This window comes from Tetrao urogallus (genome assembly GCF_951394365.1).
Source record: "Tetrao urogallus genome assembly, chromosome: 12".
Taxonomy (NCBI): domain Eukaryota; kingdom Metazoa; phylum Chordata; class Aves; order Galliformes; family Phasianidae; genus Tetrao; species Tetrao urogallus.
The window spans coordinates 9,788,497-9,849,444 of NC_136825.1; the positions used below are offsets into that span (position 1 = coordinate 9,788,497).

At 43.8% G+C, this 60,948-nt stretch overlaps 1 protein-coding gene across 1 annotated transcript; it reads left to right on the top strand.

Moving 5' to 3' along the window:
- Positions 1-26,880: 26,880 nt before the first annotated feature.
- Positions 26,881-59,498, top strand: SLC7A10 (solute carrier family 7 member 10; the record flags this gene model as incomplete). The annotated part of the gene is made up of 11 exons (XM_079541611.1): positions 26,881-27,004; positions 45,574-45,778; positions 50,178-50,329; positions 50,966-51,091; positions 52,279-52,432; positions 53,819-53,942; positions 54,038-54,141; positions 55,220-55,316; positions 57,750-57,899; positions 58,238-58,415; positions 59,380-59,498. The coding sequence occupies exons 1-11, from the start codon at positions 26,908-26,910 to the stop codon at positions 59,496-59,498; spliced, it is 1,506 nt and encodes a 501-aa protein (XP_079397737.1). The 5' UTR covers positions 26,881-26,907.
- Between the last annotated feature and the right edge of the window lie 1,450 nt (positions 59,499-60,948).

A 60,948-nucleotide genomic window follows, 5' to 3' on the forward strand; every position in this document is an offset into this window, starting at 1 on the left:
GCCTGCTTTCCCTGTCATACTTGCTCTTCATCTGTGGCAGGTTACCAACCAGAAAGCCTCTAACTTGAACACAAGGGCAATGGGAGAGACACACAATCTCTGTTTGATTGCTCAGGAACAAGACACTCATGGCTGACCCCTATCCTATTGATACATTCCTGTCTGGGATTTGGAGAGCACATCACAGAACTCATAGCATTTGAAATGTATTTTGCAGCTTACCTTAAGGTAACTGGAGCATAAAAGATTTTAAAGCTAAACTGAAACTAAACAACAAAAATATATACACTTCCAAATGAATAGCACATATTAGCAAGGATAGCTCCGATTCGGTGAGGAAAAAAAAAGCAAAAAACCTACATATCATTGTGGTTAAATAAACAGAAGATGAGCTTACTAAAACGTATCTTCGTTTACACACACACGTATATAAGAGCTGGAACCCTTTCCTAGCAGAACCATGGCAGTTGTCCATTAAAAGTGCTGCTGGAACACAACAATATAGCAGACTGGCTTGGAACTCATCCTCTGGCACAATGACTATTACACACAGATTTTGCTTCTACTACAAGATGAAATTCTCTGAAAAGCACCTTTTTAACTAGCTGCCGAGCCATTACACCTTCCTTTATATCCCTTCAGCAAAAAAAAAGAGGCAACTTGGGATAAATACATAAATGCTAGTTGTACAATCATATTGTTCATTACTTTTAATAATGCTACCTCCACCTAATTGCAATAATGTTTTCGTTTGTTGCTGCTGTCTGACAACCCCTGGCAAATTTCAAAATTAGGTCCTCTTTTCTACAGTGATTGAGGAACTAAAATACTACTAGCATTGTAATATTGTTACAGCTTCATGGCACCTGAACTCTTACTACTCGTTCCCAAATAATTTCTCCTGAGCACAGAAGATATTTTGATGGACTTTCTGAGCTTATATCTGAAATGAGATGATACCACAATGTAAGATTTGCTTAGCATAGACACAGACATTTTCACCCAGTAACCTAAAATACTCCAAACCAGAGGCAAATTGTTTAGTTTTAGCAGAAGGTTACACAGCAAACATACACAGGATCTGCAGAAGACTTGGTGCTGGAACCCAGGTCTCCGCACGTTTCCTGTTCCATGACTTATTCACTGGGACTACATTCCTCCCATTCTCTGGGCATCTTTCCACCTTTTTAATTAACCTCCAGTAGCAACCATTAACTTGCCTGGAATTACTAAAGAAAGGGGAACTGAAGGTCATCTGTGTTTGAGGAGATGGGATGGAAGCCCACCAGCAATCTACTATCAGGCTCACTCCTGGCAGGGAATATTGCCGCGTGGTTCTTTCAAACCTTCTCTGGCAGCAGAAAAACACTGCAATGTAAAATACAGCCAGGAGTCATGAAGTCTAATGAAGAGCCAGAATGAATTCCTAGACGTTTTCCACCTCAGTCCCATTGATACAATGAAGTGATTCCCAACAAATACCACAGTCGTTCTGAGTGCCAGGGCATGAATCAGCACATTGGTCCTCTCTGACCAAAGATCCTCCAGTGGTTATCACACAGTTCTGCAAGGCCTTTGCTCTACTCAGATCTCCGGTTGCCAGCAAAATGAAACCTTCGTGTTTTATTTGTGTGATCTGTCATAGCACCTCATTCAGGGTAAAGCGATCTCATACTAACTTATTCTGCCCATTTCAGTTCTATGGAGGCTCAAATTAGTTCAGACACTACAAAAAAGATGTGTTACAATTTATCCTTAAGCACCAGTGGAACAACATTTACATGCTGTCCAGTACAGCAATTGAACGTCTGCTTCCTTCAGGCTTGTGACAGCCATAGTTCAGTGACTGTGCTGTCATCGTCTCTCATTTTTCACACATTTTATTTTGACGTGAGACAACCCTACCAATATTCTGCTACTCAAGGTTTAGCAATAAGTCTTTTAAAAGTATAAGATATTTTATGTCTTAAGCATGTTTTAAGGCAATTGAACTAAATCAAAGCAATAGATACAAGCATTCTGAATAACAGGCCTGTTTTAATTACAAAAATGCATAGGCATCCAAGGATTAGGATGAAAGATGCAGGCATTTTAAAATATAATTTAGGAAGAAGGTAGGTGTATTAGTACAAAACTGACAAAAAAGTACAAAATTAGTACAAAAGCCTGACAATCCAGATATGCCTTAACTTTGGAGGAATTCTCATGTTTTACTACATATTCTTGCTCCCTGAGCTCTGCTCAGCACCCATGCTAGCCTGGATCAGGGTGCAGAAATTCAGTGCTTGTCCACCAAAACCTCTTGACTTTCCAGATGGTCCTGGCTGTGCCTGACAGCAAGCAGAAATAAGGCCTCACTCTTTCAAAACACAGAGAGCAACGCACACTCTGTTGAAGCGTGCTCAAGTATAGAAAGTAATTCGGAGCTCATTAGACCAGAAGACGAAAAGGAGAAACCAAAATGAACCTCTCCCCCTAGCCAGGTGCCCTGAGAGTTTGCGTGGGAACTGTTTGTAATTGGGACCCTGATTCCTGGTGAATTCCTCTGTCACTAGCTGACAGATTCAATCTCTCTCTTGCACTCATCCGCTCTCACAGTTTCATATTCCTTCTTACAGGCAGCAGTTCCCACAAGCAGGGAAAAAGGAAGCTCTCCTGGGAGGAAAAAAATGCAAGCTGGACGTCCTCCTGTCTGAGGAAGCTCTGAACATTGTCTTCCTAATAAAACTGGTGGGCAATTATACACAAAAGTGGGTAGAGTTGCTTTTTCAAAAAGGTTGATATCTAGTTGATTCTTTCAAAGAAAAGAAGCCGCTGCCCATCCACAGGAAAGTGGTTTGAGCTATGTATGAGTCCACAGCTCCTGATCACAGAGCCACCTGCCTGGTTACACATTCCCACTGAAGACCAACTGCCCTGCACAAGGAGCTAATGCAGGCTCAGCTCTCTCCAGAGGCCAAGTGCTGGAAGACTGCCCTGTAAGACATGGTGTGAAGACACTTGAAGAGACTGGAAAGAACCAGAGACTATATGAACAAGTTATCTTCATGCTCTGCCTAGCCTAGGCTGGTTTACCGCTGTCACAGGAATGGTAGGCTGGCCCATAGGAACAAGGCACTAACCCAATGACACTGTTTCCCATATTCACACTAGACTGTTTGGCAGTCACATAGATATCACTGTGCAGTCTTCCCACTGCTCCACGAGGGTGTTAAAGCCAGCTCTGCCTAAGAACTAAGTTCCTATCTGAATCTATACTCCAAGTCTGAAAGATCTGGACAAAGTAAGCATCAACATCTCATCAAGCAGCCACACAAACAGTCTTGTATTCTGCCCCCCGGATTAAGCTAGATCTGTTCCCTTGCAAGTTGATTGATTTCTGATCTTGTTCAACATGTTGAAAAAGATAGCACAGGAAAAGATCCAATCATAGGATGAGAACAGAGGAGGTAAGGGGGAGAGCCCAAGCCTGCAATAAGAGAGCATCTACACAGAGCATATCAAGAGCTGCCTGAGTAGAGATGGAGACAAACTGGTCAATATTATTAAAAACAGCTATGTCACCTATCAGTATAAGTAGGGAACTTCATTACTCATTGAGACTAGCAGCTCAAAAGCTTGCAAAAGGAAGCTGAGCCTTCCATGGATGCAATATTAACTCAGATAAAGCGAAAAACAAAGAAACCTTCTCTGCGTAGGTAGCGTCAGAGTGAGCCACTAGGAAACCAGTGTCCTTGTGCAATCACTAATGTCTCAACTTTGTACTAAACTGTGTAAAACTATGTGAATCAAATTGTGACTTACCAGTATGAAAACCCTGAAAGAGCTAAGCTTTCTAGTCTTTCACATCATGCTTCTGTAATGAAAGGATTAATTGTATCTTCTAAAATACTTACAGAAATGACATCAATATTGTATGAATTGAGACAATAAACTTTGACAGATAAAAACAGAATTCTGCGAGAATGTCTGATAGACGTTTTATTGCTTTGCAGTGGTTCAAGCCAGCACTTCTGCAACAGAGGGGAGTTTCAATTACTCTGGGGCACCAGGCACAGATTGAAACTCATATTTCCTTATCTATTTAAAGTTACTCAAATAAGCATAAAGTAATGGTGTAATCAGAGAAGCTATTTCCATTAATCTTTATTTAGATTTTTTTTTTCCTTCTTTTGGAAAATCAGGCTGTAAAAGTTATTTTATAATGACAAACTTTGTTTGCATGCAATCTCCTAATGCACAGAATACCTGTGGGTTTACCCAGGCAGAATTCCCATTGAATCCACGGGGAATTTTTTCCTGATTATTGAGTACAGAATCATTTCCAGTATTTTACATTAGTTATCTCTGAGATGAGCATTGCCAGTACTGAAACAACTTTGAGAGAAGTTATAGAGAAGTAGGATTAACTCTGTTGTATCTTTTGCCTGAATTCTGCTAGCTGTGACGTTTTGTAAGTCCAGGACCAGCTGTGATTGAGGTCCCTGGGTGTATGCTAGGGCAGCCCAACATGTGACATTCTGCATTTAATTAGAACTTGAACTGAAATATATTGAAACAAAAGTCAGGATAAAAGGTGCCCCTCCCATTCATTCAAAGAAATAATACTCTCCAACACACACGTGAGAAAATTATACTGTTTCAAACCCTAATTAGGAAAAAAAAATAGAAAAACAATCCAGTTACATCACATATTCCTGTAAGTTATTCGTACAGAGCATGTTAATGTCATATCTTCATTACAAATAATAAAGGTGTGCATTTATACCTAGTATGCTCACAATTGCAGTAGATTATATAAAGCAAATAAAGTAGAATGCTAAATAGGTTGGTCTTATTTGGTAGATTCACCTGAAATAGAAATAGAATGCACAAAACCAAAATGCTCCCATTAACTTCTGCAGTCTTTGGATGAGGCTCTACTTGCCTGCCTAATTAGGGCTCCTCGAGCTTCCTGGCAGGGAATGCTGAAGAGGCCACTTTGCCAGGACCTCTCCTACTTGCTGCTGACTCTACTACTCCCCCTCCCCAAGGAGGTGGGGGGTTCTACAGCACAGAAACCAAATACATCCTTTCCAAAACTGCCAAGACATGTACGAATCCAAATGTGCAATCCAAACTTTGGTTCAGCTTTAACAATATTTCCTTTGTCATATGGAAATTATTGCATGCTCTACTCCAAGGAAAATACAGATATCCCAAAGTCTTACTCAAAAGCCCAGCTTTTAACGCTTTGAAGTAGACTACATGAGTTTGAAAGCTTTTGGCTAGCTTTACCAGTCAGCTTCATCTGGTGGGTCTTAATTGCCATCTAGTGGTTTTAATACGTAACTCCTCCTCTTGACGTTTCTCACATTACAGCCCTTGAAAGCTAAACAGTGTTCACTTCATCATAAACTGACTTGTAAATTTTGCTGAATTGTCTAAATTTGCAGAACTGTCCAGGTGTTTGTTTTGGCTGAGCTCAGCTGAACACAGTGGCCCGTTCTATCTGGGCCATGGAATGTCTGTAAAAAACAAACAGTGGTGATTCCTTCTCATCCTCAGAAACAAAGCTATACCTAACTGGAATAACACCAAACCAAACACCAAAAGTAGAGAAAAATCTGAGAAACAAATTATTTCTCTATGCTGTTCCCAGCGTGAGGTTTTTGGAACTCTGGAAAGACTTGGACTAAAATGACAAAAGCCTAGACTGCACTGACAGCAACTCTTAGGTGTTGGTAATGAGAAAACACTGTAATCATAATTAAAATCCCAAACATTTAAAGGGAAAGAAAAAAAATAAGGGTAGTTTTAGTTTACAAATAAATAACAAAAAATCTTTTGTTTCCAAATGTAGACCACTGAGCCTACCAGCAAGCTCACTAAGCAAAAACAACGTCCATTTATAAGAGTGTAGATTCAGATTTCCAAATACCTCATTCCTATCCCTCCAATTAGCATGCCACATATGGAAGATATACCAGATAGCCTTCACCTTTTGTCCTCAAAGCTATGAGAGAAACCAAGTGTTCCTTATTTCCTGATGAATCCTTAATTACCTGCAATGTGACATATTCCTCCTTCTTTCTTTTTGATCCCAAAATCTGAAAGGCAAAGCCAGCAAAGCACACTGTCTTTCCCTGACCCTTTCATTCTATATATTTCCCCAGTCACAGACTTTAAATAATAAACACTTGCAAATGCGTAGCATCCATCTGCATTCCCTTACTGTCTTCAGTCTCTTCATAGACCTGGTACTCATTTTGTCATTGGCTCAGCTGGATTCATATCCGTGATAGCTATTTCTCAAAGGGCAATGGAGATGTGCCGGACAGCAAACTGCTGCCTGCCCAGTACGGTGCCAGAACCATCAGCACTCGAGTGGTCGTCAGACACTACAGCAAAATCCCTATTCAATTTGTGACATCACTTCAGATCTCACATCTGTCTGCTAACATAGGCATCATTAGCTGACACGGAGAGCAAGGGAGAAACAGACGTGGTCATCAAAGGTATCTGTGCCTATCCCTGCTCTGAGAGCATTCCTCATAGGTTTTTTTGTTGTTGTTATTTTATCTACTTTGCTGTTATCATTTTCAAGCTAATTAGCCTCAAAAATTTACATATGTTTGTTTGGGAGCTTTATCCTACAAGTTGCCAGGTAGGTTGAAGACCCCTATTTGCAAAAAAAGGACTGTCAGCCTGGAGTTTACCTACCAAGGAACATGCCACGTCAGAGCCGGGTTAACATCCAAAGAAGCCTTTTCTGAAAGTCTGGAATCCAGAAGTTGATATCTGGGCTGTGTTAGCAAAGAAGTCTATTGCATCGAGTTGACAAAGCTTACACTGACCAGACATATACTTACAGTTTCTGGCCAGAATTATCTTTGTCTGCCTGGATCATTAAATGATACTCAGGATGAAGACAGTGAACAGGCACAACTAGACTGGTAAGACTGTCACTGATAAGGACAGTTTAAAAGTGAACTTACTAGAGCAAGACAAAAGTGCAGCTTCAGTGGATCCAGCGTTTTACTTGGTAGCATCTTGGTACACTCAAGCTCATCTGCATGCTGTGAGAACGGTATAAATCTATTCACCTCCTTTCCATTTTCATGCTACTTTGGAATGGAAGGGCACCAAAACAACCTCAAGCAGTTTCTAGGCAGTATGTCTAACAGTTAGAGAAATCTGCTCTGTCATATCTGGGCCATGACGGAAGACTGTCTCACTGGAATGGCCATATCATTGCAACCAACACAGGAGTCCTGCATGTTAGAATAACTTTATAGTACGTGGCAAGTAAGGACAAAATCAGTGTGACCTGCCTATAAAACAATAACCTTATTGAAAGAAGTTCATTATCCCAAAATGATCTGAACTTATTTCTTAATACGGCCTTTCTATTTAAGACTCACAAATACTTAGCTACAAGAAAAGCCCAATCACATGCTCAAATCCATGTTAAAGTACAAGCACAGTTTATAACTCAGCACTCTCTGAAATATTATGTCCTTGGGACAGGCAGTTTCTGCTACAATCAGTTATTTTTATTTCTCATGTAGCAGAGATTCCATCTGGAAAGAACACAGTTACCTCCTGTCCAACAAGACAGCATGCTTCCATGTGCTACGTGTCATCCCCTGGTATCTCAGCTTTCCTCAGACTGCAGTGTTTCAGTTGGGAGAGAAAAAAAAAGAAAAAAAAAAAAACAAGGAAGAAGCAGGCAGTGGCCTGTTGCATAAGGTATGCTCAGCTCCTGACAGGACGGGCAAATGGTTAAGGAGGCACCAGGCACTCACTCAAGGACAGTTCTCTGGATGATCACACTGTAATGTCACCTGGGTCAAGTCCCACCAGCTGCAAGGAAACTATCAGCAAAGACTCCACAGGCTTTTCTTGCTAGGTTAATTCACTACATTTAAAAGCAGTACGACCCACTGTACAATTAAGTGCATGATTAAGGGTGCTTAAAGTATCAAAACAGACAGACATTTTGTGACAATCTCCCAATATCCATTAGTATTCTCCAGTGAAAAAAACCCCACATCCCAATGCCAATATTAGTTTAATTACTTACTGTGCTCATAGGGACTAACTTTAAACCATCCAAACAAAACTGAAAGCCAGTAAGTACCATGGGTTTTGGTGTTCTTTTGTTTTGTTTTAACATGGTTAATAAAAGAATTGTAATAATGTATCAGAAAAATACAGACGCAACCTAATAATTATCCTTCACACTTGCACAGCACGTTTCAGCTGAGAAACACACCGTACTTGAAAGACTGAAATTAATTCTAATTAAACCTCTCAGCATCCTCTACTGCTATATGACATTTACAGAGTGCTAAGTGAGACTCAGGGCTCAAGTAAGTTGCCCAGGATGATACAGCTGTGATACAGCATGGCACTGGTGGGGTCGGGCCAGAAATCTAGATCCCAGTTTCTGGTTCTGCTTCCATTGCTCAGCTACCCCACCTATTAGCTCAGCACTGGGTTTTCTGCTATAATAGAACAACAGATGAGACAAAGGGAAAAGAAACCTCTTTATATTCAAAAATTGTGAGATTTAATGGCAAGCTAAATTGTTTTAATAGCTGACTATTTTCTTCAGGCTCTGTATATGCTTCTCCATTCCCCGCTTTTTCATCTCACGCGCAGTCTAAGCATGTTGAATCAAGCACCGTCAGGACAGAAATTACCTCTGGAAGGGAAAGATTCTCTGCCCACACAAGATGCATTTTCCAAATCTAGAAAGATTTCAAAATGTATATAATAGCAGCAACCATCAACCAGTGGAGCTTTCCATTAAAAATAATTGCTAAAACATTTAACTAACTGTATTTTAATGAGACTTTATAAATAGATACGTTACTCTCAAGAAAGAAGGGGGGAAATTAGAGAAACCAAACAAGCAAAAAGATAGTGCAGGATGAGAAGGAAAGAAGGTGCCCATCAGATAATTGCTCAGACCAAAGATAAACACTTTTTAAAGCATTAGAATAACATTTCACATGACAAGAGATGTAACATCTGCACAAAAGCAACCTTTTTTTCCTGTCTTTTTCTTAGCTTATTTAATAATTATAGCATAGGATAAAGCCTTTTCCAATAAGTGCCTCCGATTTATTGTTTGAAAATTATTAGCAAACATAATAATCCCAGCAACTGTTTGGCCTGTGACCACTGAGCTCGTTCTTTTGTTGCACACCTCTGAGAGGAAAGAATGGAAACACAAAATAATTTCTTGCTGAACCTCCTCCTCTACAGAGAATTCTTCTTTTTCCTCTCTCAAACATTCACTATCTGAATTCCTGGATCTAATCCATATAATCTACATTCATAAAGATGCTTGTTTTTCTTTTCTGCCTAATATTTCTGGGAGGTTGGTGACCAGCTATTTCATGTGGGTTTTGAATAATCTGTTAATTAATTAAATTGGGTAACTAGAAGAATCAACAGAAAAACCTTAGCATACATACAGGAATGAACAAGTAAACTAATGCACATGCACACAGTAACAAATAAATAAACTACTGCAATCATAAGCTTTTAAGCTTCCTGATAAATGCGAAAGCCTTGATTTGGGGAAATACGCTTCAATTACTTGAAATCACACTGAAAAATGGTAAAGAATCAGAATGGGAAATCATACTTTTTTTTAATGCTACAGCTGTTTTCTCCCTAAGGCATTTCAGAAAAAAAAAATTAAATGAACATTAATATACTGGTAATTAATTATTATCTGCATCTAACACCAAATGTGATAGAGATGCCTGTCTATTGCTCCTGGTCCACACTGGCAGCTGTGTTTGACATCCAAAAACAAAAACATGGTAAAAGATTAAAAAAGAGCTCATGATCATCGGCAATCACTAATGCCAAACACACTGCTATTGCAGAACCCTTATTTACTACCTATCAGGTAGAACTTCATTCTGTGCTATTATTCTTTGAGTAGATGATGTACTCAGACAAAACGTGATACTGGAAGAACTGAGAGAGACACACTGAGAAAGAGCTGAGAGCTGCTATACTGCAATAGCATCACCTTGCTCCACACTTACCAATCTTTTCCTGAGGAAAACGTCTTTCACACGAACTTTTATTTCCTAATTTAGCAATAGCACCTTCCTCTTTTTTTTTCTGTGTGTGTGTGTACTCTAGCAGCAGCTTTTCCTGTTTAAAACATTTTGCAATTCTGTTCAGTCTCTCCACTGAAAGGGGAAGGGTTGTGGTTTTTTATTTGTTCTTAAGTGCAGATCTCTTAACTGAAACCATAGTGTTATGTTGGTGCAGGACACTCAGGAAAAAGACAGGATACCATTCTTTGGAGGTGAGAAGACCCCTTGTTTCCTGCTTGCTAAAACTGAACACATGTATGACAGACAATCCCACTTGATAAGCAGACATTCATTTTATGCTTTCACAGTCCTAATCTTCTCAGAGTCTGAAATGCAGTTTTTATTTACTTCCAGCTACAAAATAAATCAGATTTTCACAAACTGATACTCTTGAAAGAACAGAAAGATCACTTGATTCACTCTTCTTCTACTGCTGCTCTGCAAAAGGGGGAAAAACAGAAAGAGAATAAGACGACGGGATTAACCCTGGTGAGAAAATCCTGTGTTCACTGATTAATGTCTCTGAGAGAAATCAGGGTACAAAAAGCCTTTTTCTGCCCCCCATGACAGTTGCCACAATGAAGAGGATCAGAAAGAAAATAGTATCACAGGGTGTCTGTTTTGCCACAGTGCCAGCAGTATTACTGTCCACCTTTCCTTAAAGGCGAAATCATTTCAGCAGAGCAACACAAGAATAGCTGTGTGGTTAATGCAGAGTAGGGAAAGGCAACAAGACATGGTTCTGTTCCTGCCTGATACATCAACAATCAACAGGAATCAGGGTTGGATTTGATCAACGCAAGATGAGGCTAAAATTCACAGAAGAGTTAGTCCACGGAATCCTGCCTGAGCTACCTGACCTCCTCACTCAGCCTTTTAGTGGTGCCGAGCTCCAATATTTCCTTGAAGATGACTTCATTTGAGTGATGTCCAGCATGGCCAAGCCACCAGCTTGGGCCAAAGCTGGGCATCTGAGTCTTGAAGACTTACTTCTCAAATATGAAGACCTCGCTGATAGAATTTAAATGTGTTTGTTAACTGAATTATTTACACAGGTATAAAAATGGCTTAGTGTTTCTGTAATGAGAGAATCTAAATCCAGAAGCACTGGCTAAATAATCAATCCATACAGGTAAACATGCTTCTTTTAGAGAGCTGCTCAGCTTTCAGGTGTTCTTAGATGAATACTACTGAAAAACGTGTTGGTATTGTGAAATAAAAATAACCAAAGGCCCAAAAGAAATTACAGATTCTATTTATGAAATGATACAGCTGTGAGGTTCAAGGAATACACATAAGTGAACAATGTATATACTTTATATGTATGCCACGTATGCATGCAGCTGACAGTATTTTGCAACTTCCACACAAGATCCTAAGTGCTTGCCTAACACATGGCATGACTGTCCCCTGATGTAGTAGCACCTCGTAGTTATTAGCACTTTGCTCATCTCTGCTGCTACCGAACTGTGAATAAACATCTCATTTGCATTAGTCTTGGTCTCACTTCTAAGGTCTACCTGGGATAACAAAGTGGGCATCCTCACACTGATCTCACTTGGAAAGCTCTCTTGATCCTTGAGCACATCTACAAGACCAGACCTTGAAGAAGGCACATCTAAAGACATGCAAGCATGGTACCATCAGTGACCCTTCGACCCTAACAGCACAGAGTTTTTTTTATATTTGGGATGGAAGGAATCTGCCATGTGGACCGCCTCCTATGGGAGGGCCTGAACTCCCACATACAACCTTTCCAGCTTTGAACTCCATTACGTTCCACTTAACCAGGGGCTGTAGCACTCAGGTGGGTGAAAGACAGCAAGGATATCACTTCCAATGAACGCAAGCGGCTCCATGCAAAAAAAAGCAAACAACTCCAGTTAAAGAAATTGTCTATAAAAGAAACAGTCATTGACAAGCTATCTGGGAAAGCACAGCTGAGCACATTCCTTTGCTAAACACTCCACACGACTCACTAGGCAGCTGTGCAGTCTAATATTGGATTATGGATTTTGCAGCAGAGGAAGGAGTGCAGAACCTGGCTGATTCTCCGGTTATGCACAGGACATCAGGGATGCAGAGGACTTTCTACCTGCTGTGCACATAGGTCACAGTGCTCCACAGCACACACAGCATACATGGCTCCTGGCACCCTTCATATTTGCAGTAAATCAGAGCAGCTAACAAAACACGTGGAGCATAACCACACTGCACCACATGCAGCTATCCTCAATTTCAGGTAAAAAGACATGTTGCTAAGTTTCACTCCAAGATTTTCAATATAGTAAATAAGATTCAATCTACCCAAGATAAACTGATTCCAAGATGTGAATTTTTATCCAGAGCCATTCAAACTCTGCTGATTCCTCCTAACACAAAATCAACGCTCACACTAATGCAGACAGCAGCACCTGATGACCTAAGTATCCCAAATATAAACCACAGGCCAGGCTTCCATTCTCACAAAATATCATCTTTTCCCTTCTGCTCTGCTAGCTGTCTTTTTGTGCCAGAGGAAAAATAAGTTGAAAAAGCAGAACTCAATCTTGAGAGAGAAACCAATCCTACATACAGCATATATGCCACTCTAGTGCCCATAAATACTTTCATTATCCTTGGAGGCATAGGAGAAACTGAAGTTGATTCTCTCCAAGTGCCCGCCTCCCTGATTCACGTTACCTTTTCACCCCAGTTCCCATTGTTGCAAAGAGCACGCAAAAAGGCAAAGAAACAACCCCGCACAACCAGGGGCAGTGCCCTGTTTTACAACACAAAGCAGAAGGCTGTAGGCATTCTTCAGAAATTGAAAAGCCAGCAAAAAAAGGGTGTGTCGGGGTACGTGAATTTTACCTTCATAATTACCCTGTTATTTAAAGCTAATGAATAATTACTACAGCAACCTTGCTGCCATACAAGGTACACCTACTCACTCCTAGCTGGAGACGAAACCAAAGAGTTGCATTTCAGCCCCAGTCCTCCAAAGATATCTTACTGAGCATAATACTCAGTTTGCCAGCACCCAATGACATTCGCTTCTGTTCATCCAGTAAGGTCCTCCACTGGCACTTACTGGTGTCAAAACAATTGTAAGTTAATCAATCCAGTTTCGTCTTGATTTGTGGCTTTAAAAAAAAAAAAAATACTTCAAAATTTTGTGCTTACCGTTCCTTTCAAGTTTACATTCACCTACTGTTTTTTTGTTGGAATAGCTTCTATCATTTAAAACATTTTTACGTGCTGAACTTTCCTTCCTCATTACTAACAAACAAATAGAATAAAAAATTCCACTACGTATTGTTGCTGTGTGACAGATGGCAACGGGGGGGGAGTTGGGCAAAAGGGTGCCTGACACGGAAGTGTGTAAGAAGCAGAGGTGTTTCCATGTGGAAAAAATAGAATCCACAGACATTCATCAATACTTGCTGAGCATTGATAGAGCCCAAACAGAGGGTGCTAGCACACTGAGGTGGTGGGTGGTGTTTCAGCAGTGGTGGCAGTGACATGAAGGACAAGCTATGTTCCAGACAGCCATGCACAGCTCTCACACCATGAAATGAAGAGCATCTTGATCAGCTCACCCATGCAAATTGGCTGGTGGTGGTGACTACACTGAAAAAGGAGCATTTTGTAGATGCGAATTTGCTCTACCAAAAAGCATTACTGTGCTCTTTGCAACTGCTGTAGTTTCCATGGAAAGAAATAGGAGGCATTATTTTCAGAGTGACCTACATAATAAGGACAGCCTAGACACAAAAAAAGTGAAGACTAATTTCTAATGCCCACCACTTAAAAATCTTCAGAACTCATCCCAGCTCCCCATATCAACACAGGTTTTAACTCTCATCCAGAGTTACAGTCCGCTGGGACAGTGTAAAAGCAAAATTATCATCTATACGTTATATAATATATACCACCCCAGCATAAACCAGAGATGGTCAAAGAAGGTCAGGATGCTTTCTCAGGGAAACACCATGGATGGAAGTTCATCACTAAAAGGCATTCCACCTTTCAGACAGCAAACACAGCCAAGTAAGTCAGTACTAAACTCATGAGCTGTTCTTCTCATGAGCCCCCTGCAGATTGCTTTTCCATCTAGTTTAGGTATCGTGCAGATCAGCAGCTGATCTGTGTAAGAGCTTGTCACATCACAGGATTTCTGCTCTGGCATCTGAGCTACCTCTTCCCTGGAAACTGCTGCAAAGGAATGCTTGTGGCTGTACAAGAGAAGAGGAAAGTAACACAAGAGAGATCCCATAAGATGTCCTACTATGGCCATCAGCAGGGGAAAAGCCACAAGCCTTGGACCTGGACCTGAGTTTATTACGTCTTTAATCTCCTAAAGGTTTTTCCTCTTCCCCTAAAAAGGCTGCTGAAGATAGGATAGGAAGCATAAGGAAGAGAATCATGAATACATATCACAAAGTCAATAAATGAGTCCCTTTTCATCGAAAGGGATGCAAAAGAAAGGTGTGAAAGTTTGGGGATATAAGGAGCTGTTTGTAATTTTTATTTTATGATTTTGTTCTCCTGAGTTTGGAAGGGAACAAAGGCAAACTATACGGGGAATCAGTGTACACAGTACTGACTGTAAGAACATACAATCTTGGGGCATTGTCAGTAAAGCAGCATTGGTGCTTGTCACCTTACTATACACACCAGGCCACTTCACTTAGCTTCCATTTACTCAGGGACTGACACACTTAGTCGCTGGCTTGTGCTAATCTTCCTGAGTGACCCCACGGAGACATGGTGAAAGAGAGGCAAGGAAAGGCCATGCAACTAATGCTACAGGCCTTGCACCTCCAGCTCTTGCTCTCAACTCACCTACAAGGAAAAAAAATCAGACAGTTGGGTAGGACAAACATTGCTGAATCTTTGCTATTAAACGAAACCAACTCCCATTATTTCTGCACCTGCCTTGTAATTGTGACAAGTAGGGAAAATGCAAATGAACTGTGATTAATTTTAGTTTTCTGAAACCACATCAAAATGAAGTAAAATTTGGATTTGGAATATTACCCGTGTTGAAACAAAGCTTTATAACACCTTCTGAGACAGCCATAAAACCGTTGCTGCATATCAAAATACTGAAAAGACAGCCCTGTGCATGTTAACATGATAGCTTTGCAGTACATTACACCTCTTGGTAATTTTCATAAGTCTACAAGAACTAAATTTCCCTATCATTCTACATACCCCAGGCACCACCCTCATAGATGCAAACCAATACTGTGGATGCAAGTCATTCACCCACTCTGCATGCAAAACATTAGATACTGAGCGCCCAAGACCCAGACTCATTACTTACAAAACCAAGAGGACCATGAACAGCCACTCTGTGGGGCAACACCCAGGTTCAAAAGCTGTCATATTCCTTCCTTTAAAAAAATACACTTCTTTTCAGAAATGCAGAAGCTCTGAAAACCACAGAAGCAGAAAGAGCACAGCAGCCAGTATTTCAGTTTGATAATATGTCCTACTACGATAGCACAGAACCAAAAAAGGTGGACATTAGAGCCTGGATAAATGCTTTCAGAATACCACAGTTAGAGATATGTGCCCATAACAAGCTTTGTTTGCACTATGCGCATATCCATTATTCAATATCCTCAACAATATACGTTAGATCTCATGGATTAAGAGCTTTTGTGAAGCCCTTGTAACATGTTTCTCCCCATCTGTATTTGTACTTATCATTAGCTTTTCTTTCCATGGGAGCTCTCTAGGCATTAGCCTTGTGAAAGTCACCTGAATTACTGAAAATGGGGATTAAATACCTGAAGAAATTTCACAGCTGTGTCCAGACATTTCAACCATTGAATACGTTATTTTCAGATGATGCCAAATCTCCAGGTATTAGGTTCACACAGGGCTATTCTTTTGATCTATTGTGTCTTTCAAGAGACAGTTTCTTGGTCTACTGGGTTTTTGATTACCTGACAGAACTTCTATTTATTTCCTATCACTGAAACAGAAAACGTCTGATGATTTAATGAGTCTACAGGTTAAAATCAATTCAAAATGTGCTATCCTAAGAGATCAAGTGGACTTGCCACACCTTTAGATCCCGTGCAGTTTATTAAGCAGAGAATAATAAATGTCACAAAAGACATTCAATAAACAAAAAGCACAATATTTAAATGATTTGTGGATGGTCAGACAGGGAACATTTAATGCATTTCTTATGCTGGAGGATTATTTAATGTGTGCCCAGAAACACACAGGAGAAGATATATAAAACACTACTGGGAAGTCATTCATCACTGCAGCTTCTCAACACCAGACATTTCTTGGGTGCCCTGTGAACTGCAAATTTGGTGGCAGTGTTATTTTAGATGACCAGAATCCCATATCACAAAACTCATCTTTTTGACCAGTGCCTCTATGAGAAGTTTTAGAAGAAAATTACAGCACATCTGTAACAAAGACTTCAATACCATAACCCCACAGAGTCACCCAGAAGCCAACTTCTGACTTCACTTGATCCATCAGAGCCCCAAGCTGCAGTCTCATTAGCACCCACTCTTCTAAAAGCCAAAGACATTCAGATGATCCTGTAGGAGTACGTGACAAGGATGGGGAAAAGTAGCTTGCCCAGCAATAGAAGAAAGTCTAGAATATCCAAGTACTCCTAGAGTTCAGGCTATGGTCTGTGCCAGTATCTGAGAAAGACTCAAAATTAAAAAAAAAAAAAGGTTTTGGAAGCTATAGCCAGAGATGCACAGAGGAATTACTTCATTCTGTTATGAAGCCAGACTGCAGTGGAGCACTGGTCAAGAACTCAGTGTGCGTACATTCAGCTGCTTCCTAAGGTGAGAGAAAGCAGCACAGATCATGCATTATCCTGTAAGCAAGGAGTCCTGGTACTGGTGTGCTCAAGAAACATGCCTTAAAAGTGAAGATGAGATTTCCCAAGCCCAAGTAAAGATACATACTCTTCACTTTACAAAGCCTAAATATGTAGCAAAAACACTGCAGATTATTTCTTTGTCAATAGGAACCATTTACTTTTCTAATTAGCAACTGTGAACAAGGCTTTCCCTTCCTACTTTCTTTTGTTGTGTGCTTGTGTTTTTTCTCCTCCAATCTCACCTTCCACCTTTTTGTGACTGAGAAAGATCTCTCACTCTTTTCTGGCAACAGAGCAGGCAAGACAAATGAAAAACTGAAAACTGTTTCATACTTGCTAGATAAAGGACTGTAGCTCACTTAGGAGTACTTGAAACAACAGAGGCCATGGGCAAGAGCATTAAGTCTGAGACTGAAGAGAACTACATCTGACCCCCTTTCTGTGAGTAGTCTTCTGCAAACTTGCCTGGTCAACCTCCTCTGTAACACCACCTACCCCAGAGGGTTCCTGTAGGGTAGCTGTGGTAAAGACAGAGGCACGCTGAGGACACAGGAATGGATGCCAGCAAGGAACTGCTCTTCTCCCCAAGCACTGCTCTCCTTTCCCTTTGAGTTAACAGGGATTGGAGCAGAGCCTTTTATAATGAACATAACAAAAGACGATGAGTTGGCCTCAAAGCAGTAATAAAAAAAAAATTTAAGAACTCGTATAATAAAAAACACATTCATATAACTGGGTTTTATTATTTCCCACAGTTTTATTTTAATATATGACTCAGAATATAGAGACAAAGGTATGATTCAGAGCAATAATGGAACTTTAAAAATTCATGCCACCAGCATGGACCAGACCCTCTGGTTGCCACTTACAGGAAACCCCTGCTCAAATAAAACCACTGCCCAAGTCTGTGTATGCTTTACCCTCACAAGGTGAAATGGACACTAGGCATGGTGGTACACCGGGAGGAACAGGCAGGAGAAACTCATGCTATGATAGAAAATACCACACCTAGAGATGAGCAGAAGCGAACAAGTGAACACTTAAATATTCTTAGTCCTTGCAGAGTATTTAACCATGCTTCTTAGACTTTAGGAGATTGAGCATCCTGAAATCCATTCACCAAATGGCACCACCAGTGATCAGTGCCAGGCGAGAACAGAAATAGCTGAAGCAGGCATGTTTAGCCATGACTACATAGGAGAGTTCATCCAGCACACTTGGCTCTGGCCTCCTGCACACACACCTGCAATTGCTCTCCTGAGAACTACCAGTATTCCAATTATCCCTGCTCACTTTCCTTCAAGATCTCATCTTAGGAATTGTCAGGGAAGAGAAACAGATGTTTGTGAATCAGAGGAGTACATCACGCCTCACAAGGAAGTATAATACTCTGCCATAGCCAAGTTAAACAGGGTTCTTTGATTTGTCACTGGCTTACTCAAAGCCCCAAAGATCTGCTTTGAGCTCAGCTTGAATGGCCAACAACTCAGGTAGAAAAACACCAATTTGTCTGAGCTGTCAGCAGCTCCCTGAGCTATTCCTGAAACTACAGGACTTGACTCAACAACTTGAGACTTTCCAGATGAAAATATTCCATGTGCCACAGGCTGGCTGTGGTTCCAGTCCACTTAAGCACATGCCTCATTAAGAGCACTTGCACAACCACCTGTTCCCCTATAGTTCACATGTGATACAAGGTCTAGATTATCACTATTTTCAATAGTGCAGTTCATACAGACTTCTGTACCTCATTGCTTTAGAGCTGAGTACACTTGAAAATGTTCTTTTCAGTAATATTTGCCAAAAAAAAAAAAGAAGTGAATTTCTACAGTCATCCTGTATGTGTCTGTCTATATCTTCCAAATTTGAAAGGATGAAAATATTCATTAAATACATTAAATAACCATGCACATATATAAGTGGACAAGAACAGACATTGAACAGATCTCTGAATGGAGGCAGAACGAAACTACCAAAGGTAGGCTGGGCTACACGACACGAAGTATCCTATAGCAATGGTTGGACTGGACAATCTTAGAGGTCTTTTCCTCTTAATGATTCTATGATGTTCAATGGGCGAACAGCCAGAATATCACTAGAAGGGAGGTCAGTGAGATTACAAGCACAGAGTGAGATCTAAATGCTGGTCCTGTTAGACACACAACTTTTCACTGGCTTACAAATTCCCTTTGCATTTCCTTAATTCTGGTGTGCAGACAGCAAGTGAATACCAACACCTGGATTAAGCTGCATCTTTCCAAGAAGTTGATGTGTACACATGAAGGATGGCTGGCCACATGCACACACAGAGAGGGGAGTCCAGCTGCTTTCCAACACAACCTCCCTCTCTATTGGCAAGGTGCTCCAAAAAGAAGAAACATGCTTGGAGAATCTTCTGTTCCTTGTTGCATTCATGCAGGCTGCTCCCTGTCTGCATTGAGGGTCCTCTGCACTCTCAGTAACCCTAGTAAGATGTGCAGCCAGAAAATCTCACAGCACCCATCCTCCTCCTGAGTTTTGTCAGGCAACACCCAAGGAGTCTAACCCCTTTCTAGGGAAAAGGGCAAATAGGAAAAAATCTGATGCTATCATCAAGAAAGTTTGGGATGACGCACTGTGCAGCAAATCTGCTTACCCTGTGATGATGATATAAAAGCCTGACAAAGAAAAGGCCTATCCCTCCTCCACTTCAAAAAGTTCACCAGTGATAATACCAAAATATAATACAACACATAAGACTAAGCCTTCAGTCTGCCTGCAATGGGAAGAAAACATCTATTCTAGAGATAGGCAAACAAGGTTAGAGATGCAAGGTTGTCCAAGATCAAATCAGCAGCTGGAGTTTGAGAATCACTCATCAATTCCCAGACTGGGGCATACAGCAGATGTAAGTAATGCCCTAACAATCCTGCCTTCCTGTAATGTCTCTGGTCCCATGAAGCTGTTCTCTAAGTACAAGTTGTTTCTACTGAGAACCACCCAGGGCTGGCAGGTTGTAACTGATGACCAAGTACTGAAATAAAAGCACCAAAAGTGGTGCAGTCTTCATACAGTCCGCACACTTCAAGCAGTGAAAGAAAGGTTTGGTGGAGTTGCTCTAGTGCATGAATTGGGCAGGTGGGTAGCATTATCCATAACTCCCTCTTGCTCTGTCTGGTGTGCGAGCAAAGTTCAAACTAACCCGGTCATCTCTGTCTGAGTGCACCTGTACCCTGCAGCAACCAGAAAGGATGGATGACCTGATGTACTTGCAAGAGCCTGTCATCTCTGTCTCAGCAAATTTTGGGGCCAGAGTTTGTCATTAGCGGGGAAGCCAAGCCCAGATTTTAACCTCCTTGCAGCTCTGTTTTCCCTGTTTACCAAAGAATATCATTTAATAAAAATTCATCCGGCAGGTTTACGGAGTAGTTTATGAACTCTTGTAATAGCTACATACTGGAGGGGATATGTATGAACTCTAACTACTTAAACCAAATATACATTTCTGTCTTCAAGACAGCTCTACATCTTGCACATAGATGAGCTCCTGGATAGTAGGATAACCCGCTTTATTTGTAGCACAGAATTTCACCATTGTGTTAACTCAAGATGATGTGTTCCAGCTCATTACTCTCCTCGTAATCCATAATACTGTACAGATAAGATATTTCATGATACAATGCCAGCTTACTAATAAGGGTTAAAAGGGGTTTTGTTTTGTTTACTATGGCTTTTTTTTTTTTTTTTTTAATGTTTTTTGTTTTTAAGATCTCAAAGGCTGATAGATAACCTGCCAAACTGGCTTCCCCATTCTCTGAAGTCCAAAACAAGGTTCTACAATTGATTCTCTATCTTGATCTGCTTGCAGTTGGTGAATACACTCAGTTACATCAATCCCATGCGGGAAATACACCTTTATAAAGGGATAAACTAGTGAGGATCTGTGACTGAACAGCTTCTTAAATCACCTCTCTGCTGGCATGGGCCATAGGAGCATACCTTATCTCTTTCAGAGAAAGTCAACAGGCCCACACAAAGCCTCTCACCCAGAGCATACAGTTCACAGCCTATTTTGAAGGCTTTTCCTTTTTGTTTCCCAGTTAGTTAACACCTTCCAGCAGAGACCCAGTAACTGGCTGTGTAAGCACTTCTAGTCAGTTCTAGGGCAAAGTCAAACAAGTTGGTTCAAACCACTGCCAGATGGCTCAGCTAACTTGTTTGATTTTGTCCTGGAAAAGTCAAAAGTGCTCACAGGTCAGGAAGAGTTGAGAGGGAGCTCCAAACACCTGGAGTAATGGCCCTGACAACCTGAACGTGAGCCCCATTCAAGGCAAAACTAAGGTAGGTTAGTTGATCACTGACTTTGTCTTCACAAAATCAATGACCAGGGAGACCGCCAAAAAGAGAGGAGCCCTATAGGAGCCTGCTCTATCACATCTCCGTGGTAAGCAAGCCTTTGGACAAGCAGCCTTGGGATTTCCCTGGCAGTTGACGTACCTCCTGGAAGGACATCAGCCCGCTGTGCAAGACCACCACCCTGGCACACCTCCTCAATGACATTCTATGTCAAGTGGTGCTTTGTAGATACACGCAGAAAGATTCTCCTTTTCTTAAAGACTCAAACCCATTTCAGCAAGACTTATTACTACTGAAATGTTTACACTTTTTACAGTATATATACAGTAATTTTAAATTTTGAGCTTAGAAGCCCAATTTTGAGAAACAAGCACTTCAGGCCATCAGCACAGTGGGCAAAGTGACAATTTTGGCTTTAAAATACCGAGTTACAGGACCAGAGTGCCATCTACCGGGCTTCTCCGAGGATAACAGGCGTTCACAGAAATTCGGGTCACGATTAATGCGTCTGATCGGGAGCTGTTTCACTGAGCAAAGGGGAAGCGGTGGATGTGAACGAATTTCCTTTAGAAACTCAGAGCCTTCGGTTCTGCCCAAAGTGTCATGCTCATAACTAAGATAATAAGAGCCAAATGATAATTGTCATAATTTACACGTGTAAATTTTTGAGGGGAAAACAACATCCAACACCACCTCTAAAGGGTGGTTAACCACAACGTTCCTATGAACTAGAAAGAAATTTCAAGGTGGGCCTTAGAATCTATCAGGGACAAACATTCATCTTGAGTGCACCAGAAAAGAGTGAGCAATGGCATTTAGAGAAACAGCGTGGAATAAAATTCAGGATAGTTTCAATTGATACGGGAATATCACAGGAAAATGATATTCAACTGAAAGACCAACCTCAAAAGAAAGATGAAGAACAGGGAGGGACAGCATAGGCTGCAGTATAGAGGGAAAAGGATCTGGTAAGGCTATTCCTTCTGAAAAGGAAGTGAAACGCATCACGGTTAACCTCAAACCAAAAACCCAAGTCAACAGCACAATACTTTAAGTGTTACTTGTGAGAAATTGAGGGGATTATTCCAATCCAGTTAGAAGTTGCAATGCGTTAAGCTTCAATACTATGTCCATCTTAAGCAGTAAGAATAAGGTTTAAAAAAACATGTTCTTTGAAGGGGGGGAAAAAAAAAATAGGGTTTTCATAATCCATAAGAAAATAAGACTAAAAATATTCTAATCTGGTAAACTAAAGTATGTTATACTGAAAATGAGACAAAAAAGCAGCATAAGTGTTTGTTCCAAAACTGATCATTGTTTCAATTCCCTTTCATCACTTCATTTCCAACTCCACTAAACCAACAGTACAAGTGCTCAACAGGAAGTATGTTCTTCAAGCAACTCTGGCTATACAAACCTAATTATTCAACAACCTACAAATAACTTCACAAGTAGATTTACTTACACTCATCTGCTTATCAGCCACCATGAAATATCTTTGAAGGAGTATCTTTGAAGGAATGATGTAATTTGAACATAAAACAGCCCATTTTATACAGCTGGAAATTTAGAAATACAGAATTCTGACACAGATAGCTAAGTGTCCAGCAGCTCATGCTTGGTAAATAATTCACATTAGAGACAACAAACATTCTGGTTACCAGAACCTAAGGATGAAAGCCTGCTGCCTTAAGTGAGTGGATTTTTTTATATATTGCCAAATTACTTTTCTTAGTAGGGTCTGTGGAGAGTTATTAACGCAAGGTGAACCTCTACTGCGTACACAGCTACATCCTTTTTAGAGGAGGGCAGAACAGTTACATAGCCTGAATGATCTCCTCAGGTTTCTAAATTACTGGATTCAAGCTCACAGATCTTGCAGAGGACAATGGAAGAGTGGAACCAGTAAGCTTAACTTACTTAGAAGCCATGGTTGTAAGCCTGAAGACCACTTATCTGCTAACTCCAGCTTTTGATCACAAACCTGCCCCCTCTTTAAAGAGGCAAGAAGTCTTCCCAAAGACTTCAGAAAACAGCAAGAGACAATCAAATGCTCTGTGACAACCCAGACTCCCCACTGCCTGCACACCACAAGATGTTTTTGGTTAGAGGTGGTCGCTGGATTCCAGCTCACAGCACTGTGCTCCCAGTACCCACACCAACCATCACAGGGCAGTGAGGGAGAACTGCAGAGTGTTTGAGTTGTCCTGGAGATCAGTGCTCCACGAGGGCAGAGCAAAGTTCTGAGAGGGTAGTGCAAAGGTCAGTAGCAAACACTCCCCACAGTCTGGTTGCTCAGTCCTCACTTTGTCCTTTAACAAGAAACAAAGGTAAAATTAATTATTATTTTTTATTTATAAAGTTTGCAATGATACAGAATAGGTGACAATCAAGAGGAACGTGGCAAACTTTCCTCTGAAGTTGATTAGCAGTTAACATTCACTTTACAATCCCATTACTCCCCTAATTGCCTTTTGCTAAACCAATGGTCTGCTCTTTAAAGATACACTACAACCTGCTTTATCCTTTCAGCTCTTTCCCACTTATTGTTTAGGGTGACCCCATTAAACTGGAAGTTGAACTACACTTTTAACAATTGTTTTCAGCAGCAGGCATGGAACATTTCATTTTTTGGATTTTTTTTTAATAGAATTTTTTTTAGATGAGTACAAAAACAAAGAGTGGGCAGGGTGTTACTGTCACAATCCCTGCAATTCTTTCACCTCACATACATTAAAGACTACGTTCATTTGAAGATTCCATCACAACACCCCTCCTTAACTAACACGTTGAACTCCCTTATTATTTCTTCCCATATATATAAGCAAATGGTCACTGTCTGCCCCCCCCCCCCCTCCATTTTTAAAGGCATAAGGAACAAATGAATTGGTCCCAACAACTTCAATAATTTCTGTACCTTTCAGGACATTGAGAAAAGGAGGACAAAAATAGCAACAAAAGAACACATGCAAGCTTCATTGTATCCTCTCTGTGCAGTTGCTACGCAGCAATTGCCCTCCTACAAAGAACTTTGGCTTTTTTGCTTACTAACATTTCATCATTCAATTAGATACTGCATGTCCAGATCCAAAACAATTTGAAAGAAGGCTTTGCTCTGAAAGTTCTCTCAGATAGCTACCAATTTGAACGTACATGCCTTCTGACTTGCTTCTTCTGGAACAATATTAACCATAGGGCAGAACACCCAAACCCAATAAGCAGCCGATACTCCCACAAGCAGTGTTGAGAAGAATCCCCTCCTCGTGCAGAGAATGCAGTGAAGCCTGCAGGCACCCAGCCTAACTAAATAAATAAGCAGCTTCTGGCAGCTAGTGAGGGCAACCTTTGTCATACTGCCTTTTCCAAAAGGGCTCTGGCCCAGTGCTGCTCTACACCCTTGTGATTTGCTATGGATATAGAAATATCTAAAGCTCACATTGTGAACTGCCCCCTGCTTACTTCATCAACAAATCAAAACACTTTAAAAAAAAAAGAAGAAAAAGATATTTAATCTTATATTTCTTATGCACACATGGGGGGGAACACAATAGTAAACCAATATTCATTGAATGAAGAACTATACAAGGACCCCAGTTGAAGTTACCCACACACCACACACTCAGCCTCAGTTTCCAGGGAGAGGCAGCACAGCAGCCACCCCCAGCCCCCCCCACCAACACAGCTGCATCCAACCCTGCTCGTCACCCACACCTGAATCAAATCACAAATATACGCCTCATGCTTTTCATCAAGGAGGAACATTTATAGAACAAGATGTACAGTGCACACCTGCATGCTGATATAAATGAATATTTAATAGTTCAACTAGCAGAAACCCATGTACTGAACAGAAAACTTAAAGGAGAAAAGAGAAAAAGACACCTCCGACTACTGCACAGTAGAGCTAGAAAAGATAGAGTTAATTGAATCCTATTATTTATTGCCTTCAGCCCACAGCCAGAGTGCAGCTTCCCATTAGCTTAAGAGCACTGCCTGAGACTTCCATCCTCTGCACAGCAACACAAAGACTGTACACACAGTTCAGAGCAAACCAACGTTTCCACCACAGCAAAAGAACCCGAGTACAACATTATCCTTTTAAGTGTCACTCGTTAAACATATCTTGTGGTTGATCTGTAAGAGTTCAGTGATTTGAAACTTCATAGAACTCAGTAACGCCATTAGTAATGCAGTTGATAACGTAATTCATTCCTGTTTTTCTTGGATTTTGTACTTCAACAAAATTCAATCTTATTTTTACCTCGAACAAAACAACGGACCATCCCAGGTGTGTTTGCACCGAGTTAATCGTAATGTCTGGGTGAGCCCGTCAGAGGTGCTACGAATTACTTCAGCTGCCACCAATGGAAAGCAGGGCTCAGCAACAACTTAAACCACGTAGGAGAAACAGCTAAGACATCAGAGAGCATCTAAACTTTTGTTTGCGGTTTGCACGTTTTCCTGCCTTTAAAATGACAACAGCAGCAGCTCGCACACAGTTCAGGAAGCAAATCCTCCTATAAAGTGCTTCCGTACCAACGGTGTGAAGTCATTCAATAGAAACACCTGTTAGGAGTAGTTAGCCAGGCCGTTCGCCTACAAACAACAATTCTATGGAGCAATACATCAATTTCGGAAACGCATCTCAACCCCCGAAAATCAGCGGGTCTTCTTAAACAGCAGGAGCTTGAGCAGCTTTATAAAGTAAAATCACTTACGGTTCTCCACTCCATAAAGACAGCCTTCGGGTTTCCGCAAGGCGGCCGCCAGTTTTTCAGCCATTCCATGCGTTCTAAAGCCAAACAAAATCAGAGAGATGTCGCCACAGAAACTCCCACCTCCTTCATCCCCTCACCGCAGCCGCGCACCTTCCGACAACGCGCCGCGCGCCCCAACGCAGCTCCGGGCCTCGCCGCGCGCTTCTCACCTGCGCGCCTCCCGAACGCGTCCCCAGGCGGGGATTTCCCTCGATTTCCCTCCCCGCCGAGCTGGGCTTTCCACATCGCTGCGGAGCTGCACGCGGAACGCCCGTTCTGACCCGGCACCGGGGACCCCCGGGCAAACCGTTGTGAGCGGAGGAGCCCGGGCTGCCAAGCTTGGATTTCACTTTCTGATTTCACCTGAGAGCGCAGGGAACCTCCCCAGCTAGCGCTCTGCGAAAGCGGCTCGTTCACCGAGCCAAGGACGTGTAAATTCCCGTACGGCGCCGTTTCCCCGACACTCTCCACAGTTCCCACGTTCCTGGGAACGAAGCGTCCCAGTGATTACCTGCGCGCCCCGCGCGTGGAAAACAAACTCTGTTTGCTCGCGCTTGCTTTGCGGCGGCCGGCGCGCGCTGCGTGGGATCACAGGTGGAGACATCCGCTGCGTTCCGCGCCGCTAACGCGGTGCTACCACGCGGCGCTCGCCCGCACGTAAGCGGGAGAGCAGTCGCCCGCTCCTCGCAGCAGGTGCGCACGTCCGCCGCGCGGCCCCGAGAGGCGCCCGGCGCAGCCTCATCCTCATCCCGGCGCGCTCCCGCCGCCCCCTCGAACCCCGCTCGCGGACCCCCCCGGAGCCCCGCTGGGGGCGGCGCATGCGCGCGGCGCGGGGCAGAGCGGCGCGGGCACGATGGCCGGCGGGGAGCAGCGCGGCGCGCCCGGCGGCCCCGAGCGGGTGGCGCTGAAGAAGGAGATCGGGCTGCTCAGCGCCTGTGCCATCATCATCGGTAAGGGTCGCCGCGGGCGGCGGGGCCGATCCGCGCCCTCCCGACGGAGCCGCCGGTTCCGTGCCGGGTCGCAGCGGGCGGGCGGCGGCCGGGCGGGCTGCGAGCAGACGGGAGCCGGTTCCCGTCCGCGGCGAAGCCGTCGGAACGCCTTTCCGTCCCACCGAAGGCGTCGGATCGCGGTAAAGTATTGGCGTATTGGCGTTGTCGGTAAAGCCTAGCGGTGTCAAGCGCCTGAAGCGTTCTAGCCAAAAACTTTCGCTAAAGGAAGCTCGGCCGCCCCGGGAGCGGGATTGGCTGCGTGTAGGTGCGAAGTGACACCGCGTGTCAGCGGCCCGTCCGTAACAGCGAAGCACGGCGCCGGCGGACGGCGCGGCTCTGCGGGCGGCACTCAGCGGAACGCGGCCGGAGGGCGCTGCGCCTCGCACCGGCACGGCCCGCAGCCTGCGCACGGCGGGACAAGAGGAGCCCGGCCGAAGGCTTTCAGCGCAAGACCGAAGCACCCGTTGCCCTGTGCTGGCGTTAGGCGGCTCTCTGCCCGGTACAGGGTAACGTGGGGGGAAGACTTACTTCCAAATGATGGAAGGCGTGCGGGCGGTGTCACGGCTCTGACCCGATGGCAGTGTGGGGTGTCGTGTCAGCCTTCTGGGGCAGAGAGCCTTCTTCCCTCCAGGGTTTCAGCATAAAACTCAAAGGTGTCCTGTGGCAAAGTCACTATTATGTGCTATCCGTGTATGAAAGTGCTGCAGATACCCAAAAACACGAGAGGGTATCTTTGTGTTATGAAATGAAATTGTCCGATGCTGGGATTTGTAAACTTTTTTTGTTACATTTTTGCTGGCTGTTCTGCAATTCCAGTCACTGCAGGGTGGGCAGAAAGCACGGTAATCTTGGCAATTAGTAGCCAACAGAGGAAACATGAGGGAGTATTTGGAAAAGACTGTGAAGATGAGACTATAAATCAATGAGCTCACGATTGCCTTCCATGCACTATCTCTGCTAGTTCAAAATAAAACATTTTACGATCGGCATTTGGAGGAAATGATCAGATTGTTTTCTGAGTCCCCCCTGGCATAACGTAAGGAGGCAAAAGAGAAGGCTTTGAGGTGTGAATGCCATTATCCACTGTATTTGAGAGTGTTCCAATGACAATGGGGTCTCCCTGTGTGTCACAGCCCATTATGACCCCATGAAATCTCATGGTTGCACCCAGGGAAATAAAAGCTGCCTTCAGGTACAAGCACATCCCTTCATCCAGCACAACCGCTCCAGGATCATTGCTGTTAGAGCTCAGTCTGCCCCGTCCCAAACTGCTTTGTCTTAGAAACGGTTACATGCCATGAAAACAAATCTCTCCTGCTATTAATAACCTGCTAATGTACTCGGTTACACTGTGCATTAAAGCTTACCAATGCTCAGATGAAGTGGTACAGCTTAAAAGGAAGTAACGCACTCTTTATTGGCTACTAAGTAGTAACTGACAGATACTATCTAACTGCTTGAAAATACCATTACCTTTTGTTTAGGAGATGAGCTACACAGAGAAATTCTTATCCAGGGCTTCAACATCAGTTTTGCCAATGCAGACGAAAAACTGGGTAAGGAGCTCCATGAGTTGGCTCTGTGTAGTTCCTGCCACATTCCTCTGTTCTTTAGAAAAGTACAAGAATTAGAAACAGCAGCCTGATTAATGTCTGATACCAGCCTGCTGCTTTTGGTCCGAATAACAAAATTACCATTCTTACATTAGAAATGTACATGCAAACGTAGGTACAAATTGCAGCCATTTATATATATGTATGAACCTCTCTTAAAGCATTTGTTTATCAAGCTTGTAAAGCTGCATGCAAGTAGCTACAGGGTAGCACTCGGATTTTGGTAAAGTCCATTGTATGGATGTGAATGTATACAGCAGGCTGCATAAGAGCCGTTAAAAGACCTGCAGATTAAGCTACAATGAAATATGTCAGCTAAAACTAAATATGCCATAGGCAGAAATTATGTGCATCAGCTGACTAGGTTTCTAAAAATGTTTCTAGCACTCATTCTGCTCACACATAAGCTGAGTGTAAAAACCCCTTATAAACAGGTTCCCAATTTGAGTACACCCCATATTATTAATACCAAAACTGTGATCAGATGGCCTGTGAGCACTGTGTTCAATTATTACTACTTTTGGAAATTGCCTCCTGGAATTTGTCTTCCAACATCACCCCAAAAATGGGATTTGCCTTGTTCCATAGGTGCTGTTAGTCTGCCACCTCATCGATGGTGTCAGCAGAATGTCCATGAGCTGGAAGCCCTCTTATATGGGAGATGCTTCCTTCTGTCAGGATTGTCATAAGGTGTATGCAGAAATATTGTTCATGTGATGAAACTGCAGCAAGGAAACAAGCAAAAACACTTCCCTGGCTGCCACAATGCATGCCTGACACTGTACTTGCTTACTAACAACCGTGTATGCATCTGCAGGAAGTTTCCACTTGCTTAAATACCTCTTCCATGGAGATGGCACCAAGTTCAGAGGTGTAATTGCAGAGGATAGGATTTTTCCTCCTTGCCCTTCACAGGAAACTACTTACCAGCCCTCCTGCGTGCACTTCCTTGCGCTGTTCTTGCTGATATGTCTGCTGTTGTTTTAACATGCCCTAAGGTCCCACAGCTAGGCCTTACAGACAGACATCACCAGGACTGGCAAGCTGCTAGCTTAACACCAGGGAAAGAAAATGCACAGAACTGAGAGAGGTCTTTATGCTCAATTTTTCATAAAATGTGAGAACTCAAAAAGCAATAAATAGGTAGTAATGCCTATGTGGTCATGTTTCATGTGCCACTGGTGCTAAAGGAGACTGGCTGCTAGTCACTGAGCCAACCAGCACCTGGTCAGATCCAAATCCTTGTCAAGTAGCGTATGGAACGACCAGGAGATCCTCCCAAAAGGGCTTTACTGGAACAGTACCCCAGTTCCAGGGCTGCAGCAGAAAGAAAGGTGTATGAAGGAAAGACTGTCGCCCACATCGTGGTGTGATTTCTTCCTGCTTCTGCAATCCTACCTGGGATCACAGAAAACAGCAATGCTGCAGCACTGCTCTCTGAGTCTCTGTGCAAGTATTGCACTTTTGGAGCTAGTTGAAGTTTCAGGACACGCTTCTTGCCCGCTTGTGAGAGCAATGCAGATTACCTCAGTGGTTCTTACTCGCGAACAAAAAATTGTTTCTGAAAAGAAAGAGTCTTCCTTATCTCTGTTAGACATGTTGCTAACTAATATTTTAGCATTCAGTTCCACATGGCGCTTGCTGGCAGAGTGCACAGGGTTTAAACCTACATGACTAATACTTTTTCAGGACAATAGGACAGACCCAAACTGTAGAGAAACGTAATTCAACATCTTGTCCTCTTATTAATGCAAATTGTGGTTAAATAAAGGTGGGAGTCGTGTCTTCCTTAAAAGCAAGAAACTACAGAGGTACTTTTGAGGCACTAGGAAACATTTTTTACCATGCAGCCTTGAGTCTGAGGCTCAGATTCATAACTAATGAAAATTAAACGTCCAGGAACTATGTGTGAAGAACAGCTGATAGGTGTCCACATTTTGGTATGATGCTCAGCACGAAGAAAGGTGCATAATTTTGAAAGATCAAATACTACATTTTTGAAGAGAAATTTAGAAATGTTCATCCAAAATGCACTGTGCAAGTTACACTTACAGAACAATATACTTTAGGGATATTAGTGCGCGCTCACATTTTCACAGTCTGTGCAAACATACAGTTGTCCATCAGAATCCTTTGGAGTAGGCATTCACCTAGTTTGGGGAGCTGAAAACATGCCACAGTTTTACTTGCAAGAAAAGCCATGGCAAGGTTCAAACAGCTTGGTAAAATTCCAGGGAGATCCTGCAGCTTTTCAAGGTTAGCGGCTTAGGCTTACCTCTGAGAGCGATTTTACCAGGGAGGGTAAAAAGGAGCTGCAACTAGAGATTCCTGGCAGCATAAAATGAAAATAAAAACAAATTTATATTCTTCTTAATTGGCTCATGCCAGAAATAGGCAGTGGGTCTATTTGTCCACAGATGTGCCTTTCTGCTGCAGTCTGTGCGCATCCAGAAGTCAGCGTGCAGAGCGAACATGAACAACACGAAGTGCAAAAGCTGCAATAAAGCAAAGTAAAAAATGTCAACATGAACAAATCCTTCCACATGGTGTTCAGAAGCAGTAGCAGGACACAGTGACTTAAAAAAAAAAAACAACCCTGAAGTTCGTACTTCAGGAAATCATCAATGCTTAAACAAAACTTAGAACACTTGTAACATTCTGTTTCCTACTTACTATTTGGCGATGTTCATTGGTTTGGATTTAGGGGTTGGAGTTTGTTTTTTTCCCCTTGTGTTTTTCTGAAAAAGTGGAAAAATCTGATGAGGCTGAACATAGCCATTGTGATCAGAAAGCTGAAACAACGAGCTTTGTTATGGATATCAGTAGTGCAGATACCCTGCAACACAAACTCTCCTTCTTCCTTGATAGACAAAAAAACAGAGGTAGCATCCTTTGGTAGTCTTACTCCTGATCTGGCAGTACAGTGCCTGCTTTCAGTGGTGCCATAAATCTCCACTCGCGTTCCCTTTTCCTGTGCCTTGCAGCTCATTTCCTTCTAGCATAATGTAGCCTTTTCTGTTGAGAAACTCTGCTCTGCTTTGGCAGGCTCACAACGAGCAGAAATGGTTTGGTGGAGGTTTAGCTTTTTTGTGTTTGGAGCTTTTTGTGTGCCAAACTTTTCCTTTCAAGACCCTGTTTTTGCTGGGCTGCGGGCAGTTTCTAGTAGCTGCCACACTTTTTTGTCACCTTGATTGCAGCATGATAAAATGAGAAGGCATTTGTCAGTGCTGAAGTGCCCCAGATATAACAGTGTTGTTTTTAGTATTGGTCCCAAAAAACCCAGAAGTCTTCCTAAGACTTCTTTAGTAGATGTTCCATAGCAAAGAGCAGGGAGCCGGTGATCCAACATGGACTGAGCATCTCAGCATTCTAATTCCTTTTTAAATGCCTGTATCCCTCTATAGGGAGGAAGCATAGAGAATATGCAAGCTCTGGTCTCCTGCAGAAGAAAGCCATATATAATGGTAAATTCCTTTCTCTTCACATGCCAGCCTCAACAAAATCTCTTTAGATAGTATTAGTTTATTCTCCTGCCTTGTTCTGGCACTGACCTCTGTATGTTGGAGCTGAAAAGCAAGATTAGAGGAATGGATCTCACTAACTGTTCTAATCTTCAGGAACTTGTAGGTTCTGTTATTCCTATTTCAGGTAATGAATGGCTCACTCTGGTGTTAAAGTGAACTGACTAAATTCTTGCACCTGGACATGCTTCCTCACCTCTTTCAGACAACGGGGCAAATTCACTGGATTTCAGAGAAAGAAAGGTGGAGAATGACGTACTGGTGAGGTTTGTCTGTATTACTGAGTAATGGAGTAACCCATGCAGTCGAACCACTCTTCTTTTAAGCTTTCTTTAGAATAGTACCAAAGCTTATGAAAAAATAAACTTTTCTGAAATTTGACAAGTCAATATAAATTTTTTTTAATCCTTAAATACTTTTGGAATTGCACATCAAAATGGGGCTTTAAACCCAATAGTGTGAAATATAGCATTAGAAATCAGTAAGACTTCAGAAAGGTTACTCCTGAAATACGTCTGTGGTCAGGTTGAGGGGCAGTTTTTCTGCCGGGAAGAATAATAGGTCCTTCATCAGTTTCATGAAGCCACATAATCTAGATCAGATCAAACATCTTAATATAATAAACCACAAAAAATGTGTTTAAACAATAAAACGACCTTATCTATTGTCACAAAAGCCAGGAAGAATCAAGTTAAGAAAGAACATCATTCTTTGATTGAGTACACCGGGTCAAAGAAATAAAATCCCTAGTATTGTATGATCTATATTGGTGCGTGTCACAGGGTTGCCTGTCACAGACCTTCTAATTCACCTGTGACACTGGACAAGTCACAGATACACTAATAATGCTACATTAACTCTGGGTCAGATAATCAGGGATGAGCAGTAAGGTTAGAAACAGTTGATTTTCTTTTCTAGATCTCTTTAGTTTGCATAAGAAGCATTCAGACAACGGATGTCAGAATTTGAACTCTTAATATGTAAGCATCTTCTCCAGGAAGCACTTGAATACCTGTGCGTGGCACAAAAAGTTACAGGTTTAACAAAAAGAAGCAACATTAGTTGTCTAGTCTCTTGCCTTTGCTGGGCACTTTCCATCTTTTTGCTGTTACGCTGTGCAACGGTCATGAGGCAACAAGAACCAACTATTAGCATGTGCCATTTAGGATGGGATTCTAATAGTCCCGGAGAGTGCTGTGAGATCGTGCACTCCTGCTCAGGCTCCACAAGGAAAGCCTGATAGCAGGCCTGTCTCCTGGGTAGCTGGAAACATGGGAGCTCAAGCCTTGCTTCATCACTAACTGCAAACAACACAGACACTTCTCATGTCCATGCAGAGGAGACCAAACCATTTCAGAAAGAGTGTTCTTGGACTTCACAAGTGCAAAATGGCAAAATGAAAGAGTAATCTTGGATAAAATGAGTGCCACTCATAGGTGATCGACTCTTCCAAATGGGAAGGGGCTGGAGGATGGTTTTTAAAAGAAGTGGTGCTGACCTTGGCCTCTGCTAAGTGCTTATAAGTTTCACTGCTATTTATTTTTTTAAATTTTGTATTTTCTTAATTTCAGTCTGAAAACTTGAACAGCCATACGCTTCGGAAACATAATTAATCAGCTCAAGTGTCTTGAAAATAATAATAGTAGTAGTTAGCACAAAATAGTACCCAAGCTTGTTACTTCTAAGCACTGTACTTAGACTCAACTAAATTAAAAAATATCTGAACCAATATTCTAAGAACAGAGAAAAAAAGTACTTGCCTCTGGGTGATGTCTTCACATGCTTAGCCTTCAGCTTTGAAAGGCTTTCTGTTTTTATGACAGAATTTAAGTATTTGGAATTTAAAATAAACTGACAAGCTACTTTTTTGTACTGCTGTAAGTAGATCTTGTTGCAATAAAGCAATTTCTTACAGTAAACTCTGCCAGAGAGCAGTAGGATACGTCTACATGTTTGTTCGCTGTGGACACGGCTGGTTTCCAAGCAACGCATTAAGATTTAAGTGGACTATTACAAAAAGTACCAAAATCCTGTAAATACTACCAGTACATACAGAAGGAATGCTTCCCCTTAGTGCTCAGGCTCCCAGTGGATGATTAAAGACCCTTTTTTTAACAGGTCCCAAGCCCCTCTAGTAGGAGCTGAGGCCTTTACTGCCTCATAGGATCTGGACCTGAATCAAATTAAAGCAGCTACATACAAAGCACATTAATCCCTTGTTAGCCACATTGCTGTTGGCTGTACATGAGTACAGTGCACCTGGATGGATAAGGTACATCAGGCTACAGAGCGGAGGTGGGAAATGCTTGTAGTCTGTCCTCTGAGGTACTGAGCTAATTCACTTCCACGCTTCTGTGTCCTCCAGACACCCTGGAAACAAGTTTTTATACTTGAGGGGAAGAGAGAAGTTTTTCTGATAACATTTTTATCCAGCTGGTCAGCTGCCTAGAGCAAGCTGATGTATAAAGGCCTCACGAGCACCGTGAAGGCTGCGGATTCTGAAGATGCTTAGTTTTGAGAGGCAGCCATAGCTTTTCGTAATACAGAGTTCATAAGGCAAACAGAAGATTATATAGTAATATTGCTGACTTGTGAGGTCGTATTAAGATATCTGGCATTTTCCTTAAATTCCAAGACAGCAGATATTTAAGAGTTTCCTAAAAAGCTGCCAAGTTTCTAGTTCTCATCAGTAAAATTATCTAAATTTGTTTCTAAAAATACATAAAAGATTTAAATATAAATGAGGTCAAGGTGCAAACAGCACCAATTTCTGAATCCTTTAGGTCAGGAGCACAGTATTGTAAGTGATGCTCACAGCAGAATTTGCTAACACAGATTCATGGACAGAATGTAAGTTTGAGCCCCTGACTAATGTCCTATCACAGAGCTGTGAACCCTGTGAGAGCAGCAAACTTTGCTCAGGTCTTGTTCACATCTGCATCCAAAACAGCATTTGTGTCAGAGCCCAGGCAGTGGCAGTAGAGATTAAAGAAGATTCCCGCTCAGCCTGTTCCTAGCAGAAAGCTGCAGTGATCCCAGCAAGGTAAGCAGGGAGGTGCCACAGTGAGGTGGGGGCCAGGAGCCGGTGCTAGCTCCAAGGTTGCTTCCTCTGCTGTGCCATCTAAGAGTTCCTTCTGTGCCCTTGTGTGAGTGTGCCGTGCAACTGATGAACTTCGCTGCCATTTTAGTGCATCTTTCTAATCAGACAAATGATGATACTTCTGTGAGGACAGGAACAGACAGGAAGAGGCTTTCCTGCTGGGCAGCATTTGCTGATCAATTTTCCAGACTGTTCAATTAATCTGTTTGCTATGCTCCAAGCTAAGAACCAAGATTAAAAAAAGTCATCATTTTCCATGACACAAATTACAGTGTGAGGGTCCCTTCCACTGGAATGAGCAGGACTGAGGAGTCCAGGCTGGCAGAAAGCTGTGTTTGTCATCCTGTCCTCAGCTGACCCACTGCATTCCCTGACACAGCTGAACTCTTTGGCTGCTATTACAGCTAGATTGGTGAGCTGTAGAGCAGCATTTTTAAATTGCTTTACTTTTTGATAAGTACTAATAAATACTAATAAATACTACAAATCATTACAGTTGCAGAGGGCACTGTGGGAGCTGCCCAGAGGCACAGCTGCCTGTGGGATTTCCCAGCCGAGGGACAAGCATTAAACCCAGGGCATGGCTGGTATGTACTCCTCAAGCTGCTGCATGGAAGCCTTGCTGCACTGCCAGTTGCTTTCCTTAAAAATCAGGATTTATCTGATGGTGATCAGGCACACTGCATCCAAGGGAAGACCCCCCACCTCCTGCAGCATGCCTGCAAAGATGTGACAACACCTCTGCTGCTTTCAGGTTAAACTGCAGGTTGGGTTGCTGAGGTCCAGAGAACATAGAAAACAAAGGTAGGACAGATAACAAGAACTGACACAGCACAAGGCTGCACTACTCATCATGCGCAGTGCTGCACGTTCTTTCCAGGGCAACCCAGGCATTTTAGGAACAGGAGAGGGTTTTCCTCTCCACCTCTCCCAGAGCACAAAGGTAGGCCTGGTGTTCAGTTTCTCTCTGGAAGTTAGCACAAAGGAGCACTTTGCCTCAGGGGCCCTCTACATTCTAAGCGTACAAGGCAAGCAGCAGATTGAGTTGCAGTGTGGTTGTCAGATTGATGCAGTGCCACCACCACCCCAAGCTGCCTTCAGCTGCCACTGGAGCACTCATTGCCACCTGGCAGCTCTGCCCTGCCAGCAGCACTGCTCAGGTACAGGAACAAGAAAGGGTAAGTGAAGTGTGAAGCCCAAAGGTGGCTGGTTCAACACGGACACACAGCCCTACCATCACGCATGCTACTTTCGGGGTGGTGGCAATCTGGAGCTCCTCCGTGTCACTCCTTTGAGAAAATCCCCAGGAAAATGCCTCCTGCTTCCCAGCAGAAGAATTTTCTCAGCATTTCTCCGTTATCTGTGGTGAGCATTGCAGCACACAGATGAGGGCACAGGAGGCTGAGATTTGCTCTCCAGGGTAATGAAATGCAGCCCACATATCCCAGCACTGGCAAGAGAAGAGGAGAACAAGTCAGAAGTTAAGGAAGTAGAGAAATCAGACCAAGTACAAGAGTCAGAACAGAGGAGCAGGAAATAAAGCAGTGGACTGTGCGCTTGAAAAGAGCAGACAGAGCCTGCAGCCGGTGAAAGGATTAGCAGAATAAAAGGAGTTCTCAAATCAGAACAACAAAAATCCTATCATACAGGCTGCAACGTCTCCTTTGATATAAGCACATTACAGCAGCATTACTTGAATCAGAATAAAGCCACGCACAAGCAGCCCACCCATCTTTTCTATCTCACCTGCTTCAAAGATGCCACATTCCAGCCCCACCTCACTACTTAGCAACTGCAGTGCAGATCAGCCCTGAAAACCTGTGCAGGGGCAGGTACACATTTCCTGCTGACCTGGGCCATGCAACTCTGAGCTGTTTGTAAGTATGGGCAATAAATTAATTGATCCTGTCCAGTGGATGCCCATGTGCATACGCAGGAGAGATTCCTAATGATGTTTGCCAGGAGAGAACAGGATCGGGGGATTTGCATTTGGCTGTAAGCACTGCATTGATTAGAACACACCTCACATCTTCTGCAGTGAGGTCAGTCAGTACTGATGTGCCCTGCAGGTACCCAACACCAGCAGTGTCAGCTCCTGGGACACCATTCAGGTGGCAGATCACTTTGCCGTGACCATGTTAACAAAGCTGCTCTAAAAGCTTGCTCTATGAAGTTTCTCCCTATTTAACCCCCTTCTGTATGAGAAAATGCACAGATTATTGCTAATTTTACAAAGAGAAAAGTGTGTTCTTATTCACAAAGGCAGAAATTTTAACATGATTGGTTTTAAGCCATTGAGTACCTTGGCAGAGGTTGGACTGTCAGCACATTGAGCATGGTCAGCCTTGTACAGCATGCAGCAGTGTTTGAGTAAGCAGAAAAGCACTGCAGCCCATAACTGTACCTTGCAGGTTTAGGAAATGTTGCTTTTCTCTAAGGCTGCATTCCAGTGCTAGAAGAAATTCTAAGCTAATCATCTCTGTGAAACAGTTTATCCAGCATAAACTGGGGCCAAACGTGCAGCTTGCTGCTTTTAAAGAACTTTTCCAGCAGCCCCTGAACCATGGAAGGTCCTGGGAAGCTCCAGGCTGTCCCCAGCTCCTTCCCAGGGCACAGGGAGAGGCAGTACTGCCATGCACAGCTGCTCACTGACTGCTCTGAGGGTTGAAGGTGGGAGCTCTCACTGAATTGCTTTGATTGCATTTCTCTAGATTATGAACTCCCTAATTGCGACACAGCCACCTAACGCACACCCAAACCATCACAGTGCTGTCTGCACACACAGGTAGCACCCACTGCTATTTCCGCTCATCATCTTTGCAACTTAATCAGTCTCACGCTTGCTTAGAATACCAAAGACAAGATATTTCCTCTCAAGGGAAAGATCCCTGCAATCACCTTGCAAACAGCAGCCAGGAACAAGCAAGCTGAGGTCGTGACTGCTGCAATAGTGATACCCACTGACACACAGCTGTTCCTCTGCATGCAGTGTGCTGGTGTTGTGGCGTAAGGGGTCCCCGCTCTTTGCTGAGCCTTCTGTTGTAGGAACAACCTTCCTCAGGTCCATGCAGGCTGGACACACATATTGGTGCTAAAAAGGCAAGTACCTTTGCCCAGGGTGGTGGAGTCACCAACCTGGAGGTGTTCAAGGAATGTTTGGACATGGTGTTGAGGGATATGGCTTAGTGAGAACTAATTGATGATAGGTGGGTGGTTGGAGTGGATGATCTTGTCGGTCTTTTCCAACCTCGGCGATTCTGTGATCGTCCTTATAGGTCTGAGACAAGTAAAAAAAAGCCTTTGTCAATATTTTAAGTAGCCTAGTTTTAAAAATCTTTAGAGTTGGGTGTAACATAATCAGATTAGGAATTCTTAATGCAGCAAAATCCACTTGGAATGCTGGAATTGCAGGTTGTGGTGATTGGTCATGTTCTTACTTGCTAAGAATTTTAGCATAAATATTTGAACTGAAGTCAGATTTTTAGATCATTTCATTTTTTAAATACTGATCCCTGCAGACATTAAATCACCACTGTTATTTCTATGGCCATTTTTCATTTTGTTCCTTTACGAGCATATTAGCTGAGGAGCCATAATTCATTTTCCACTATTACGGCAGTTAAATCTTTTCCTCACACATGAAATTAAGCAGTTATTAGTTTAATGCCAAGCTCTGTTGATTCTTTTATTCTTCATCCATTCTTCATTAAGAGTTTTCTGCATACTATTTAAAGAAGTTCAAGACCATCAAATGAACTACCACAAACATTGCCACGTCACCTCAGTTTGTGCTCAACTAGAGCTCAGAGCAAGGCACACGCGAGCATTTGCTGCTTTTAATTCTGTGCCGTCCCTGTATTTTAGTAACTTTCTGAGCCCAAATGTTCTGTCCATCCAGAATCACTAATTCTTTGTTTTCACAGCAGGAGAGCACAATCTCTGGAGTTACAGCTGCACCTGTGGTACCATGCTGGAGGTCAGCAGCACCCTGTGTGCAGCCATCCCTTACCTGTCCCAGCATGGTGACGCAGCCATCCTGTACCAGGCCTGGAGCTCAGCAGGGCCCACAGAGCTGTGGCACAGTGCCAGCTTAGCGCCAGCGCCGCCAGCTGTGCTGTCACCTCTTGGCTGCTCGCATTGGTGTGTCGTATCCTGAGGTCACAGATAGACAGTGACAAGCCAAGCCACTTTTTAGTGTCCTCAATTATGAATGTTTAACTCCTGAAAGCCAATTAGCAGCTAATAGCTGGACTGAAGGCTGCTTAGTGCAGCACTTCTCTGCTAACTAAATAACTCACGATGGGATATAGCATCGTCATTGCTGATATCATCCACCTCAGATTTCATTTGGATTTAATACACTTGTAAAGCCTGATTCCTTTCATCTAAGCTCTTTTTTTTTTTTTTCCTTCTTATCTGAACAGTAATCTCAAGTCTTTGCCTTCCTGGTCAAGATACCCAGACCCACATATTCAGACCACCTGCTAAAGCTGTGCCATGCTGGGGCCCACACCAAACACTGCAACTTCCTGATGTGACAAACAGCACTTGCTGGAAGCCTGAGTCCAGGCAGGTTTCTGCTTTGGGCTGTGCGTGGCTTTTCAGAAATCCTGCCTACCACAACCCCTCAGTGAACAAGTCACAAAGTGATTTATCTGACTGAGGAAAAAAAAAAAAAAAAAAAAAAAGCACTGAAGTCCTTTTTTCCTTGATAATATTTCATTTTTTAGATGAAAGAACTGCTTATCCAAATTTCTAGTTGATATTACAGACCCATTCAGAATTTCAGATATATGACATGGAGCTGTAATGGAAAGCACAGGCAGTAAAAAGACCCGAGTGATATTTTCTTTGCTAGCCACACAGGAAATTGCTGTTTTTATCAGGACTAAGGTCTCTGCATACAGCCAGTAAGCCCTTTCCTAAGGAACTGCCGAATACCTTCAGCAGGCTTAGAGATCCATTATTTTTACAGCCTGCATGGATTGTGTGCTGCAGATGAATAGAAGGCACCCTAAGGACTTTGCTCTCAAAGTGATGGCACAAAGTATTGCCAGACCCCTGCATTTTCTCACAAACACGGTCATATTTAGTGCTTTCTTTCCACATGCAGTTCTTGAAATATTTTAATGAGAATTCAGCTTTTGTTTAAAAAAAAATGAGTTTCAACCCCCACATTTGCATTGAAAAACACCAAATCCTGACCCCAAATGCACTCCCAGTAGTTCGAAAGCCAGAGGCATGCTACAAGCATCGGCTTTTCCAGCAATGTCCCATGCCCTGATGCCTGCCAGTCCTGCAGTTCCAGAACACACACATCTGCACGGGGTGCATGCCCACGGGCAGCGCCTACACTGCACAACAGACTCTGAGGAGTGCCTCCCGGGGCCACATCTCAGCACCTGAACTACAAGCACAAACAAAGCCATGTATTTTCAGAGGAAGGACTGGAGGACGGGCTCTTCTGCATTCTCTTCAGTAAAAGATCTGGAGGAGGAGTTGCTTCCTGAGTTCAGTGGAGATGGAGCACGGATGACAGCAGAGGGACTGAGCTGCTTCCAAGCTACTGGCAAGCTTTAGTTCCTTCTGTGCGGCACTGCAGCAGCAGCCTGTAGTGCAGTGCCCAGAAATCAGCATCCAACACAGAAGGGATGCCCTCCAGAAGCTTGGAGGAATATTACCTAAAATCACGGGGCATCGTGAAACCCTAGCACTAATGCTATCCACCAAGGAGCAATTCCTTTCAGTGGTTTGGAGAACCCAGCACTATCCCCCCCAGCACGCCGAGCTGCAGCGCGTACAGTTCACGACCATGCTACAATGGTGGTTTTGTTTCCATCAGTTCTGCGCTGGGCTCGGTGTCACCAGCAAGCGTCCTCGGTCACAGCCCGCCTGGGCTGTGAATGCCACTCACAAAGCACAGGCTGAGCTGCCAGCTTGGGCAGAGCTCCCCAGCAGCAGGTTGCAGCACTGCATACAAAGTGCATCTGGGAAAAGACTGCTCAATATTTTTTTTAAAAGCATGAATTCCTACATTATGGGACCCTTTTGTTCTCCTTTTTCTTCTGCATCCTATTACCTCTTCATAGTCAGCCGCAGCAGTATGCGTTCTTTCCTACAGCGTCTCAGTTAGTCAGCTCTTGTATCTGTGTGGTTGCCTTTTCTTCTTTCCTTTCACAAAGACTCTTTAAGGGATGTTATTCCACAAGAACATCAGTTTTTGTTTAAGAGGGATATTCCTAACCCTCTTGGGCGTTTTAGAAAAATCTTCTTAATTTGAAACATAAAGCCTTGGGAAAAAAAAAGAAAAATACAAGATTTGGGAGTGAAGTGAAATAGCCTGAAATAGAACATAGCAGTACTACAGAACCCAGTGCTGGATTGCAGATAGCTCCTGCCCTGCCAAAAACTGAGATATGTTTAAGGTTAGGAACTTGTGTAAGGCCTGCCATGGCATCACATGGAGCTGGAGCCTGGGGGAGCGGGCTTGTGCTGGCACATGGAGATGAAGGCAGTATGCTTGGGGTGTGCAGCAACACAAGTGTGTATCCACCTCCTTTGCCCAAGGAGTTGTGCTCTGTGTGAACACATCAGCCCCATTAAAGGCTCCATCTGGAGGTGGAGGACATTGTCCACGTAGAAAGCTCTTAATTCAGCCTCTGGAACTGAGCTGGTGGTTCCTGCAGTAGCTTAGCTCCTCTTTGTTGGGGTTGATCACAAGGCAGTGTGATTTCCAACAGGAATTTTTATATGCTTTTTTAAGATCGAGAGAGCCATGGAATGAATACATGTAATTTAAGTATTAGTTTCCTCTAGGTGTGAATAGGTAATTTTGTTGCAAGAAACTAATAAACTGAAACAAATTATCCCCAACCCCACAAGCACAGCAATGCAACTCCTGCGCTGCACAGCCAGTTTCATTCCTGCCGTGGAGTTACTCCCCAAATTCTCTTCAATTCTTGCTGAACAAATTTTGCTTAGAAATACCTCTTTGTGGATAAAGCATTTGTCTTACTATTAAATCTTCCATCCTACTACATGAAACCTCCTCAAAATTCTGCTTCTCATCAGGCAGTTCCTGACACTTCCTTGAGCATTTCCCCGTCTCCACCTTATCTATTTTTAAACACATCCTACACTGAGCAAAGGGAAGGTGCTTCCCAGGCACATTGCCACAGCCATGACACATTTCCATACGAACATTTTTGTTGTCAGAAGGGTGTAGCACTTCCACTCCTGCTGATATGACTTTCACACATGTTGCATGAGCAAAATAGGAAATCCATAAGGGCTTTAGAACTGAGTTTTGCCTTATACTCATTCAAGAAGTAAGTTAGACTTTAAAAACAACAAACTACTTAGTTCAACCAAAAGACATCCGTGAATGTTTGCATGAAAGAGCCTCCAGAAGCCTACCAGTTCCTTCTCATCCTGCTCCTGCAATAGCTGCACCAGAAGGCGTTAACCTCGAATAGGTCACATTTGGCAACTTGCAGCATAGCGTAGCGCTGCACAAGGAGGGCTGCACTGGCAGCCCCAGCATGGCAGGAGGGCAGCGCTTGAGGCCATGCTGTGCCACACACTGCTCCTCCCCACAGCCACCTGAGGCCGGGCAGCAGCTCTCTGCCACCCTGTGCTCACAGTGCTGAGTGATGCCCACTCCTTGAGATGGAAACATAAAGCACACACAGAATCGGGGCTTTACTTAAGTCAAGGCCAAATACGTACGTCTGAAGACACACAAGCCACCAACCTTCTGGCTAAGCATTAGCCTGCCTGTTATTACACCACACCGGGCTGCTGCCCCTTGTCTCTGTGGCTGCACCTCATCAACACTCACCTCTTTCTCCTGGGCCTGGCATCCAATGACACTGCCACTGATTCCATCTCCCCCACCCTCCAGCCCATCACAGATCTTACTGCACCCAAGCAACTGAGAAGATGGAGGGAACCTGACACAAAGGCAGCCTGAAACTGCCCCAGCACTCAGGTGCCTCAGATAGCAGAATGTTTTCTCAATTTCTTTCCATTGCTAGTTTGGGGGATACCATGTTGTAGTGGGATTTTCTCCTTTCTACACAAAGTGACACAAGGACAAGGTGACAAATTACATGTGGATGTGGCAGCTCTTGCATGGAGCCAGCTGAAGGGCAGGCACTCGCATCTGCTGATGGCTGCTGAGCAGCAAAGCAAAGCCAAAGTATGCATGGGCTCTGGGCAGCAGGACTGACATGGAGGCCCAGCTGGAGTTGTTCAGCCTTCATACAGCTTCTATGAGCTCAGCACCAAGGCTGCCAGAGCAGCATGTTGTCCTGTTCCAAGGAGGGAGTTAAAGCTTACTAGCCCTACAGTGCAACTGTGCTTTACAGGCAGGGCTCCCTCCCCCTGTTATTTACACAGTAGTTAAATTTGGACATCCTCTTGCTTGGCCATGAGAGCAGCTTGCTGCAAGAGGAAGCAGCTGACCTGGCCTCTCACCTTTCCTTCTGCCTTGTTCCCAGCCCGCCACATCCTCCTGCCTTCCTCCCACTGCTGTCCTTGCTCTCTGGAGGGGAAGGCAGGAAGAACACAGGCAGGAAGAGCTGGGTGTTGCATTTCCCTCATACATCTCCCTGCTCCTTCCCAGGCTGTCCTATCTGCCCCCATCTCTCTGTACACAACCCATGGCACAAAGGGGCAGACCTGCATCTCAACCCCTCCCTGGAGCACAGTGGGAGGGTTCACTTGGCTGTGTAAATCAAAGTTTGGTAACATTTCGTGTATTTCTTCAAGTGGTAACTGCAACTATCAGCTTTCATCTAAAGAGAAGGTGATTGTGGTCTTCCTCTGTCCACAAAAGGACTCTTTTATGAGTCCTCAAAGCTTAATGATTAAAATGAAAAGTTGAGAAGTTTGGTCAGCATCACTTTTTAAAGTGATTTTGCAACTTGTAGAGCGTCTGCACCAGTTTCTTTAATCTGCACCACTGTTTCCTTATTGCTGTGCTGGGACAATGCTCCTTCCAGCTGCCTGGGAGCATTTTGTAACTGCATTCAATTACAACATTGAAAAGAGAAGCACAAGAAGCAGTGCCCTTCCACAAGCTGACACCTCAGCTGATAGGAAAGGCACAGCAAGTGTCCAGCAGCATCATCCCAAGAATATATCTTAGGTGATTTGTGTATTACTGCAGTTGGATTCTCTGGTGCACTGTTTCAGGGCTACCCTGACACTTTAATACCCAAGGAATGATTTACCTGTGGTGAAACCCTCACACAACAGCAGCTCTTTGCCCCTGGAAGCCTGAAGCCCTCTGGGTTCTCCAGGAGGACTATGCTGGCTGCAGAGCTCCCAGCAGCTGCACCCCCCTCCCACTCTTTCCAGGAAGCAGCCATCTGCTTATCAGTGGCAGGAGATGTCCATTTTCTACCCTAATTTCATTTCAAACCACAGATAGAGTGTCTGCCTCAGCACACCATCCAAACCCACGGCTACATACAAGCACAACAAGCTAGGAGAGCTGCACTCTCTGAAACTGCTTGCAGAAATGCAAGGAGAAAACTGAAGCCAAACACAGCAAAATTTGGAATAGCTGGGTGCACTTATGGAATGCACTATCCACCGCGAGCCGAGAACCACTTATAAAGCAGAGAGGAGGAAGCAAACTTAGCAGGCTCCAGCCAGAACTCCCTCAGCTCACAATTGACCGCACAGAACTAGAAGGACAGAGCCCACATTGTCCCATGTTGCTGTCACACCACCAGATCCCCTGAAAATCTGAGGGCAATGTCAATACAGCATGTGTGCTGCAAATACAAAATGTCAATAGATTTGTAATGTTTCCAGACTTCTAAGTGACTTTCCCAAGCACAATCTTCAATCTTGGCCCCTAAATTATGGATAACCCAACTTTTTTTTTTTTTTTAATTAAATCTCTGAACTCCCATCTTTAACTCTCATCTTAAAATCTTTATCACAGACATGCTTTAACTCCTTTCAATCAAACGATTGGTCATGAGAAGTGACAGCAGGCAGCTTTTCAAGCAGCCCAATCTCACACCACAAAACCACAAGTTCTAAACACAGATGTTCAACAGATCCTTGAAGTGCTTCACCAGATCCGAGTGCTCAACCTGCTTGATTTCCAATCAATGGTGACTTTTTCCCTTGGGCTTAATCAGATGAAACACAAGAAAGCAAAACCTGGTGAGGAGGGGCTGGCACAGGGCAAGGGCACAGGCTGGATTTGTTTGCTTTTAAAAAGTAAAGTTAATTTCTCATTCACTTATCTCACTGCAAATTTTCTGTCTCTTTCAGGTAACATCATTGGTTCTGGGATCTTTATATCACCGAAAGGAGTTTTGGAGCACACTGGCTCGGTGGGACTGGCTCTCATTATTTGGGTGCTCGGCGGCGGGGTTGCTGCCCTGGGTTCTCTGTGTTATGCTGAGCTGGGAGTAACCATCCCCAAATCAGGAGGGGACTATTCCTACGTCACAGAGATCTTTGGTGGGTTAGCTGGGTAAGTACACACGTCCTCAGAGTCATTGGAATACATGCTTACATTCAGTACTTAGTGAGGAAAAGACAGCCGACTTAGAAGAAACAGAATATTCATAAATAATCTGCTTTTGCAAAGTCACCCCTTCTGCTCTCACTCAAAATACTAAATTGCCCCTTTGCAGCACTCCCAGTTCTGCCTTCAGACTGCAGGATACTTTCACTTTCCTCTCCAACTCAATAAAAATCAGTGGCACGTCCACATGACATTCATGCATGCAAGCAGTATGGCAGCACAGAGTATTTGAGGGATGCCAGTCTGGAGCTGCTCCCCATAACCCAAAGCCCTCCATTAATTATTGGTGCAGAAGGCAGCAAATATTTCTATGGCATTATGCTGCAAGACCTTCCTGCAGCAGAATACAGAAAGTTGCTTGGGGAAGAAGTCTGCCCACAGAAGCATCCCAGGCACAGGTGCCAGCTTCCTCAGCTGCAGCTGTACAAAGCAACCAGCCATGTACATGCAATGGGGGGATGCAGAAGAGAAATCAGGAAATGGCTTCTCTTCAAATATACAGCTCAGAGTAGCTAAGGGAAGAAGGGAGAAGTGAGGTCATCTTTTATATTTCACTGTGCGTTTCATTGTATATTCAACAACCAAATTTGATTCCCCACCTGTACTCACAGCTTGGCAGAGGAGCACCAGAACCTTGTTTCCAGTTCATTAATTTGCGAGCAAAGAGTCCATGCAGTGTGTAGGTGCCTTGTTTACAAAAAAATAAATACAATAACTGCATCTGAAATGGTTCTGCAGAAGGGATGCAGCTGCAGCACCTGCTTCTGGGGCAGGACGGCAGCTTGGGGGCAGCATGGCCCTTGTGTAACAGGAAAGTCCAGGAACACCTTTGGGAGAGCAGAATGAAGACCCAGAGGCAATGAGAAAGAGTCAAAACACAGCGGGGCTGCCCTCAGGGGTTATCGTCAGCCTTCCAAAGGGACCATCCAGGGAGGAGACAAGACAAGGGAGGACTATTCTCACAGCAGGCCTCGGCTGCTGCCAGGCTTTCTGCTTTTAGTTTCTGTTAGAAGTCATCTTGTTCCTAAATAGCACTTGTACATGAGCAAACGAGGAGCAGGGAACCCTCCACATGCTGTGCTGCTGCTGGAGCAGCGTGACTGAGCACAGTTCATTTACACACATATATATTTACAGGTTTTTACAGGTCATAAAAATGACTCCACCCAAAGTAGTAAATAAGCTTAATACATATCTCAGCAGAAGAAAACAAATACATCAAGCTACATGGAAAACCCACTGGTGTATTTCTGATAAATACAACCAGTATAGCTTTTACGAGTGCTGCTTGATAACTGAATATATGTCCTTACTTATAGTCCTTACTGTCAAATCACTATGTGTTGAAGTCAGCAAAGAACTCTACCCCAAAGCTTTGATAAATATTGATTCAAACTGCAAGTAAAACTTCCTGTATTTCTTTTGTTGTTGCCAAAATCTAAAGTTTCCAAGCAACTTAGGATAATATTAATAATGATCAAACTACCTCAAGCTTTCATAAGCCTACTCAGCTTCTGCTGTGATCAGATGGTATGAATAACAGTTTCCATTTCAAACTTTTTTCTTTTTTAACGACACCCAAGTACAGTACACTTTGACTTCATTTTCATTGGCTGCTCTGATTCCATATTTTATATTTAATGTGACATCATTTGGGGAGCACAAGCACATCCCAAATACGTATTTGAAAGCCTGGTTGCACAGGACTCTGTTGGAAATCCAGATCAACCTATGCTGCCTTTCCACAAGTAAGACAGTTAGAATGCAGAAATGTCTGCATAAAATCCAGGTTTTGTTGCAGGAGTGGTTTGCACTTGCATGTGAACGCCACATCTTCCTAAAAGCAGAAAATCCCACAACAGATTGTCCCTTATTCCAGAGTGTTAGTAAAATGAGGGGAAAAAAATCTAGAAACATTGCGTAATACACATCCAAACTGATGGGAGGACAGTCATCAAGTTCGGTAGTCACTGCTCAGACTGAAGGTGCAGCACAGCAGAGGCCCTCAGATTGCACAGCAGCTCACAGCAGAGCAGGACTGGCTCGGAGATGCAAGGCAGGAGCTGCTCACCAGCCAGCGGCTGCACACAGCAGCTCGGATTTCCCATGCAAACTGAAGCACTCCAACTTCCTGAGCACCAACAGTAGAATCACAAGAACAGCTACATCTGCTTTTTCCTGTACATTCAGCTCTTGGGCCTTTTTCTAAAGACCTGGCAGCTCATCAGTCAGCAGGGAGAGAAGACAGAACTTCTCAGGTTCCCAGAGTTCAGTAAATGAGTAATTGGTAAAGCTCATCAGAAAGGGTTCAGCCCCCACACCTGCAGGTGTGAGAACACAGTCCTGGGGAGCGGTAATTCCACCCTCTCCATTTGAACATCCTGGCCAGGTCACTCTGCAGGTGCCATGGCATTTCCAAAATGGGCTTTGTGCTCCCATCCCTCTGCATGCCCTCGGGGATTGCCCTGACAGAAGCACAGCTTGCAAGCCAGCTCCTCAGGCTGGGTGCACTTTGCTGGTGAGGGCATCCAGCAGTTAGGGCTGAGACCTCCTGCAGACAAAACTATGGTATTTCATTACAGCAGATCTGAAAGAGATGTTTTTTGCTGGGGATATCCTGTTCTTAATTCTTCCTGTGCAATAATCAACTAAAAGGTGGTACTTGAAAAGCAGCAGTTACTTAGTGGGCCCAGAGGGTTGGGTAATGCATCAGGACCCGTTCCAGCCCATCAGCCATAGCACACAGCACGTCCTGCCACACAGCACAAGGGCAGACATCCACAGACAGACGGACATGCCATGCCAGCAGGCACCCAGGGTGAGCCATAAAAACAAGGCAAGGGCACAGCAGTGCTGCCCCAGCACCAATGTGATCTGAGCAACCAGCAACAATAGCTCTTTCTCAGAATTAGGCTTTGTGCAAGACGTACCTAAAAATAAGACAACATGGGGCCTACATGCTACCTAACTAACAGGCTTCCTTTTATTTTAATACTATCTCTCCTCAGCCCCCTGTTTGACAGCGTGACTTTGTGACCCTCTGCTAAAATTCTGCGTTTAGTTTAATTGGTGTTACCAGCCCTGCATGTACTTCAATTCAGCATGAAACAAATTGACTGTCAGAAATCTGTTGAATTATTCACAATCCCATTAAACCATATTCTAGCAGCTACCAACTTTAATGCACTTTATATTGCAACATAGAAGCAAGTGCCAATTTTGCCTGAAATACTGTTTTCAGAGTCATTCTTCCCACTGAATATTTTTAATTGGATTCACTTCTCTGGTCTACACAAAGCACATGGGAGAAGACAGAAGTTGAGGAACCAGGGGGTTCTGCCCAGAAAACCCATCACCTGTGTGGACGTGGCTCTGCCCAGCCAGCTGCAGGCAGTGCCCCAGGGGAACACACAGCTGGGCTTCGTTGCAGGGCAGTCACACTGACCTCACACTCACCCAGCACCCCCAGAACGATTGCACAAATGACCGTATTGGCTTTAAGACTTATTGAGTCTCCAGTGAAGTAACACAACAGGTCCCTGGGCTGTCCCCAATGTCCAGCTGGGTGAGCAGGATCTGTGGAGCAGCCCCAGACCAGAGACATCACCTTCAGCATAGCATGGCCAAGCCAGTTACTAGAGAAAACCACTCTGAGCCATGACAGAAAGCATTAAGAACAAAAAAGGAGTCTCACACACACGCACTGGGTTTTAACAAACAGTAGTGATATTTGGGGAACATTTGCACCATGGCAATATTTAGTGAATTAACTCCCTGTAGTTAATAAGAAAAGGAAAGCATCAGATTGCCCCATACTTCTCAGAAACAACAAGGCAAGGCAAAGGAGGTATTGAGAAGCACTCACCACCATGGCCAAGGAGCACCAAGAGCAGTGCTAGCATCCAGGGCAGCTGCAGCAGGGAGGACATCCCAGCCCTGCTGAATTTAAGGGGCTGGCAGCAGGCAGGCAGGCATGCTGGGAGCGAGCAGCCCACTTAAGGGAGCACACAGCATAATCCAGAAATTACGCTGTTTTATTTGGAAATGTCATTTCTGACACTGGCTAAAGCAAAGAGTACACCCAGTGTTTGTAATCCTTACTCTTTGATACATTTCTAAACTGCATTTCACTTAGAAATGTTTAAATTGAAATCCAGATTGTGCTTGGGAACATGGGAAAAGGGATAAGGAGAAGTAAAAGTGGGTGACTGCTGACTATGAGTGAGATTACAGCAGTCGACCCCAATGTCTTGGACATTTTCCAAAGTGCAGCACAGCTGATTGTGTGTTACTCTCCTCCAGTACACCTAGCCCAGCTTTCTTGTGCTTTTTCTTGTGTTCTCAGGTTTCTGCTGCTCTGGAGTGCAGTGCTTATCATGTACCCTACAAGTCTGGCTGTCATCTCACTGACCTTCTCAAACTATGTCCTGCAGCCCGTGTTCCCTAACTGTATTCCCCCCTATAATGCCTCTAGGATCCTCTCCATGGTGTGTTTACGTGAGTATTTGCTTCTCGTGCACACAAAGCTTGCCTCATTTTGCAAAGGATCACTCAGCAAGGCTGGGCTGATGGCCCCAGAACACAAGAGGCAGGCAGGAGTGTGCCCTGCACACTGGGGTGGCCAGTCCCTCCCTGCCTGCCTGCAGGGAGCACAGCAGGCTGCAGCTCATCCCTGGGCAGCAGTGGCAGATGATCTCACCCACAGTAGGTTTCCCACTGCTGCCTGAAGCCCTCCTCATCTTTTAATTCTCAAATGCAGGCGCGTAGGAAGTGCATACCACCACTGGCTTTGCATTCATTACTTACAGAGCTGGTGAGACTGGAGCAGAGCCATGGGGAAAGAAGACATTCTCTGTGTCCCATAAGGAGGCTGAAACCCCAGTTCAGGTAGCAGATTGAGCTCTGAACAGGCACAGCCCTTCAAGCTGGACAAGCCAGGCAGCAGAGCCCCAAGGAGGAGAGCTGTGATGGATGCTCCTCTGCAGCTGGGCACCTCACAGGGCAAGGCCAGTCCCCTCTTGTCTTCGATTATGGCCAAGCAGGAACTATGCAGCAGTCAGTGTTTTATAGTGCTGTGTGTGTTCTTAAATAAACATAATTTCATTTCACTGAATTCAGTCTTTTGCTCTCCAGTACTCCTGACCTGGGTGAACAGCTCCAGCGTTCGATGGGCAACACGCATTCAGGATATATTTACAGCAGGAAAACTCTTAGCCTTGGCCCTTATCATTACTGTGGGCTTCATACAGATCTTTAAAGGTACTCTGTGAGACAGCTCCAACACGGGTATGGTACTGTTGCTACACTTGCTTCTCTTACCCTCCTTACAAAGCAACCCAAAGGGACTGCAGGGCTGTGGAGCAGTCTCTGTGCTGCTGATTGGGCTCTGGTGGCTGCAAGTGCTCTTGGGCTGGAAGGAGCTGGAGAGTGACATCCCACACAGCAGCTGTGTGTCCTGGTGGAAAAGCATTTGTCTCGAGTGCTGCTGAGGGATCTATTCCAGGCACAGATGCACTGGAGGTTTATCCTCTGTGTGACAGCTGTACATGGAGTCATGAAAATGATGGCACTACAGAGAAATGAGCTGTATCTTCCCTAAACATATTCCTTTCTGTCCTGCATCGTTGGTTTTGATAAAGGAGAAGTGCATCTGAAGGTATTTTAGAGTGATTACAGAAAATTTATGACTCGTTGCATGGTCTTTAAATTTTAAAGTACTTTGAGTGCAAACTGATAAGCAGTGCTGGGCCCCATTCAGGAAGATGCCAAATTCATTTTGGGCACAATTCGGTTTCCTATGTCCTAAAAGTCACTTGTAAGATTGAGAACTACAAAATACCGCCTTCTCAAGATGTAAAAATGTCTGACTGAATCACCAACTTAATGGAAAGCAGAGAGCACAAAAGGCTCGTGACATTTTTATCATGTCTATGATGAGTCATGCAAAGAAAGATGAAATAGGGCATTTAGAGAGCAGGACTATTTCTCAGTGATAACAGTTCCACAGTCTTGATAAATCTTCCAGCCCATAGATATTTTCCTGGTAGTCCTACTAAACAAAACCAAGTTCTTGCAAAAGTAGACAGCATTAGGAACAGACAGGAGTTTACCCCATCGCAGAGCCGCCCACCAGCAGCGTGTACAGAAAGGCAGGTAGCAGTATGTCGCAGCAGTGGTGCCAGCACTGTGGCAATTAGATGTAGAGCAATGACTGTGTGTGCAGAGCCCACTGCCTCCCCAGGACACCCTGCCACAGAGAGCACCATGAGTGCAGTGCCAGCCCGAGCTGACCTGTGGGATATGAAGAGCACGGAGTCTCAAACCCAATCAAGCAATGAAAAAAAGGGAAAAAAAAACACCAAAATTTCACCTATTTCCTGGTGTCTCTGGTGGGCAGCACTTCCCTCAGGGGAAGGCGTAAACTCTTGCTTGTGCTTTCTGTGCAGGAAACTATGAAGAGCTGACACCAAGCAAAGCGTTCAATTTTTGGATGACTCCATCCGTGGGGCATTTAGCATTAGCTTTCCTTCAAGGGTCATTTGCATTTAGCGGCTGGAACTTCCTGAACTATGTAACAGAAGAGTTGGTTGATCCCCGCAGGCAAGTATCCCTTTCCACATCATCCACTTTTTTTTTTTTGAAGTGCTGAGACATTCAAGCCATGTGATAACATAATTCATCTAATAAGCTGCAGCGATATCATGACATGTCCTATAGGACTGGTGTGGCTAAAGGAGAGGTTTTTTGTTTGGAATGCAAACAGGCTAGTTAACGAAACACCATGCTGAAATTAGGAACAGACTGTACAAATTATCAATTCAATTCCAACGACCTATGGACAAAGCAATGTCACTGTGGCCCTGACCAAACATACGGTGCATCCTTAGCAAAAAATCAGTCGATGAGACGCCCACACGTATCTATAGGGAGAATCACTGTCTCTTGTTAGAAAAATGTTGGGTTCTACTGCAAGTCACTTTGCTTTTTCACCCAAAGGGGACATTATACAAAGACCTGAATGAGAAGATGGGAAGGCACCTGACCCACAGGCAGCATTCCCTGCCCTGCACCTGTACCATAGTGCAGCTGCATGACCTACCCCAGGAGTGCCCCGTGTCAGCTCTCTGGGGGCTGTGTGTGTGGGAAGGAGGTTTGAAATGACCTCGCACTGGCAGGCGGGGGGAGCCAGAGGGAGAGCAATTCTACTTTAATAAAGCAAAGCTCAAACATTTCAAAATTTCTGAGATGACAAAGAGGAATGATGGATGCTGAGAGCAGCTCTTGGAGCGTATTTGTGGGCATGCCACGCACACAGCAGTTAAACAAGGAGAAGTTCAACGCTTGCACAGCCTGGCTGGGAGTGAATGAAAGCTGCCGTCTCACGAGCAGCCCTGTGGAGGCCTTCACACCATTGAGTGGGAAAGCGCACGCCCAGGACCTTGGCAGGAATAGAGAAAGATCAGCAATGTGCTCCCTCCAAAAACAGCAGCACTGTAATGGGTCACCACAATTTCAAACCTGAACAATGAAAAGTTATGACTTTTATAAGGCAAATATGGCCTCAGTTGAGAAATAAAAAGGAAAGGGAGGGAATAGACTTAAATATTATTATTTTTGCAGCCTCTAAAGGGAAAATAGAATATAAAAAACTGATTTGGTAACAACAACAAAAAAAAATCTTCCAATTTTTACTAAATCCAATCAGGATCACAAAGATTAAAGTACTTTTCTTCTGTTTGTTTTTTAACTTTTTCCAAATGTGACACAGAGACAAAAATGCACTACTGCATTAGATAGAGATTTGTTCAGCTGCCCACCTCTAAAGAGGGCCCTGAACTGGCAACTGAGTAAAATATTCACTCCTGGAAGGTACCACAGCATTGCAGCAGATGAACCTGCGCAGCTGGTTGAGTGCCCCAGGCTGTTATTGTGCTCTCGCTGTGTATGACTGTAAATTCTTATCTACCCTCCTAATTCTTTTATTAGGAACCTACCTCGTGCCATATTCATATCCATCCCATTGGTGACATTTGTGTATACGTTCACCAACATTGCATATTTCACTGCCATGTCACCCCAAGAGCTCTTGTCCTCCAACGCTGTGGCGGTAGTAAGTAAACCATTCCCTGGATGTCTAAAATACACTTTGATTTCAGTTCTGTGCTTTGCAGTGTATTTCAGTTTCTCTGCCTTCTGTTGCTTTAGACATTTGGTGAAAAGTTACTGGGCTATTTTTCCTGGGTTATGCCAGTCTCAGTGGCCCTATCTACATTTGGAGGAATAAATGGATACCTTTTTACCTCATCAAGGTTAGATGGAGTACAATTTTATGAACATTATCTAATTTGGGGAGGGGCTGTTTTAATTTGATTTGCTAAAGAAATGCTAGCTAGACATTTTGGATGTTATAGCATGGTGAGATCATTGTCGGGCACATTGGATACATTCAGTTATGAACTGCTCTTTTTCAATCAGCAAATGTAATATTGAATCACAGAATCTCTTGCAAAACAATCCTTATGAGCTACTAAAAGCATCTGCAGATGTGAAATAACTTGCAGTAAGAGCCAAACACGGCTTTAGTATGGAACCAAAGCAATTTTACATCAATAACGTTCCAGTAGCTACAAGCTAAAGTATGCTGGAAAAGGATTTGCAGGGCCGGTTCAGTTCCCAGTTACAGGCATCACTCCCGCAATGAAGAAGCTCCTTCTAGGCAAGATGCTTTGCGTGCACACTGATGATAGCAGGACCAGGATCTTCAAAGTCTATTTGTATTAATTGACCTTTCTGAACACCATTTAAAAGTTATAAATTTTTTTTTTAGAGGAAACAATCCAACTCTGAAGTACCTTGGGAAAATTATTTATCTGAGCACTTCCACAATTATCATGGGATACAAGTCTGAATGCATGTAAAAGTGAAATCTTAAGGCACATGAAACCTTAACCAATGCCCTTTTGACGCTGGAAATATTATCTGTGAGATTTTTGGTGCCTTAGCGACACATGGCTGATCATCTCACAGCTTCCCTGTTCATGGATAAGCAGGCAGTGCTGCTGGCAGATGGGGACTGGCAGACTTCAGTTCTCATCCTCAGAGATAATTGGGCAACTTAGATCAGGTGATTTCACAGGTGACATTAGCCATTAAAGGCCTCCTACATGGAATGATTTAGATGAAACAACTTACACCAAGTTATTCACAAATCTCTAGTGGAAGTGAGAGCCACGCTATGGTCTCCTCAGCTTCAAACCAGCAGCCAGAGAGCAGCTTCCTTCTACTCCAAAACCCATGAGAGCAGTTGAGATTAGAGACATTGTACAGCTAGATATTGAAAAAGCTGTTTTACGTGCAGTGGATTAGTGCTCCTATTCTCATTTGCAGGTTATGTTTCTCTGGTGCCCGAGAAGGCCACTTGCCAAGCTTGCTTGCCATGATCCACGTGAAATACTGCACACCCATCCCTGCCCTGCTCGTCTGTGTAAGTTCTGTTGTCCCTGCCCCATTGTTCATCCAAGAAGAGTAGAAACTGTTCTGAATGTTGGAAGGTTTTGGCTGGTTAGGCTGCTGTTTTCCTGCAGGAAGATCTTTTTCTTTTTCTTAGACATTGTGAATTTCCACAATGCTAATGACTGATGGAAGTCGTTATTTGAAACAAATACCCAGTTTTAGCAAGAATAGAGCTTATGAATATGTGATGAACAGAATACAAGATGTTTTGTGGCAAAGAAGATATTAAAAAGCAAAATGACCCTCGGTGCTGCAGTCGCTGAGTGCACAGCCCAAGCAGGGGAATTCTCCCAAGGGCATCTGCTCAAAAAGTTGGCTGCATCAAAGCCAGCTGCAGATTTGCCACTAATTTCAAAACAATGAGGATTTGATGCAAGATGCACTAAGATGCACGTTTGCATGGCTCTCCTGGCTCTAACAGCAATTCTGGCACAATACACCCAGACATAATTTCATCAGATAAGCCTTCTGCACATTCCACTTTCTGGACAAAATACCTGCACAACTGAGGCTTATGGCATTCCCAGGGCTCAGTGCCTGACCACAAATATCTCGTTCACTGCCTGTACAGGATCTGGGGGCAAACCCCACAGCCCATCTGTTCTGCCTTGAGCAAACAGAAGGCGCTGGCTCCGTCCCAGCCCCACGCCAGGCAGCTGAACTCTGCTGATGCTGACGAAGCAGAACTTCTTTGTCCTTAGAAATACATCAGCTCAACCAGCAGACTGAGTTTCTGTGCTGTTTCACTGTGAAATAGCCATACCACGAGTAGGCTGCCTGCACCGAGCAGGCCTGATAAATCAGGCATATGTCAGCCTCTCTCTCAGTCTGCTCCAAACATTTCCCTTAAATTACAGTGCAAATTACAGAACCAACACTGCATATCAATTCATCATTTGAAGGTACTTCAATGCAGCTCAGAGTACATCAAATGCTGCAATGAAATGTTAATTCCTTAACAAATAGAAATGTAAAAATAATGTAGTGTAGGCAGCTACAATAGCAAATGAAGTCAGACCTCAGGCAATCCTAATTAATACATCAGGTTCTCTTTTTCAGTGAATTGCACCGAGTTTTTTCATGCAGAAAGCTTTCTTTGTACACAGAGAAAGACCTTTTTAGCATCATCAGTGAGACCTGTATTTTTACTAATCCTTCCAAAAATGAAGGGTCCAAGCTAAATGCAAAATAAACAGACTGGGTTTTTTGCAAGACACTGAAGTGACAGGCTCTCCTGCCCACTGTGTGTCAGGCTGCCGTCAGGCATAGTAATCAGGGGAGGAAACACACACTCCTCTGCAGCCCAGTACCACTCAGAAATTACACCATTTGGCAAGCAGCTCTGACACACTCATGTCACCTACACAAGAAACATCATCGCCCCAAGCGCCTTCAGTGCAAAACCTGTTAGTGGCAGATGTGTGTCTGCCAGCATGCACCTTCCAGAGGAAAGTAGGAAACATGTTATGCCACACTGGTATAAAAACACTGCCCTATTTTAAATGAATTTTATAGCGAGACAGTTCAATATGCTGAAATCACCTCCAACTCCACATAGCTTTGAGGATTTTAACAGAGGAATGGAGAGTCCAAAGGGTCATTTGATTGTGATGGTGCGTAATTACTGCTACCAGTGGGTACAGAACTCCTCCCTCCCTACAGACCTTCACTATTAAAACGGCTAATTAAGGAAAAAGAAGACATAAGCAAAAAGAGCCTGAAGTAACATGCAGCCAAATCCTGAAAGCTCTCTAAAGGGATCCGGACATTGCATTTCCCCCAGGCTTTGGCCACCAGCAGAGAATGTTTGCAGGGTGAATATGCAGTGCGAGGTGGGGTTCATGCCTGGGATACCAATGGGCAGGTGGGGCAGGATCTGAGAAGCAACACCATGAACCCTGAACAGGCTCTCCTAACTTCACAGAGTTATTCGGAAATAAAGTACAAACAAAAGTAGACATGTAAATTTCCACCATCTGTCTGCCAGTTTCTAACACGAGTAATGCTCAAGAGATTAATGATGTCAGTCATCTGCAGCATGAGCCGTGGGCCACTGGGAGGAAAGGGCAAAGCTTTTATTCTTTATAATACAAAAGGACACCTGCAATAAGGTAAAGCACTGATCACAGACTATTAGCTTACAAGAAAACCCTCTTGTCTCATAATAGACAACTTTCTCTTTGCCAGAAGTCCTCATTGTAGGGTCCAAAAGGTTTTAAAACAGAAATTGGTGGAGTGCAGCCACTGAAAGCAGGTACAGAAGTGTCCAGCTCAGGCAGCACAGTAGGACAATAAGCAACAAGAGTTAAGCTTAAACTGCTTTTCACTTTTTTGCTTGTTTTTATTGCTTTTAAGCTACCTTGTTAGTAATAACTCACATCAGATCACCTTTCTTTCTTTACAGTGTCTGGCCACTCTTATCATCATGCTTGTCGGAGACACGTACACACTAATCAACTATGTGTCATTTATTAACTACCTCTGCTATGGAGTGACAATTATAGGCCTGATCGTGTTACGCTGGAAGAAACCCAAAATCTTCAGACCTATTAAGGTGAAAATATTAAAGCTAAATCTCTTGGCTGCAATGCAAAAGGCATGGGAGGAACCAAAGAAAACCCTGTGTCCTCCAGTTGTTTTTTTTTTTCTTTTTGAAGATCAGTTCATTTTCAGATGTAATGCTGAAGTTTCAGTTTCAAACCATGCCCCAAAGCACCACTAGTGTAAAAACGGGATACAAAGGCTTCCAAAAACAAACTTGTTAGTTGGGCAAGTGACAGTGGCAGAAGGAAGGGGACACAACCCATGAGGCTCTCGATGCCACAGCTCTTGTTGCCGGCCCAGCACTGCCCTCACTCTGCAGTCATGCTCTGCTCTGCTCTCTCCCTCCAGGTGAACCTCCTCATTCCCATCACTTACCTGGCATTTTGGGCATTTCTGCTGGTCTTCAGCCTATACTCCGAGCCAGTTGTCTGTGGAGTCGGACTCATTATCATTTTAACTGGAGTGCCCGTGTTTTTTCTTGGAGTCTACTGGAGAAATAAACCAAAGTGTGTAAATAGGCTAATAGGTAAGCACTGCTGATTTGGTGCACTTTTCGGGCCCACTGCTCATGGCCTGCAGAGCTCAGCCCCCCCCAGTGCCGAGATCCCAGCAAGCTCAACCACCGCTGGCATGCACAGCCTTCAGACCCCCACACAAAGCAGGCCAGGTGCTGCTTATGGATGGAAATACTTCAGTTTTAAATTAGAAGGAATGGCGAGCCACCAGGCAGACAGGCACATTGCAGGTGAGCCCCGGACAGGAGGTAACAGATGTATTTTTGTGGCTGTTTGTGCAGGTAACTGCTTTCTTCATCACTTGCCATATTCACCTTCACTTGTGTCCCTGTGCATGTCCCAGCTCACTCACCACAGCCTCAGCGACAAAGCAGATGCACAAGAGTATCACTTTAAGCACATAAAGACCAAACGAACCAAACAAAAAGAATAATAAATGACAGAACTCTGCCTGTCCCTCACCCTGCTCTCATCCCAGCAGCACTGCAGAACCCCTGTATGGCACGATGAATTATTTCTCACTCAAATAACAAGAAAGCCTTGCTTTTTCCCTCACATCACAGTGCACACGCTGCTTGTGATTGGGCTGTGCTTGGCTTGCAGCTGTTCTGTGCTGAGGACTTTCCCTGAGCAGGCGCGGCTGCCTGCCCGGCTGCAGCCCGGCTCCCTCAGCCTCACTGCGACCACCGGGCACTGGCACGACCTCAGGGATGGCCCAGCGAGCCTTTGAGCAGCACAAAGGGCTCTTCGCAGTAAAGGGACATTCCTAAAAGTGCCTAATTTTAATCCACCTGCGTTTTGCAAACACCAATGGTCACCTCACTAGAGATAAAAGCAGCCAAAGGGAAGGCGGGCGGTGCAGAGAGGCCAAGAGCTCTGTGGGGAAGATGGCCGCCGGGTCACGCACTGCGTCACACAGCACTCGAGCGCCATGCCGAGCGCAGCCCGTGCTAACCGCACACTTGCTCCCTGCAGAGTCGGTGACGTGCTGGGGACAGAAGCTGTGTTTTGTGGTGTACCCCCAGGGTGGGGCGGCCGAGGAGCCTGCTGCCCACTGCCACCTGCCCGCCAGCGACAAGTCCCCGAGGAAATAGCGGAGCAGCCTCTGGGGCTTCTTGTTTACACGCCCATTTTTGCAAAAAGATTTTCTGGGATTTAAAAAAAAAAAAAAAAAAAAAAAAAAAAAGCCTTAGAGAATAGTGAGCTACACACCTTATGGCATCTGTAGCTTTTAGTTTTTCCCTAAGAAAAAAGAAAAAGAAAAAAAAAACAGAAATAAAATATGAAATAAGGCACTGGTTGTTTCTTTTTCGGCAGCACACTCGCTCAGCGGGGGAACGCAGCACAGCTACAGCTCTGAGATACTGATTCTAGCAGCCATAAGGGCCTATTTGAGACTGAGAGACTGGGGCATGTGAAAGCATTACTAAAGCTCCCCATCACAAAACCAAAATGGAGAAAGCCAGGGGAGAGGAGATGGGGGCAACCCTGCTGCTGCCCCAGCATAAGTACAGCCCAAAGGATCATTTCTCCATAGGACAGCTGGTGGGCACCCACACAGCCAGGAGCAGGGGAAGCATGTGGGACAGGAACAAGCCGTGTTATTGTACAAAGGAAGCCGGCTTGAGCATTCAGACATCATTTGGTGTGATAAGGCCTCAAGCATCTTCATTTTTGAAACATTTTTACTTGGGCTCCTGCACAACAGGGAGATCTCAAAAGAGCCAGGAAGAAAACCCAGCGCTACTCTTTACTATGAGTCAGATGACACTCTTCATTTTAACGGTGCTCAGAGAAGCAGCAAGTCTACATCATTTTCACATCAGATGCTCTTTAGAAAGTGTTTTGCATATTTTATTTGCAGCAAACACTAAAAAATAAAAATCTGGTTCATACATTCAATAAATTCATAGAAATCTGCTGCTGTAGCAATATGGCCACTTTCACACCAAAGAATCTTTTGAAAATGCAAAATGCAGGAATAGCTCTAAGCAACATTTTGAATAGCTCCTGTTCTTTTGTAACTTTTGAAAAATAAAAGCTATCACATTCAGTTGCCTTGGTAACAGCCACAGGAATTTAATTCTTAAAGCAGCTCTGTGTTAGTGGCCTTGGTAGAAAAATTAGGGGTTCATTAATCTCTTAGTTTGTCAGGTACCACACATTGTACAAAGACTGAAGAATAGACTCAAAATATGGGGTAAGTTCATGGAAAGTGACTTTCCAATACAATGCATTTTTATCTTTAAATATCTGTCCATGAATGTCCAAGCCTAGAGATGGTAAACTGAAAAGAAACACAGTTTACATTCTCCTTCTATAAAACTATTAATTGTAAGACGTGAAAATATATATTTAGTTAAAGAAAAACATGGCTTTGTGTGTACATATAAACACACATCTCAGGTACCAATAGAAACGTATGAAACCTGTAACTGCTACCCAGGCAATCAGAGACTAAATTAAAGAAGCCACTACTTTTTAGTTGCTAACTAGTTTGGGCTGTATTATACCTGACTGTATTTCAATGCTCTAAAGCAATAA